This window comes from Xenopus laevis, chromosome 5S (assembly GCF_017654675.1).
Source record: "Xenopus laevis strain J_2021 chromosome 5S, Xenopus_laevis_v10.1, whole genome shotgun sequence".
Classification (NCBI taxonomy): domain Eukaryota; kingdom Metazoa; phylum Chordata; class Amphibia; order Anura; family Pipidae; genus Xenopus; species Xenopus laevis.
The window spans coordinates 140,559,405-140,631,493 of NC_054380.1; the positions used below are offsets into that span (position 1 = coordinate 140,559,405).

The 72,089-nt window shown below is 41.2% G+C and overlaps 2 protein-coding genes across 3 annotated transcripts; one reads left to right on the plus strand and one right to left on the minus strand.

Annotated features, from left to right (window-relative positions):
- Positions 1 to 13,335: 13,335 nt before the first annotated feature.
- hadha.S (hydroxyacyl-CoA dehydrogenase trifunctional multienzyme complex subunit alpha S homeolog) lies at positions 13,336 to 36,644 on the minus strand. Its single transcript, NM_001092149.1, is given in 20 exon segments — positions 13,336 to 13,823; positions 15,299 to 15,444; positions 18,615 to 18,729; positions 20,599 to 20,794; positions 21,100 to 21,168; positions 21,321 to 21,461; positions 21,943 to 22,029; positions 22,639 to 22,810; positions 23,129 to 23,263; positions 23,459 to 23,568; positions 23,718 to 23,774; positions 24,455 to 24,573; positions 25,964 to 26,086; positions 26,514 to 26,616; positions 26,887 to 27,006; positions 27,397 to 27,535; positions 27,854 to 27,987; positions 29,848 to 29,918; positions 31,726 to 31,767; positions 36,539 to 36,644. Coding segments are annotated over 20 exon segments (2,283 nt in total). The 5' UTR covers positions 36,597 to 36,644; the 3' UTR covers positions 13,336 to 13,677.
- Positions 36,645 to 36,792: 148 nt separating this feature from the next.
- Positions 36,793 to 56,511, plus strand: hadhb.S (hydroxyacyl-CoA dehydrogenase trifunctional multienzyme complex subunit beta S homeolog). Of its 2 annotated transcripts, XM_018264238.2 has the most exons (16): positions 36,793 to 36,930; positions 44,210 to 44,272; positions 45,588 to 45,629; positions 46,020 to 46,119; positions 46,706 to 46,750; positions 47,650 to 47,749; positions 47,851 to 47,938; positions 48,125 to 48,312; positions 49,762 to 49,942; positions 50,157 to 50,278; positions 51,549 to 51,628; positions 51,723 to 51,770; positions 52,152 to 52,239; positions 54,471 to 54,545; positions 54,748 to 54,912; positions 56,073 to 56,511. In XM_018264238.2, the coding sequence occupies exons 2-16, from the start codon at positions 44,218 to 44,220 to the stop codon at positions 56,106 to 56,108; spliced, it is 1,413 nt and encodes a 470-aa protein (XP_018119727.1). In that variant the 5' UTR covers positions 36,793 to 36,930; positions 44,210 to 44,217; the 3' UTR covers positions 56,109 to 56,511.
- The last annotated feature ends 15,578 nt before the right edge of the window (positions 56,512 to 72,089 follow it).

Here is a 72,089-nt window from a genome sequence, read left to right on the forward strand (position 1 = left end):
CAGGTGCAAATAAGATACTTTGTAACAATTTTGAGACACAAAAACACAGTTTAGATAAGGAGAAATATTTTCAAACTTTCATAACCTGCCAAATTTTGTAAAACAAACATGGTAATTAGGGGGTGTGGCCACAGAAAGGGGTGTGGTCAAAAAAATTGCTGCGCTATGTGCTGGAAAAATTTTTTTGTTCCTCTTTTTACTTCCAAAATGTTGGGAGGTATGCTGCTGTGCCCTTTGCCACCTATCCAGTTATTCACAAAGGACCCCCCACCGGTATATACTACATCCAGCTGGTAATGGGGGACATACATGTGCACACCAGGGTTATGCTGGTGCCAAGGGTGGTCCTGGCCCCTTGCTGCTGCTGCCCCCCCCTCCCCCATGTACTCACCTTTATGTGCTGGAGGGGGTCCACAACATCAGCAGAGGGGTCCAGGAGGCTAGCACAGGGGCACAATTGTACTCTCTGCACTAGAAGAGCCGAAAATCTTGGTTTGAAAACCAGAAATTAAGCTCTTAAAGTTACAGAAGGGGCATTTTACCACCACTGGTAACCAATGGGGTGCTGCCGCCTGAGGCGAGTTTCTCAATATTAACCTATCAGTTAAAAATAGACCTGTTACTGTTATCAATATCTAACTATTTCTATCTTACATCTTCAGCTGTTTAATAAAGTAAGTCTGTGCCTGTTGCTCTTTTATTCCTGTTTGTCTGGTTACTGGATCTCTGAGGTGTCACCTGGCTGCTGCAGGAGTAAATCCATTAGTACAACTTCATACCATACTCACAGGTGTGTTACACATATGTCATCTCTAGAATTGGATACACAAATTTGGTGAGCTTGTTCGACACTATTTGGTAGTGTCTCATATTAAAACTATGATGTTATATCTGTACATGGCCACTAGCTGGAGCTGCAACTCTTTGATTCAGGAGTGAGTTGAGGACTTTTAAAAAAAGCTTTTCTACTCAGTGTTCTTTAAACGGCACCAGAGGAAAGACCTGTGTGGTCTAAAACGTATAGAGCTATTTATCTCTAAATAAATCAATGCAATAATTGATCTTACAGTGCTCTCCAAGTGGCTGGACAAACTGGGATTGGTTACACTGGAGAAGAGGCAGTTAAGGGGGATATGATCACTATATATAAATATATAACGGGATATGATCACTATATATAAATATATAAGGGGATATGATCACTATATATAAATATATAAGGGGGATATGATCACTATATATAAATATATAAGGGGGATATGATCACTATATATAAATATATAACGGGATATGATCACTATATATAAATATATAAGAGGGATATGATCACTATATATAAATATATAACGGGATATGATCACTATATATAAATATATAAGGGGATATGATCACTATATATAAATATATAAGGGGGATATGATCACTATATATAAATATATAAGGGGGATATGATCACTATATATAAATATATAACGGGATATGATCACTATATATAAATATATAAGAGGGATATGATCACTATATATAAATATATAACGGGATATGATCACTATATATAAATATATAAGGGGATATGATCACTATATATAAATATATAAGGGGGATATGATCACTATATATAAATATATAAGGGGGATATGATCACTATATATAAATATATAAGGGGGATATGATCACTATATATAAATATATAAGGGGGATATGATCACTATATATAAATATATAAGGGGATATGATCACTATATATAAATATATAAGGGGATATGATCACTATATATAAATATATAAGGGGGATATGATCACTATATATAAATATATAAGGGGGATATGATCACTATATATAAATATATAAGGGGATATGATCACTATATATAAATATATAAGGGGATATGATCACTATATATAAATATATAAGGGGGATATGATCACTATATATAAATATATAAGGGGATATGATCACTATATATAAATATATAAGGGGATATGATCACTATATATAAATATATAAGGGGATATGATCACTATATATAAATATATAAGGGACAGTAATGAAATAGAGAAAGTACAGAGAAGAGCGACTAAGCTGATAAAGGGAATGGAAGGGATCAGTTATGGGGAAAGACAAGTTTCGATTGGTTACACTGGACAAGAGACAGTTAAGGGGGATGTGACCTGACAGATAAATTCTTTCAACAGAGAAAAAATAAATTCTCTGTTTAACACTTTGGTAAAGCTTAAATCTCCTACAATAGAACAAAAGGGTAAATGAACATCTGTAACTCTGTGTAAATGTGTTTTTAAGTAGAGTACATGATTCCTTTTAAAAAGAATAAACTATGAAGCATATATATATATATAATATACAAGCTGATCCAGGGACTGGTCCATTTTGGAGTCAGGAAGGATTTTTTCCCCCTCTGAGACAAATTGGAGAGACTTCAAATGGGGTTTTCGCCTTCCTCTGGATCAACTGGCAGTTAGGCAGGTTAAAATAGAGTTAAAAGGTTGATTTTGATGGACATGTGTCTTTTTTCAACCAAACTTACTATGTTACTTACTATGTAATACTAATTTACTGTGTAATATATTTACCTTCTGTCGGTACCTCTGGGCTTCTCTTCTAGTCTCTGAAGCAGATCTGAGCTGTATGTATATATGTATATATGTATATAAAGGGCAAAGATTGCTTTCACATTCATAATGATTGGATTTTCCCGTAAACTGCACCCTTTCTCCCTTATCTATGTTGGAATATGGACCCAGTGGCGCGAGGCTTGGCTCAGTTAATTTATCTGATACTTGGGCACATAGGGGAGGAGGAAGGGTAAATGTGGCAGTTTATGAGGCATAATGCACAGATAATGCACAGATTGTGCCCTACAGTTTCATTCTATTATCTCTCTCCGCTGGGCCCCTGGAAGGTGATTGAGGAAGGGCTGAATTACAAGTCTATCAGGCATTACAAATTCACTAGCTGTGTACTTCCCAATAAATGTATAATTATTCTTTATTCCCTCCTCTCCTTTAATTGTTCAACAAGCCTCCATCTCCACCACCTACAGCTTCCAGACTCACCCCTTATCCACCTATCCACCCCTAATGTCCATATGCTCCAGCTCAGACAGCCCCCACAGATATAACTGAAATAAGAAAGGTCTTGGGGCTCAGTTCATTTATGGGTCTCATAAAAGCCAATTCCTTTGAGGCCACTAGAATACTGAAGACGTGCGTGATGTTAGAAGCAATGAGTTCCTGCTCATTAAATATTTTGATTTTTTAGAAAAATTGATTTTGTGTTGATGATAATTTAATGTTGGAGAAGTGCTGGTAGGCCCCTTAAAAATTCAGACTTCAGGTGGCCCTTCTTAATTTATATGTTGTAAACCAGACTGCAAATTGTCCTTTAATAAATAGCAGCTGTAAATAGTCCCTGCCTGAGATGCCCACACCCCTTCCCTATACTTCTATACATTCTTTGTGTGGAAGACATTCAAAGGAGGCCATATCACTAGCGTAAAGAGCACAATTGCTCTGCTCTCCAATAATATATTATAATGATAAACATAACAATATAATAATATAAAATATTTATTAATAATCTGTAGAACCTGCATTTACTGTACAGCATGTGTAGAGCCACTGCTCAGAAAAACTCCTGGAGGGATGACATTTCAAAAATACCTGATGTGGACAAGAAAAGCAGGTTACCTATACATATGTGGTGTCATTTATACAGGACAATTAGAGATTTTTGTTAATTTTTATTGAAAGCAAATTTAATTTTTTTTTTTATATATTTTACCCAATATTACTGGCACTTGACATGTCATTATGACATTTAAAATGGGTGTGCCACCATCGGCACCCAGAATCCAGAACCAATGCTAAGCTCCCTGGCCTTGGCTCTTGCTTCCGCCTTTAACAGCCACCTTTCACCTCGAGAGGAGCCCTCGGCTAATTCGATGCCGCCAGGTCTTATAAAGAGAGGAGCAAAGCTAAGGGTTCTGGACGAGCAGAGGGGCACGATCGTTAAACAAAAGTCTTTGGGCAGAAGGTCACAGTTCAAGGAATAGGCTTAGTCAAACAGGCCGGGTCGGTGCGGGCAGAATTCAAGCAAAGTCAGACAGGCAAGGGTCAAAGCCGGGAGTACAATCATAATGGTCAAGACAGGCACGGGTTGGAATACGGATAACAGAATAGTCGGTTTACCAGGCAGAGGTCGGGATCACAGAAATCAGGAAAGTCAGGCAGGCAGAGTCAAAACAGGAATCCGAATACAGGTTTACTCAGGATAGCACCCTGGAACTCTCACAAGATGAACCTAACAACGGGCAATGATCACAACGCCAAGATCCCTTTAAATCCCTTTGAAATTCGCTCCACTGCACGCTGACACAACAATGCCAGCGTCAATGCGCACATAAAACCCAGGAGTGCGCGCCGCGTGCATCCTAGGACCCAGCGGCAGAGGAGGAAGAACTACGCGGAGGGCATCACTGCCGGCCCACTGGACCACCAGGGTGAGTTTGTAGAGGGTTTTTTTAACAATTTTTTTTCAGACATGTACACTGCTCATCACTTGCCAACTCATTCTCTGAAATTATAGTAGAACCTCAACTTTACATCCCCTGATTTTAAGTTTTCCCTCATTTTACATTGTTGTCTGTGGTCCCACCTATATATTATACATAATACATTTCGCTGATTTTACACCATTTTTTCCTGGTCCCCTGAAAACGTAAAATGGGGGTTCTACTGTATCATCAAAAACAAACGGAAATAAATATTACAATAAATATTACAACTCATGGTCTGGTTATTATAGAACAAATGATTGCAGTCCTTACAATAAAAAGGGAGATATTCTATCAAGCCGAGAGCGTATATCCATAAATACAATTAAAACCCTATAAAAAGGCCATCAGATTAAAATCTATATTTAAACCATTTATTTCAATTTGCTGTACTTTTTCAAATGATCTCTTAACGCTTCATTGTATGCTGTTGTAGTTGTTTTTCCTCTGTGCAGTTCTTTCATATCCTACACATTTGTCCAAAAGGGATGTGCGTATCCATTGTGGGTAGTGGTTACTAGTAGGGACAACGTAGTTATTTGAATCTACTTTTTTTAAATATGTCTTAAATTTATTTTGGTCATTTTTTATATAAATCCCCAAATCTAGAAAGTTTGTCTCCATACTGTATGTAAGGTAAACTTCGAAGTTCAAATCATTTTTGTTCAGATGAGCCACAATTTTTTTTAAAAGTTTCCTCAGTGCCTCTCCATATAATTACTATATCATCTATGTAACGTCGCCATAAACACAGGGATATTCTTCCCAATATCCCATGTGTAGATTGGCAAAGCTGGGTGCAAACCTAGTGCCCATGGCGGTTCCACATGTCTGTACATAAAATGTGTCTTCATACCAGAAAAAATTACTGTGTGTTCCAAAATAAACTCAATACCCTTAATATAAATTCTTTTTGTTTGTTTTGGTATAGTTTCATCTTTTTCCAAAAAAAAATGTGCTGTTGCTTTCAGTCCCTGATTATGTCTAACTGAGGTATATAGTGATTTTACATCTAAAGTGGCCAATATTCCATTTTGTTCCCATTTATGATCTTGTAATAATTGCATCAATTGCGTCAAATCTCTTAGATTCACCCCAAACATCCTAATTTTTTATTAAATATATGGGGATTTTATTTAAGAATTGTGTTTTTCGAAAAAAAATTTTTTTTTAGGGTATTAGAAGTATTACTTGCTGACCTGCATAGAACACCCTGAGTGCCGGCATAACATTGAGCATATCTTGGAGTGTCTCAGAGAAGTGCTGAGTATGTTTGTCTCAGGTATGCAAAATCACCTTATCAATGTGCAATAATTGTTGTATGTTTCAAATTGATTTGAGCATCAAAGTATGAGGTTGTGCGATCACTAATGGACTTTTTGGAAAACCAACGGACTCAATCGATGAAACCTATTTTTTGGAATCCATGCTGGACATTTTATTCTATATTTGGAACATTCTTAACTTTTTATTAACACTTTTTTATTAACACTGTTTTATCACAATTGGATTTTAAATTATTGGGGTTGAAGGGTCATTACTCAATATGTAATCTATTTGATTGATTAATTGTGGGATCGGGGTGGAGCACATGTACACGCCCCAACCCCTCACTTTAAAAGGATTGATAAAGGGGCTTGATAAAGGGCCTGGTTGGCTCGAAACGTTGCCTTTGTATGCTATGGGCTAAATAAATGATGCATTTGAGCACTTTTGCAATTTAACAGTGTGCTGCTGATTTTGTCCATGTATTGATGCGATCCGAGGACAGGATTGGGTCTTCTAGTTCAGCACCTGGCACTTCAACAGTGTTTGTTTGGGAGGTGAGCGCTCCAATTTTTGTGACTGCGGGACTTAAACTCTGTGATCAATAAGGGAAAGTAATGGACAGAAGATACCTCCCCTTGTGCTCCCGCCCTGCCTTCCCGAAATCGGCAGCACTCAGAAAGCAGGGGGCCCGGTGAATCAAGTGTGTCATGGCTGGGCCCCCCTTACCCTTGGGGCCCCCTACAACTCTCCCCCCTGACGGCTGCCCTTACACTAGGTAATTACAATAGAGTGTTTCCAAATGGGGATGTGAAGAAAACAGACATATTTGGTATTAATGTACTTATTGGTGCAAGCACAGGGCTTTCCAGTGCTATGTCTAATAAAACATATTTCTGAATTCTATTCTCCTATGCAAAAGAAAACATTTATACTTCCCAAAATGTTATTTTTCTTTAGTCCGAAAAGCAGCACAGATACTGATGGAATCTAGTAAGATAGAATAAACAGGGTTGGATTAAGGATATTGAAGCACAGCCTACAGAATCCATCTGCCAAAGGCTGCATCATTAAAGGCTGCTAAGTGAAGGCTGTTGTAAAGAAAGTACCTGTGAGGCGGGGTCGTCTGCCGCATGGTCCTTATCGCCCTCGCCATGTTGTTTGTAGGGCACGCGCGGCGCACCTCTTACAGGCGCAGGCACGCTGGCGTGTTTGCGCCAGCACATTTTGGCGCGGAATTTTAATGCTATTTAAGGGCCATTCATTGTACAGCCCTTTGCCCGTGATAGAACTTAGTTCTTGTGGTTTCCTGAGCCTTGTGCGTCTGTCTTTGAATTTTGATCTGATTATCCGTGTTTGACCCAGCCTGCTTCCTGACTATCCGACAATTTGTATCCTGACCTTTGCCTGCCTACGACAACTCTTCTGCTTAACCCTTTGTTTGATCACCTGGTTTGACCCTTTGCCTCTTTAACGATTCTGATATCCGCCTGCCTTGACCCAGCCTGTCTGACCATCCTTCTGCCTAATCCTTTTGTACCATGACCTTTGGCCTAACTGACTCTAACAACAGTCGTGCCCCTTTGCCTGCCAGAACTCCTCGCCTTGCTCCTCTCAAAAAGTCCAGGTTGCATCTGAGTACGCTGAGGGCTCCTCCCAAAGGAAAAGGCGGTCACGCTACTGGTGAAGCCGAGCGGAGACCAGGGAGCTTGGCACTAGTTCTGGTTTAGGGTGCCGACCGTGACAGCTGTAGAACTTTGTAAAGGTAGAAATACTGCTCCATGTGGCTGCTTTAAAAAATTCTTCCAAGCTCAAGGCTGACTTTTCTAAGGTTGAAACTGCTCGAGTAGAATATGCAGAAAGTAGATCAAGAGGATCTTTCCCCAAAGAAGTATAGACCATTGAAATTGCATTCTTCATCCGGGATGAAATAGTAGATTTTGCAGCTTTGTTTACCTTGGAAACAAAGATGTTCTGAAACTCTGAAACCCTTTTTTCTTTCATTATAAGCCACGAGACATCTCCTCACATCTAACTTATTAAGTTCTTCACTGGAAGGCACAGGAAAAAAAATGGAACTATAATTTGAGAAAGAATTTTTTGAGTTGTAGGAACTTTTGTTTGGAAATATGGTAGCACTTTCTCTGGAAAAAACAAGGTATAAGGCTAATTTGCTGGCAATGCCTGCAATTCTCCTACCTGTCTAGCCAATGTATTTGCCACTAGAAACCCCATCTTCCATGCCAACACTGATACTTTCCAGGGGTTCAAAAGGACTCTTACATAAGGCTGTCAATACCAAATTGAGATCCCATGTCACAGCAGGAGTTTTAACTGAAGGTCTCAACCTCATCACCCTCTTAATAAAGCATTTAATCAAGTGTTCAGATGTTAGAAACTTTCGATGAAACCGCTGAAATAGCAGCTAAATAGAGTAGCTGGCTTCAGACCTTTATCAAATCCATCCTGTAGAAACTGCAGAATTCCTGCCACATAACATTTCTTAGACTTAATGTTTTTCGTGGAAAACCATGAATGAAAGATTTTCCAGATCTTGTGAACTTTAGAGGTGTATTGCTTTGCGTAAATGTAAGAGAGTGTGAACTACTTCATGAGAGAGACCTTGATTAGTTAGGAGGTCCTTATCAAATTCCTTGCCGCCAGTTTCCACCTGGATGGATTAGTATGACACACCTGGATTAGATCTTTCCTCTGTGGCAGTACCCAATACACCCCCATGAATAGTATTATCATGTCTGTGAACCAAACTCTCATTGGACAAAAAGGTGCTATAAGAATGACCAAGGCTTGTTCCTGTCGGATCTTCTTCACCACCCTCTGAATCATAGCAAGAGGGGGAAAGATGTATGCTATCCTGGAATTCCAAGGAATGGACATTGCATCCAGGAAGTCTGGGTTGTTCTTAATAGAGAACAAAATTGTAACAACTGTACCTGGTGGTCTAGTGGGAGAGGGTCTGCAGGGACGCCTGCCGCCCCGTCAGCGGGGACGCCTGTCACGCTGCTACTCTGGGCTGCAAAAGGGGAACAGTTAAGGCGCGCCACTTCCTGATTTGCGCATGCGCGCTGGCGTGTAACGTCAGCGCGCAGTGGCGCAAAATTTTAAAGTATTTAAAGCCACAAAGCACTTATTCACATTGCCTGTTATAGGAGTTTGTTCCTGGTGCTTCTGAGCATTTAGCTACTTTGTATTTTGATTCTTGATTCCTGTCGTGACCCCTGCCTGGCTTTTTGACTATTCTGACTTCTGGATCTTGACCCCTGCCTGAAATCCGACTACCTCTTCTGCTAAATCCCTCTGATTAAATTAATGGTTTGCTCTTTTGCCTGCCTGACTACGTTTGTACTCCGCCTGCCCCGACCCAGCCTGTTCTGACTATGATTCTGTTTCACGCCTTGTACGGCGACCTTCTGCCCAGAGACTTTTGCTTACAGTTGTGCCCCTTTGTCTATCCAGAACCCCTCGCCTTGCACCTCTCGTTATTAAGACCTGGTGGCATCTGAGTAGCTGAGGGCTCCTCCCGAAGCCAAAGGCAGCTGCTACAGGCAGAAGCACGAGCTGAGACCAGGGTGCTTGGCACTGGTTCTGGTTTTAGGGTGCCAACCGTTACAAAAATTTGCCCACTTTCCTGTTGCCAACTAAAATGAAATGACATTCCTATTTTCAAGTTAAAGGATTGATCCACCACTCTCTTTTGGGGTACTGAGAGACGCATGAAGTCGTCCAGAGACTGCAGTGACCGGTCTCAACTTTCTGCAAGATGCACATATGGGCTTTCACCAAAGTCACCAGACCCAACACTCTCATGGCCTGACAAACTGGTATTTTTTGATACTTCAGAAACTCCTTTACTGCCGTTATCAGTGTTGTTATCGTCTCTGGTTGAAGAAACACTCTCATATGCAAAGTATCTTAACTATAGACCCAAGAATTTTGCAGACATGGACTGGTGTAGCATCGATTTTTAAGTTGATTGTCCAGCCATGAGATTCTAGAAGACTCAATGCTTTCTTCAAGTGACGATTCACCTGTTCCAAACTCTTGGCCTTCAGCAACCAATTGTCTAAGTAAGGCACTATATAGACACTTTGTTCCCTCAGAGCTGCTGTCAGGTGAGGGTGAATGGTTCCAGCACTTTCATAATAAGGAATTGCCTTACTGCCATAACTATTGCCTCTTGTTTTATAGTGTCTTGCCTTGTCTTTGTTACGCAACATCTGTGAATCAGCTCTTTCTGAACGGTTATGAAATAGCCTTCTTTTATCATGATTAACACCAATGAATCAAAGGTTGCTCGCTGCTAAATTGGAAAGAAAAAAAGTCAGTCCTTCCCCCTATCTCCCTTAAGACTTCTTTCATCAGAAATCAGGTGACTTTTTCTCACAGGAGTCCTTCTTTTGATTAGAGTCCTTTGATGAGAATCTGGACTTGATCTGTTATGAAACTTGTCTGTACCCTCTCAGTCTCTGAAAGATCTTCTAGACCTAGAAGACTGTGGGAAAAACCTTCTGGAAGATAGACGTAAAAACGATTTACTCTGAACCTTAGGCTTGTCTTGTGGAAGAGTCTTCTCTTTTCCTGTTACTAAACTCTCAAGTAGTTTATCTATGACAGAAACAAACAGATGAGCTTGTTTTTTGATGCCAAGTCAGCCGCCCAAGCCTTAAGCCATAGGGATTTTCTACCTGAATTAAACAAAGACATAGTTCTGGCACCCAACTTAGAGGACTCCACTGCCACATCACACAAAAATCCGTGGCCAGCCTGAGAGGATATAGTATATCTAAAAGACTAACTCTAGAAGTTCCTGCATCAATGCCCTCTTCTAATGCATTCAACCGGAGCTTAACTAACGATTTGAAAACTGAAATTGTCGCTAAGGATGGTTTAAAAACATTGACCCATGCCATATAAGACCTACGAAGGGCACAGTCCACTCTTTTATCCATAGGATCATATAAAGCACTTTCTTCTACAGGACTCGTTGTTAGTTGGGAGTTTCCTTAAATGAGAAGGATCTTGGGGTCTTTGTAGATAACACGTTGTCTAATTCTGGGCAGTGTCATTCTGTGGCTACTAAAGCAAATAAAAGTTCTTGTATAAAAAAGGGCATTAACTCAAGGGATGAAACCTAATTGTGTCTCTTTATAGGTCCCTGGTGAGGCCTCATAATAGGGGGCTTTTTTACCCATAAAGAGATGTTGTGATGCTGATTCTGTTAAAGGGAAACTCCGGCTTCCAAACCAAAATTTGATAAAGAAGCCCAAATAACACAGAAACCCCCAAATATACCCATCACAGTTCCCGGTTTCTTTAAAAAGTATGAATAAATTGAATACATATTCCCTGTATCATTCCACCTTACTACGTATAACTTAATGTTTGGACTAATTTGTGTTGACTTCTTTGTACGTGGGGATTACTTGGGTTGTTACTGACACCTGGTGTCAATCTCATGCCATTAGAAATATATTTACTGAGAAAAACACAACTTATTTTGCCGTGTGTGTGTATGTATATATACAGTCGTGAAAAATTAAGAGATTAAATATTCCGTTCTTTGTTAAGAAATGTTCACCTATCGATGTCAAATCTTGTTTTTATTTATCTCTGGAAAAGAAAGGGATTTAATTGCAGGTAAACAACACCAATTAACCTTGATTTACTCATCAAAAAAAAAAACAAGATACCAAGAAAAATGTGTTTCTGAGTAAAAAGTTAGGACACCCTACCCCCTAACAGCTAATATTAGCCCCTTTGGCTGAAATAACTGCAGTGAGTCCCTACTTGTAGCCATTTACCAGTCTCCAAGGAACGTTTTCCCCAGTCCTTAATGCAGAATTCTCAGCTTTCAGATGTTTGAGGGATTTTCTTGTGTACAGCTTGTTTCAAGTCACCCTACAGCATCTCAATGGGATTAAGATCTGGGCTTTGACTCGGCCACTGCTGGACTCTCCGTTGTGTTGCAGGGTCCAGTTCTGCTTCAGCTTTAATTTTCTAACAGATGGTAGAACATATTCCTCTGATACAAGTAGAATTCATGGTGGATTCTATGATGCTTCTCAGTTGGTATGAGGTTCTTTTACCGGAATTCTGCATTTGGTTTATGCCAAACATGTCCTCTGTTCTGGTCTCCAAATAATTCGATTTTAGACTCATCCGTCCAAAGAACATTATTCCAAAAGCCCTGGTCTTTGTCTATGTTCTCTCTGGCAAACTTCAGTCTGACCTTGATGTTTCTCTTGGAGAGCAAAGGTTTCCACCCCCCATGCAAGTTATATCTGTGCAGTCTCTTTCACATCAACAGTATCAAGAGCTTGTTGTAGGTTCCGTGAGGTCATTTTAGGTTTTTTGGAGACTTCTTTTAGCATCTTGTAGTCTACTCGTGGGGTCAACTTGCTTGGACGGCCAGACCTGGGCATGTTGGCAGTTGTTTTGAAAGTCCTCCACTTGTAGACTATTTTCTTTTTTGAGATCTTTTTAAAATCCCTTACCAGACGGATAAGCTGCTACAATCTTCTTTCTGAAGGCCTCAGACAGCTCTTTTGATCTCACCATGATGTTCAATCTCCCGTCAGAAGCATCCCAAACTAAATGTCTGAGGTTTAAATAAGACAAACCTCCTTCAAACTGCTGAGTAACGATGTTCTAATCATGTGCACTTGTTGTGATACACCTGTGTGTGATTTGAGCCATTTTAAGTGGGAATAAATGTGGGGGTGTCCTGAATTATTCCTCACCAGAAATTGGATTTTTTTTGTCGAATTACATTTTACAGAAGATTTTGGAAAGTCTTTCAGTTTTAATTGTTTAGTTATATTTCTTGAATCTCCCAGTATTGTTAAAATTGAAATTAAATATCTGTATGTCCAGGAATGTTACAAAAATACATAGGCTTTCATAGGATGTCCTATTCACATGACTGTCTATATATTTATATATACAGGTATAGGATTCCCTTATCCGGAAACCCGATATCCAGAAGCTCCGAATTACGGAATGTCTCCCATTTTATCCAAATAATACAAATTTTTAAAAAATGATTTCCTTTTTCTGTGTAATAATAAAACAGTCGCTTGTACTTGATCCCAACTAAGATATAATTAATCCTTATTGGAGGCAAAACCAGCCTATTGGGTTTATTTAATGTTTAAATTAATTTCTAGTAGACTTAAGGCATGAAAATCCAAATTACGGAAAGATCCGTTATCTGGAAAACCCCAGGTCCCAAGCATTCTGGATAACAGGTCCCATACCTGTACAATGTGCACTGGGGTTCAATTGGAGGGGTTGAACTTTGGTCTTTTTTTAATCCAAATTAACTATATAATGATCTCGAATACATTTTAAATGTTGATCGTTTGCACAAATGTATATTGTGATTGTATTTAGTGTGTGTACAGAAGGGGAGGAGCTATTTAAACTATAAATCCAATGATACCAAACTCAGTGTCTAACAAGAAACAGAGGAAAGTTCTTGAAAACGACATTTTATTGATCAAGTCCACATTGCAATGGAATGGCTTCACTGCCAGTAACTTGGGACATTCCGGACCTCCCCCATTGACAAGGACCTCCCCCCGGTACTGGCGCATAGGATAAAATGTCTCTCAGTCAGATGTAAGTGCAAGTATCAGCCATACAGAAAAGCTTATATGGGTGAAGCGCAAGTGCCTGAGTGGAATGAAATGTAAGGCACGTATGGCTACAATCAGGATTCTCTGGTTACTGAACCACAACTTAAACACTTCATTCCTCTCCAGGGACATTGCACTCACTTGCTCACTTGTTTCCTTAGGAGCAGCCGCTCAGTGGTTCAGTGGTGGAACTTCTTGCTGGAGTCGTTGGCATGATCAATCAGCAACTGGCATGGAGTAAACTGACTGCCATATACACTCTCATACTTCCTCATCTTCTCTACTATGTGCTTCGCTCCAAACGCATCAGCGTATCTGAATGGGCCTGTGTGAGATAATACAGAGAGCATCGGCTGGTCACTATTGATACCGTCTCTACATGTGGAGGTAGAGGGGCCCGCAAGCATTACACTAATCAGTTATTTTTATTACTAAATTCCCTGTGTTTGTCATATTTCCTAATAGTATCATAAAAGTATCAGAATAGTATAAAATTAGCAGAATAGTAGCATAAAAGTATCGTAATTATCAGAATAGTATCAGAAAAGTATAAAAGTATCAGAATTATCAGAATAGTATAAAATTATCAGAATAGTATAAAAGTATCAGAATAGTATAAAAGTATCAGAATAGTATCAGAAACGTATCAAGAAAGTATCAGAAAAGTATAAAAGTATCAATAGTATAAAAGTATCAGAATTATCAGAATAGTATCAGAAAAGTATTATAATAGTATTAGAATGGTATAAAAGTATCAGAATTATCAGAATAGTATCAGAAAAGTATAAAAGTATCATAATAGTATCAGAAAAGTATCAGGATAGTATCAGAATAGTATAAAAGTATCCGAATAGTATCATAATAGTAGTAGTATCAGGATAGTATCAGAATAGTATAAAAGTATCAGAATAGTATCATAATAGTAGTAGTATCAGGATAGTATCAGAATAGTATAAAAGTATCAGAATAGTATCAGGATAGTATCAAAGTATCATAATAGTATCATAATAGTAGTAGTATCAGAATAGTATAAAAGTATCATAGTATCAAAACAGTATCAGGATAGTATCAGAATAGTATCAGAATAGTATAAAAGCATCAGAATAGTATCAGGATAGTATCAGAATATTATCAGGATAGTATCAGAATAGTATCAGGATAGTATCAGAATAGTATAAAAGCATCAGAATAGTATCAGGATAGTATCAGAATAGTATAAAAGCATCAGAATAGTATCAGACTAGTATAAAAGCATCAGAATAGTATCAGGATAGTATCAGACTAGTATAAAAGCATCAGAATAGTTTGAGAAGGGCACCACAGATTCACTCAAGTCTGGTTTGGCAGCACTAATCAGTAACAGTATGGCAGCTCTCACTGATCTCAATAAACCCAACTGTACAGATAAATAATCACTATATTTTATTGTGGTTTTCCTATCTCTGTACATATGAGTTGCCATATTGTTTGCCTTGTTCTAATGTTTGCTTCATTATGAAGAATTTGTAACTACTAAAATGCTGTGTATGTGAATGATACAAGGTGACTATTCAAGGCTATTGTGATACTAAACTCTATAGTTAGTATAGATATGGGTATATAGAATTTTAATTAAAAGTAGGGAGGGGTGTGTGTATGGATGATGGGTTTTCATTTGGAGGGGTTGAACTTGATGGACTTTGTCTTTTTTCAACCCAATTTAACTATGTAACCTGTGTTTAAAGGAGCAGAGACACTTTGTTGCTAACGTCAGTTGTGTGAATACTTATTTGGGCTCTAGAATGAAAGATGAAAACTTACCTCCCAGACAAGGGGGGAAACCAAGGCCAAACACAGCCCCAATATCTCCTTCTACTGGGTTAGCGAGGATTCCCTCCTGCAGACACATCACTGCCTCATTCACAAAGCGACTGACCAGGCGCATCTGGATGTCTTCATCTGAGGAACTACACAATGACATCACACATCAACTGAATCACATGATTCCTTCCTAACTCCTCACATAGCTTTACTTTGTTACACTTTCATCTCAGAAGCAGCAGTTATATCCTAGTAGCCAACGTGATGTGATCTGACATCAGTGGGACATGGCCAGGCAAAAATGTCTCTTAATAAATTAACTACACGTATATAGGACTAGCAGGAACAGCCCCTAAATTTGCTCATAGTCTGTACAGAGAGATCCCATAAAACTATGGCAGCATAGGTATTCCCTGTACTAAGCACAATTCAGCAGGAACAGCCCCTAAGTTTGCTCATAGTCTGTACAGAGAGATCCCATAAAACTATGGCAGCATAGGTATTCCCCTGTACTAAGCACAATTCAGCAGGAACAGTCCCTAAGTTTGTTCATAGTCTGTACAGAGAGATCCCATAAAACTATGGCAGCATAGGTATTCCCTGTACTAAGCACAATTCAGCAGGAACAGTCCCTAAGTTTGTTCATAGTCTGTACAGAGAGATCCCATAAAACTATGGCAGCATAGGTATTCCCTGTACTAAGCACAATTCAGCAGGAACAGCCCCTAAGTTTGCTCATAGTCTGTACAGAGAGATCCCATAAAACTATGGCAGCATAGGTATTCCCTGTACTAAACACAATTCAGCAGGAACAGTCCCTAAGTTTGTTCATAGTCTGTACAGAGAGATCCCATAAAACTATGGCAGCATAGGTATTCCCTGTACTAAGCACAATTCAGCAGGAACAGTCCCTAAGTTTGCTCATAGTCTGTACAGAGAGATCCCATAAAACTATGGCACATAGGTATTCCCTGTACTAAGCACAATTCAGCAGGAACAGTCCCTAAGTTTGTTCATAGTCTGTACAGAGAGATCCCATAAAACTATGGCAGCATAGGTATTCCCTGTACTAAACACAATTCAGCAGGAACAGTCCCTAAGTTTGTTCATAGTCTGTACAGAGAGATCCCATAAAACTATGGCAGCATAGGTATTAGCTGTACTAAGCACAATTCAGCAGAACAGTCCCTAAGTTTGCTCATAGTCTGTACAGAGAGATCCCATAAAACTATGGCAGCATAGGTATTCCTCTGTACTAAGCACAATTCAGCAGGAACAGCCCCTAAGTTTGCTCATAGTCTGTACAGAGAGATCCCATAAAACTATGGCAGCATAGGTATTCCTCTGTACTAAGCACAATTCAGCAGGAACAGTCCCTAAGTTTGCTCATAGTCTGTACAGAGAGATCCCATAAAACTATGGCAGCATAGGTATTCCCTGTACTAAGCACAATTCAGCAGGAACAGTCCCTAAGTTTGCTCATAGTCTGTACAGAGAGATCCCATAAAACTATGGCAGCATAGGTATTCCTCTGTACTAAGCACAATTCAGCAGGAACAGTCCCTAAGTTTGCTCATAGTCTGTACAGAGAGATCCCATAAAACTATGGCAGCATAGGTATTCCCTGTACTAAGCACAATTCAGCAGGAACAGTCCCTAAGTTTGCTCATAGTCTGTACAGAGAGATCCCATAAAACTATGGCAGCATAGGTATTCCCTGTACTAAGCACAATTCAGCAGGAACAGCCCCTAAGTTTGCTCATAGTCTGTACAGAGAGATCCCATAAAACTATGGCAGCATAGGTATTCCCTGTACTAAGCACAATTCAGCAGGAACAGCCCCCTAAGTTTGCTCATAGTCTGTACAGAGAGATCCCATAAAACTATGGCAGCATAGGTATTCCTCTGTACTAAGCACAATTCAGCAGGAACAGTCCCTAAGTTTGCTCATAGTCTGTACAGAGAGATCCCATAAAACTATGGCAGCATAGGTATTCCTCTGTACTAAGCACAATTCAGCAGGAACAGTCCCCTAAGTTTGCTCATAGTCTGTACAGAGAGATCCCATAAAACTATGGTACATAGGTATTCCTCTGTACTAAGCACAATTCAGCAGGAACAGTCCCTAAGTTTGCTCATAGTCTGTACAGAGAGATCCCATAAAACTATGGCAGCATAGGTATTCCCTGTACTAAGCACAATTCAGCAGGAACAGTCCCTAAGTTTGCTCATAGTCTGTACAGAGAGATCCCATAAAACTATGGCAGCATAGGTATTCCCTGTACTAAGCACAATTCAGCAGGAACAGTCCCTAAGTTTGCTCATAGTCTGTACAGAGAGATCCCATAAAACTATGGCAACATAGGTATTCCCTGTACTAAGCACAATTCAGCAGGAACAGTCCCTAAGTTTGCTCATAGTCTGTACAGAGAGATCCCATAAAACTATGGCAGCTATAGGTGTTCCCTGTACTAAGCACAATTCAGCAGGAACTGTCCCTAAGTTTGCTCATAGTCTGTACAGAGAGATCCCATAAAACTATGGCAGCTATAGGTGTTCCCTGTACTAAGCACAATTCAGCAGGAACTGTCCCTAAGTTTGTTCATAGTCTGTACAGAGAGATCCCATAAAACTATGGCAGCATAGGTATTCCTCTGTACTAAGCACAATTCAGCAGGAACAGTCCCCTAAGTTTGCTCATAGTCTGTACAGAGAGATCCCATAAAACTATGGTACATAGGTATTCCTCTGTACTAAGCACAATTCAGCAGGAACAGTCCCTAAGTTTGCTCATAGTCTGTACAGAGAGATCCCATAAAACTATGGCAGCATAGGTATTCCCTGTACTAAGCACAATTCAGCAGGAACAGTCCCTAAGTTTGCTCATAGTCTGTACAGAGAGATCCCATAAAACTATGGCAGCATAGGTATTCCCTGTACTAAGCACAATTCAGCAGGAACAGTCCCTAAGTTTGCTCATAGTCTGTACAGAGAGATCCCATAAAACTATGGCAACATAGGTATTCCCTGTACTAAGCACAATTCAGCAGGAACAGTCCCTAAGTTTGCTCATAGTCTGTACAGAGAGATCCCATAAAACTATGGCAGCTATAGGTGTTCCCTGTACTAAGCACAATTCAGCAGGAACTGTCCCTAAGTTTGCTCATAGTCTGTACAGAGAGATCCCATAAAATTTACAGGATTATTATTCCCTTGTACTATTTATAGGCTGAGTAGGTAGAACTGCTTCTGAGTTCTGAGATTATTGTCCCATTTATATAAATAAACAAGATGACATAAGTTTGATATAACATACACTTCAGGCTTGGCCTGTAGCTTAAACTTCTCCAGTATCTCCTCAGTGCCAGAGTTAATGGGTCGGCTCTTCACTCCCTGCTGATAGATATAAAAGCCTTTCCCAGATTTACGCCCTGTGGGACAGAGAGAGAGAACGGACTGTCAGGGAAAGGGTTAATCATACATGGTGACTCTGATGTAGAGTGAGAGTATTTGGTTGGTCCCAGTAATCATTGCTCTCCCTATGAGAGGAAACCTAAGATAAACAAACATTATCTTTAGTTAACATGATTAACACATTAAAAACCACAAATAAAACTTTCTGCCTAGAAATGTGATCACTAGTTATTGGGCGTGTGTAGAATGTGGCTTGTGAATGTGAAACACAGCCCCTGTCTGATAGGTTTGCCACTAGTTCTCATTACAGCAGTATTTACAGACATGTGTGGCCCCCAATAAGACCGGGAGAGTGTTGAAGTTCAACTCCAGCAAGAGCCGACAAGGGGTCTGCAACTATACCGCCACACACCAATAGGACTACAACTGAACATACAATCACAACATGGCTACATCCAATAACAACGCTTTTGACATAGGAATAAAAATGAGGGGCACATTTACTTAGCTCGAGTGAAGGATTAGAATAGAAAATACTTCGAATTTCAAAGTATTTTTTTGGCTACTTCGACCTTCAACTACGACTTCGAATCGAACTAAAAATTGTTCGACTATTCGACCATTCGATAGTCGAAGTACTGTCTCTTTCAAAAAAACTTCAACCACCTAAAACCTACCGAGGTACAATTTTAGTCTATGGGGAAGGCTTTCCTAGCAATTTGTGATCGAAGGAAAATCGTTTGATCGATGGATTAAAATCCTTCAAATTGTTCAATTTGAAGAATTTTCGTTCGAGTAAATCCTTCGACTTCGATATTCAAAGTCGAAGGATTTAACTTCGAGGGTCGAATATCGAGGGTTAATTAACCCTCGATATTCGACCAATAGTAAATGGGCCCCTTAAATATTAAACACATACCTTCCCCTAAACCCGGCCTGTAGACTTGCCCTTATAATGCTTTAACCCTTTAGGGCCAACACTTAGGGGTAGATTTATCAAGGGTTGAATTAAATTCAAAATTATAATTTTTTTTTTATGGTCAAAACTGTCATTTGATTAGGGAGTTATACAAATTAGGTTTTTTTAAAAAATTTGAATTCAAATATTCAAGATTTATCATACTATGGACCTTAAAAGGAGAAGTAAACCCTTTATTTAAAAAAACCCTACCCCCTACCCTACATAGACCCCCCCTCCAGGCTAGCTGCTACCCCAGGCAAATGCCCCTAACTTTTTAGTTACCCCTTGGTGCAGATTTATGGCATCGGAGTTCACGGCAGCCATCTTCTTCGGTCTTCATCGGAAAGCAAGTTCCATATCGGCGCATGCGCAGTTGGAGCAGTCTCCGGGTTTTTGTCAACTACGCATGCGCCGAAAGTCACAAAAATTGCCGAAGCGTCAGAAGAAGACCCAAAAAAGACAGAAGAAGATGGCGCCTGTGAACTCTGATGCCGTGACTCTGCACTGAGGGGTAAGTAAAAAGTTAGGGGCATTTGCCCGGGGTAGCTGTTTTTTAAATAAAGAACTTACTTCTCCTTTAAGAATTTGAATTCTACTATTCACCACCTAAACCTCCCGAATTGCCGTTTAAGTCAATGGGAGACGTCCAGGGATCAATTTGGAGCTGTCTGCAGCCTTCCAGAGATTCGAGTTTCAGACAAAAAACTTGAATTGAGTTCAATTCAATTGAAATTCGATTTGAGTTTTCGGTTTAATTATTCAGAGTTTTAAAAATTAGTTTTTTTTTTAATAAATTTCAATTGGTCGAATTTATGGGCGTTTTTAAAAGCTCACATGAATTGGAAATAATAATAAAAGCCACCAGGATTAGTGCTAGGAATGACACATTTGTAAGCTCGCCATTTCAACACTCTTTAGTACATACCCAAGAATCCTTTGGCCACCATGGCTTTCAATAGCTCAATGTTTCCGCCCCCAAACCGCTCTCCAAAAGCTTTGCCCAGATCCTCAGCCACGTGAGCCGCCACATCAATGCCCACCTCATCAGCTAGAGTAGAAGCCCCTACTGGGAAACCAAAGCCGGTAGAGAGGGCGTCCAGTTTCTTGGGATCTACCCCTTCCTATGAATTTCCACAAAGACAAAATAAATGCAAAGCAGGGGGTTCTGGGAAAGCTCAATGGTCACAAAAGCTGAAAGGCATCTGACTATACCGTGAACTGTGGCTTCACTAAATAAAGGATAAATACAGATTCACAGAATGGATAATACTCATTACCCACAAAAAAACTTTAATGGGGACAAACAAACGGCATACATTTCATGCTCATGTTCATATAATATTGTGTTTTTAGCATTCCTTTAAAATATTTGATTGTATAATTTGCCTGTAATTAAAAGCAAAATGATGTTTTCCTATTCCATTACCTGCAGGACACGGACGACTTCAGCCATCATGGGGCCCAGGCAGCGGGTAGTGTAGAATCCTGGTCCATCCTATCAACCCCAAAACAGCAAGTTAATCATCACCATTATGTCTTGCTTTATGCAATAATAGCAAAACCCACTCATTGGGCCACTGTCATGGAGTATTTAGGACATTTTTATAAAAGTTGATCCAGGTTTCTGTTCCATCACTAGTAACTTACCTTCACCACAATGATGACCTTGCCCTGCTTGAGGCCGACGGCTACAGCAGAAGCAGTGGTGTCCTTAGACGTTTTGTCTGTAGTGATTATTTCCAACAGTTGCATCTTATCCACAGGGGAGAAATAGTGCATTCCTATCACCTACACACACACAGACAGAACACATAAGGGAAATTACAACCCAAATGCAGGTCCTGTACATACACAGCTCCTTGGTGCTCCGAGAGGATCGTTAAATCCATCATTTAAATCAGGATGTAATAGCTTTATGGCTTTGCTGCACAATGAGAAATTCCAGTAATGAATATAGTGAATAAAGTAGCCCCTCTTGTAAAATATAAGGATATTATAAGTTACCAAGGAGTTTCATGACCATATAAAAACACAAGGCCGAAGGCTGAGTGTTTTTATACAGGTCATGGAACTCCAAGGTAACTTCTAATATCCTCATATTTTACAACTGGGGGTACTTTATTTATTATAATACACAAGTTTCAGTGAGTCATGTGACAGAAATGACATCAGAAGTCACCGTTTATAAGGATATCATTTACAAGATATTCATGGCTTTTGTGTATTATAATTAGATACCCGGCTCCATGTAACAGGACTTTGTACTCACCTTCTCTGGCCTTTTGCTGGCCGCTGCTATCTGAGAGATGGGGAGGGCGGATGTGTTGCTGGCAAATATACAGTGTGGGGGGACGACCTGCAGAAAGCAGAGAGAGACCGTTTTACAGATCGGAGAGATAAAAAATAAAAATATTGCATAATCACAATGGCGTCTGTCACACAGTTTAGCCTACAAGACACACACAGTAAAAGATCTATCCAACCAATTCCCCTGTGCATGGGGCATCCAGCCAACCACTGGGCGTTTCCATTGTGCAATCCCACAGACATTGCCTGCACTTGAATCTAACACACCCAATAAATGCACCAGAGAGGCCAGTATCTAATGAGTTATGGCAAAGGCTGCACACATGATATGACTGCTAGGCCTGTACCTCCATTGTCTGCTGTGTAGATATTGTTAGAGGGATCTCACACTTGAGAAAGGGCTAAGCCCGAAACATGTCATGTAATTTGTAGTCAATAAAGTGCTGCACTTTAGACTGGGTCCCACTGCCTGATAACGTGCCTATGTTGCAATGAAAACATTTGCTCCTAAATCTGGATTGAGAGATCCTCTTCTTGCATTGCACCCATTGCTTGATGCAGCGTTTAGCAGTCACATCACAGCGCCTTTATTCATAGTGATTGAATAAGAATTCTGGGTGTGTGTGACTCTACCCACTAAGGAACTACTGATACTCACAGATTCCACCTCCTGCAATACTTTATGTTTAATGCTTATATCCTCAAACACGGCCTCGATCACCATATCGGCCGTCTCAAAACCCTTATAATCCAGTTGTCCCGTCAGATTGGTGACAATGCTGTCTCGCTCAAAGGAAGTCACACTCTTCTTCTTCACCTTGTCATTAAGTCTGCGGTAAACAATGGTACATTTGTATTTCCATTTAAAGAATAATGATCAAACAAATCAAGTTTATTATAATACTGGTTCTGCCTGGGAATTACCATGGGATGGCCTACATTTGTGATAATAGGCAGAATGTCTCTGATTCAGAGGTAAGAGTCAATACAGGGTCTACAGATGTGGAAACAAATTTGGCTGTGCTCTCTGTAGCTGCTTTAGTAGAATATAATAACGGAACTGTCCCAGTCTTACATTTAATTTTCTGCCAATATTCAGCTTTTCCGCCCAACAAGAAATTCTACATTTAATACTTTTTAAAACGTACCCTTTGTAGACTTGTTGCTGGCCTCTTCCTAAGCCTTCAATGGTTGTGTCCTTTAGAATGGTCTTTAAACCTTTATCCACGGACACCTGAGCAATGCCAGCTCCCATAAGTCCAGCCCCAAGTATAGCCAATTTCCTGAGAAGATTGGAAAACAGAAAATATAGAAAAATACAATATAGACAGATGTCTTAACTGCTTCTTATTCCAGCTAGTATGTCCCAGGGTCTGAAAACTCTTTTGAATGACCCAGGCCTAAATAATGGTCGCAAAGCCCGTTTTATACTAATTACACATCTCATGATGTAAAGGACCATTATCCTCAGCACTTACTGCACTGGTCTTTCCGGGGTGCCAAACTTATTCTTCTTACAAAGAACCTGTCCATGGTACAGCCCAATTAGTGCTTTGGACTCTGAGGTCATCCCAAGCTCACCAAATTTCTGCAGGATTCAGAAGAAAAGGTTTATGTGGAACAATCATGGTTCATAATCAAAATGCTCTCCAAAATGATGGAAATTAAATATATTAGCTGAAAGCATGTGAAATAGTGGCTGCTTAGAAAAAGTCTTCTCCCAAACACTAAACATACCTGTGCCTCAGCAAGATAGCCTGCCTCCTGCCCCTGATCCAGCCCAGTCTTTACCACCTGGGAGAAAAAGAAAAAAATATTGTATGGGAACAAGGTGGGCCTACAGACATTGCAAACAAAAAAAAAGTGGACTGACTGAAAGCAAATGCATTTAAAGGACAACTAAAACATGACTAGAAATGCAGTATTTTATATACCAAACCTACGGTATCACACATCCTAAGAGTAATGATCCATTCCAAATGAATCCTCAGCAACTCGTAGTTTGGATCTTGTTAGGGCATTTTTTGAGAGTCAGTAGCACTGCATATGCTCAGTTTGTTCTAGGCTACTGCTGAGAAACGGTAGTGGGAAATCTTCAAACATTAGTAAAAAGTGAGGTCATATCTTCCATAGAAAATTATGCTACCGGACTACTGATGCACTGGTGTCTGAGCTGCCATGCAACATGAATTAATTACTTACTAATAAACACACACACATATATATATATATATATATATATATATATATATATATATATATATATATATATATACACACACACACACACATATACTTTACATTCTGAGGTGGACAAAGCTCAAGTTACAGACATCAGCTCAGCTATAGTTCTCCTTTAATGCACCATATACTATATAGAATATATCAAGGTTTCCTTGAAAAAGGTTCCTGTGTGGGACCGAAACGTTGGACTAATAAACATTCAACTCGTGAACACTCAGTTTGCACAATACCTCAATAATCTTGAGGGGGGCAGGGTAAAGCCCCTTTGTCTGTTTTTTCACTTTTTTCTCCACGGTGTTGTAGATTTGTTGGCGGACAAATGGCACGGACATAACATAGTCTGTGACCTCTGGAACAAAAAGGAAAAATTATACTGCATCATCAGAGCTGTACTTAGCAAAATAAGCTTACTGAATGGATTCTGCCTGGATGACAAGAATTACTTCCCAATCTACTGCCATAAAGTGCAAGATAATGGCCTAAATAAGAAAGCGATTGGTTGAATAGCTGATGAATGGATACTTTTAAGAAGAGGAAAAAGTAAGGATTCCCTCATAATTCTTAAAATTACGGCTGTGTATACACAGGCGTATTCAGAAGTTCTACGTATAGAGTTACACATATTGATCATGAGAAATGGCAGGGCTACTGATTTGCTCCAGAGAGGCCCGTGCGTTCAATAAAGGATATAAAGCAGTAAGTAAATTACAAACGTCTCAACTCAACAGTAACTTTAATATTTGGGAGATAAGTGTTATAGTAACACAAGCACAAGCATTTTTATTCTTATTACTGTGCTACATCAGTCAAAGCTAACGGATATGCATTTGCTAAGAATTACTTGCCCAGCACAAAACTTGCCTCTAGATAGGGATACAAAGGATGAAATCCTGGTTACCCGAGTCGTTGCCCAACTAACCGAATATCTAACAATGTATAATTTGTAGGGAGGCACCAAATCCAGGATTCAGCCTTTTTCAGCAGGAAAATCCTTACGCCAGGCTGAACATAATCTGAATCCTAATTTGCATATGCAAATTAGGGGCGGAGAGGGAAATCGCATGACTTTTTGTCACTAAACACAATTTGCGCATGCAAATGAGATTTCGGATTGGTATTCGTCCGAAAACCAAAATAGTGGATTCGGTGCATCCCTAATAATTTGTAAGGCAATTGCATGGCAAAACAGCCGATTATAAGAAACAGAGTAAAATGTGGCCCTTGTAGTTACCTGTCCTGTACTTTTGCCAGAGACACATTAGCACACCAGATTTTCCTATCATGGGTAGACTAACTATTATCAGATAATGACAGTATGGTCTGAAATTGGCTTACAAGCTGCCCAAATTTGCATGGCTAAAACTAGTAATAAGCTGCTTGCATGGCTAGCTATAGTTACTCATGTGTATAGAAAACGGATCCGCACACACTGGTTAATGCAGTCGGGAGTATCCCCTTTTATTCAGCCACCAAACTGTCATGTTTGGTGGCTGAATAAAAGGGGATACTCCCCGACTGCATTAACCAGTGTGTGTGCGGATCTGTTTTCTATACACATGCGTTGCTAAGGGACCCGGCCAGGTCAATGGAAGAAACGCACCACCAGTTGCAGGATTGGTGAACTACAGGTGTGCGGTAGGAGAAATGACATTGTAATCGAGCTATAGTTACTACCTGAACTCATGAATACCGAATGCAAATGTGGGAGGCAGGACAGAAGTGGAAGTGCCCATACTTACTCTGTATCAGACCCTTCTCTTTCTTCAAGGAGATCTTCTTCCTGGCAATTCCTCTGGCATAGTCCATGGCTACTTCTTCCAGGTACTCGATAGTTCTCTCCTCTGGACTTTTCAGGCCTGGTCCTGTAAAGCATATTTATATAGAGTATTACGATATCATGGTCCATAACAAATAATCTTGCTGCTGCTGCAGATGTTAGTAAAACAAGAGAATAACAGACTGAATTGCTTAATTTACTTAATGTTGTCAGCCAAGACTGGGGAATTGGCTGCAAGTTTAAACCTAGCTGTATGCTCTAGATATGACTATAGAAGACTAAGCTCATCTACAATATTTTCACTTACAGTATGTGTGTTGGGTTTAAAAGAGAAAGTGTATATATCTATAGGTGTCGTCTGCCTTTGGTTATACCATGTAACACATACTGTATCCCAATGATTATGAAGTAAGGGGTGTTAGGTGCTTCTCATATGTGGGTGCATTTTGCATTCACTGTTTGAGTGACACCATGTGATAAAAATACAAAGAAAAAGTTATATTTGAACTCACCGAGCGGATCAACAAGCTGATCCACCAAGCCCATCCTCTTGGCTCTGTCAGCTCGGATGTTTCTTCCAGTCAGCATCATGTCAAAAGCAGTGGGAAGACCAACCTGAAGAAAGCGAGATCAGGACCCCAGAGTAATATTAAAGCCACAACACCGATTTGATAGTTGAGTATTCTCAATAATAGCCCAGATTCCAGTATTTGGCATTCACAAAAACTAACATATCATGGGGAAAGCTGTCTATCTAAATTGATAATTACTTGCACATGACTGGATGGATTAAACAGGAGCAGACATGTTAGAAAACTATCATACAGATTACTCTATAGTCAGCCTAGATGGGAGCTGCATTATAATTATCATAGTGTTACTCACCATCCTGGGCAGCCTCTGTGTTCCTCCTGCCCCCGGCAACAACCCAAGTAAAACCTCTGGGGTCCCCAGAACAGTCTTCTTGTCCTTTGTTGCCACTCTGTACTGGCAGGCAATGGCCACCTGTTGTAAATTCAATTAATATAGATCAGACATCATTATTCCTAAAGATTGTGCATAGATTTGTCACGAGTTGTAGCACTGGGCAGTGATTCAGTTACAAATAGGAAAGTGTAACTGGTAGTCCGATAATTAAACATTTAATACCTATATGAGAGAAAAGAAAGAATGCAGGCAACCATATCTAATGGTATTTGGATTGCTTATCACTAGGGAGGCACAGAATCCACTATTTGGGATTCGGCCGAAGCCCTGTTTCCTCTACGAAAGATTCGGCGGAATACCGAACCATATGCAAATTAAGATTTGGTTCGGCCAGGCATAAGGATTCAGCCGAATCCTGCTAAAACGGCCAAATCCCAAAGCAAAAAGAAAACAAGATAGAATACTGACCTCTAGTCCACCTCCCAGGCAGGAACCATTGATGGCAGCAACTATGGGTTTGGGGGACTTCTCCAGCTTTGCAAACATCTTCTGCCCTTCCTGGGACAATTGTGTGACTTCCTGATTGGACTTACAGGACTCAATCATGCTGTTTAAAGTAGAAAAGATAAATCAATTTGACTTAAAGGCCATACATTAGTCAACTGTGAAACGGCTCAGGGGTCATCTTTCAATATTATAAATCCAATGCTAGTTATAACTGGTAGGGTGCATAAATCTGAGGACAGACATGAGTTATTGTGAATGCTTTAAAAGCATCCACAAATCGAATTTGTTCTGGGACTGAAGCCATACAAGAGCATGTTAGTAAGTATAGTATAGTAACCTGAACCCTGTAAGATAAACTCAAGCTATTACTGCAGAAGTGTTAGTATAATCAGACAAAGCCTGTGATCATCAGACTTACTTGATATCAGCCCCAGCGATGAAGCAGCCTGGTTTGGAAGAGATCAGGACGGCACTTTGGACGGCATCGTTGGCCCAGATTTCATTCATAACATCGCTGAATTCTGTCTGCAGCTGCTTGGACAGTGTGTTCACCTACACAAACCAGGCAAGAATTAATCTACAGAACAAGTCTACAGCCCAAATTATGTAAACTTACTAGGAACGCACATAAAATGCACCAAATCCAGGATTTGTTTCTTGATTCTGCATTTTTAGCAGGATTCGGATTTGGCCCAATCCTTGTTCCTGGCTCAACCGAATCCTAATTTGCATATGCAAATTTGGGTGGGAAGGGAAAATACGTAACTTTCTTTAATCACAAAACAAGGAAGTAAAAGACTTTTTTTTGTTGTTTTTCCATCCAGCCCCTAATACCATTGGATATGTAGGATGGTTGCCTGCATTCTACGGTTGCCTGCAGTCTACGGTTGCCTGCATTCTACGGTTGCCTGCATTCTACGGTTGCCTGCATTCTCTCTTTTCTCTCATATAAGTATTAAATGGTTAATTGTGATTATCTGAATACCAGTCCTAATTTGCATATGCAGATTAGGATTCAGTTCAGTATTTGGCCGAATCTTTCATGGAGGATTCCGGTGTTCCGCCTGAATCCCAAATAGTGGATTCAGTGAATCCCTACTAAATACCAATGTTCTTTCTTAGCTGAGATTACCAAAGATTTGTTTCAAATGGGAAGCAAGGCAAGGTCCTCTGCTCTCTCTTGCTGGGAATATGCCATGTTTTTTTTTAGTGAATAATCTCAGGTCTGGAGTTACTCGCATTATTATTACTGCTCATTATTAGAGGAATGTGATCAGTAGTGTTTTGTTTGCCATCTAATAGTGATAGAAATCAAATACATGTATATTGGTTAAGCCATTGGATTCTTACTGGCTTCAAGTCCAGGCAAACCTCTATGTGGCCTTGAGAATGTAAAGAAAAAGTGAATGTTTAATGTGTCGTTGTCAGGTGTAAATAACAACCAAAGAGAGTCTGAAGATATAATTAAACTGCAACTACCATTATTGCTCTAGCATGAAAAGGTTCTCCAGCAACTGCATACACCGAGGAATGGTTAAAGTATTAAGCTGGCCATCGACGCACAGATCCTATCGTATGAATCGAGGATTCGTACGATTTTCGGATCGTTTGTGGAGAGTGCCGTCATCTTTCGTCCTGCCGGAGCCCATTGCGCATCGTAATCGGATCGGGCCGAACGTTCAGATTCACTACCGATATAGCCATGCTCGTTAATGGCATATCTGGGAAAGATGCGGCTCTTTGCGTCTATGGCCACCATTAGAGACGGAGTCTTCCAAAGAGAGATATTTTAGGGTAAATTTTCATATTTGAGAGCAACTGATAAAATGGGGTACTGATCATAATAAACTTTAAAAAGGTAAGAATGCCCCCCACTAAGTAATATTGGGAATCTCAGTAGTGGAAGAGACAAGGGCATTGCAGTAGCACGGTTGGTCACACTAGAATAATGCTAGCCTAAAGATTAGGGATGCATCAAATCCACTATTTTGGATTCGGCCGAACCCCCGATTCGGCCGAATACCGAACCAAATCCGAATTTGCATATGCAAATTAGGAGTGGGAAGGGGAAAAATTTTCACTTCCTTGTTTTGTGACAAAAAGTCACGTGATTTGCCTCCCGTCCTAATTTGCATATGCAAATTAGGATTCGGTTCGGCCGGGCAGAAGGATTGGGCCGAATCCCGAACCAAATCCTGGATTTGGTGCATCCCTACTAAAGATGTACTACTATGTATAAGTCCACTAAGATTTACTACTAAAGTCACAGGCTGTAGTGTCTTTGTATATTTCATGGGTGCTGTTTCCATGAGACATTAATTTATTACATGTACAAACAATGGCTCAAAAGCCCATCAGGCATAACTTCTTAACTAAACTCACAGTTTAAAGGGTAAACTAAGCAGTTATTACCTTGGAATTGGGAGTGTTAAATCGAACAACAGCAACGTCATCTTTGATCTCATAGTTTACGTGGGTTCTTGCTGAAAAAAAAAAAGAAACAAGTGGGGTGTTAGCCTAGAATATACGATAAAAGAGGTAAGAAAATCTGCGTGTGTGCAGTATGAATGGAAGTATTGCTGCTCGTGCAAAAATCCAGCCCATGCCTGTAACAGTTTTACCCCAAATGTGGATTTATGAAGTTATGTAGATTAGTTACATAGCCGATATACCTTCAGAAAGATTGATTAAATACTATTATTATGCTTTAACAGAAAATTAGATAGCTGCCTTTGCCTCAGGGTTTGGTTGTCCTGCAAATCAGAACTCATAACACTTTATGCATCTATATCACACGGTGATTTGCAGGAGGCCTAAGCAAATGATGAGAAATGATGGGGAATAAAGCGGAGGTTCAAACAAAAAGCTTCTGATTTAAAGGGACATTATGCTGAGAAATTACAGATCTAGAACAAAAAATGTTTTAGGGTTTAAAGGGGACCCTTCACCCAAACAAAATATTCAAAATCCTATTTTATCACATTATTCAAGCAAAATTAACTTTAATTACACTATATAAATTATTTGAATCTTGTTTCCATCAGTCTGTGAATTCATAATTATAGCAAGCAGGCAGGAGCCATTTTGTGGAAACAAGTCTTGTATCATCTCAGAATCTTGTTTGTGCACCAGATTGGGGGAGCTGATGTCCATCCCCATGTCCTGGTTACACAATTAAACAGTGATGAGAACGGGGGAATGTGGGGAGAGCAGTGACATCTAAGAAGTGCTGAATGGAAAGTGAAAGTCATTGTCTGCCCCGCCCAGGGCATAGAGCATACCTCCCAACATTTTGGAAGTAAAAAGAGTGAGAAAAAATTTTTCCGCACGTAGCGCAGCAATTTTTTGACCACACCCCTTTCTGTGGCCACACCCCCTAATTACCATGTTTGTTTTACAAAATTCGGCAGGTTATGAAAGTTTGAAAATATTTCTCCTTATCTAAACTGTGTTTTTGTGTCTCAAAATTGTTACAAAGTGTCTTATTTGCACCTGTGGCTGTTCTGGGCTCTCTGCTAAAAGCCAATTAAGTGAGAAACTTTGTTTCTTTTTCTGGCTGTTCAGTGCAGAGAAAAGAGGGACTTTCCAGTACAAATGAGGGACTGCGGGTTGAGCTGTCAAAAGAGGGACTGTCCCTCCGAAAAAGGGACAGTTGGGAGGTAAGGCATAGAGGAGGGGCAAACAATGTTTGATTGACAGCTGAGATGTTTAAATGAGTTTACAACAGCTATGAATGCTTTAATAAAAAATAGAAATTGGATTTCATGTTTAATTTGAAAAGGACTTTTATTATACAAATTTTTGTGTCTGGGTGACAGGTACACTTTAAGCACACGGGCAGATTCGGGGAGATTTAGACGCCTGGCGGGGCGACAATCTCGCCAAAACACCAGCGCCAATGCACTCGCAGCACTTCTATTTCCGAAGTTGCCTCACGAGGCGGCTTCGGAAATCGAAGTGCCACGAGTGCATTGGCGGTGGCCCTGCAGAAGAGCCGATTAGTCGTCACGTGACTAAATCTCCCTATGTGCTTGAACCCTTAAAGGCTTTCCTTGAAGGTGAAAAGAAGGGGATTTTATTATTTAAGGATCATTTTGCCACTAGAGGGCACTAATCATCAGCGATTATCACATCAGGAAATAAACGGGGTTTATAATTAGACTAAACGGATTAGAAAGAGCTTGTGACATAACACAAAGCAGATCTCTGGAGGCAGGCCTACTGATTTCCCATGCACTGAGACGGGAACAACAATACCCATTGCAAACAGAAGAGACACGGGCCACTTACTCAGTAGTGCTGATGCCATGGAGAGATGTCTGCAAGAATAACCTAGAGAAGAAGCACAAGAGGAGCAGTTAGTTATAGGGATCATTAGCAGACTAAACTCTTAATACAGCGTGTGTTGGGGGGGTTAGGACATTGTAAGACCAATAAGTAAAACATTTAACTAAACACAGTGAAAGAGAGAAAGAAAAGCCACAAATGGACGGTTGTTCAGTAGAAACAGGTTGTGTGTTTGTCGTGTGCAATCTATGGACTTTGCAGCCTGTTCCCATTTCATAAGGATCCACCCGGGGCTGAGAACTCTGTACTGTACATAAAGTGCAATGGAGAATCACATCACATCTGCTACAGCTGGAGGATATGTATCCACACGCTCTATATACACTGCACTCTCCTATATCCATACTTACAGTGCATTCATGAGGTTTCTATGATGATTGAGGGGGGACATAGGCCTGGGGAGTTCCCCTGTATTTACCAGAGGAAAGCAGAGACTTAAGGTGGCCATACATGGATAGATCCGCTCGTTTGGCGATGTCTTGGCGATTGTTTTGGCGATTGAGGTGGGCAATATCGAGCTGATCCGATCTTGGGCCCTAGGGCCCAACGATCGGATCCTAGCGTTCGCAAACGGGTGGTCGGATCGCGGGACTGCATCAACGAACAGATGCGGCCGCGATCCGACTGGATTTTTAATCCCATCCAATCGAGATCTGGCCGACTTTCGGCCAGATCTCGATCGGGGAAGCCCGTCGGGGGGCCCCATACACGGGCCAATAAGCTGCCGACTCGGTCTGTCTCCAGCTTTTATCGGCCCGTGTATGGCCACCTTAATACAAGGACAATAGTTTGGTCATCTCTCATTATACAAAACATTTTTTAATCCAACGGCAGCTTTCCTGGTTTCATAGTAATAACTTTTTTATTTTAATACACGTTTTTATTTAATTTTCATAACAATATAAAATAAACAAACATAACGGATTTTGGAGGTACAGAAATTGCTTCCGTTGTCCATACAGTCTTGGCAAATTACACTTGGCCGTCGCTAGCAGAATAATAATAATCAGCACAACAGTATTTTCCCATAAAGTTTGAGAATATTTAACAATCTGTACATAACTTTCGGTTTATTTGGTGACTGCTGGGGGGGGGGGGAATCCGTGGACTCCGCTCCTGTGGTTGGCGTAGGTTTTGGATATATTGATCTGTTTCTTGTACTATAGGATATTGGATAATATTTCGGTGGTGTGTCTGAATGCGTATATTGTGAGATATCTAGTATGTGTAGCGAGTGAAGATATAACTCATCCAAGCAGAAAAAAAAAACCCTTTTCTTTGTGTTATTCTTTATTTGTCATAGTTTCCAACCAGTCCATATGAAAAATATGATGGAGTGTTTGTGTAACTAATGATAGTGGGGGTGGAGATGAGGAGAGCCGGTGATGAAAGATGGTCACAATAATAACTTGACAATTAACTTTGAGTGTTTGTACTAAAGGCTGCTATATACACACTATGCCTTGTGTTCTCTGTAGCTGCTATCAGTAGTACTGAGTCACACAGGAGACTACTCCTCTGTATGTGCCATAATGACAGTTGGGATGGAATTCTTGGCTCCCCCTGTTGGGTCACCTTCCCATGTATGTGGGACAAAGGGCACAATAGTCAATGGAAATGACTGCACTCACTTTGCCGTCAGTTGTTTCTCTAGAGAAATTTGGGGCTGGGTAAACTGTAGAGGCAGGTGTAGGGGAGATCTCTCAACCACATTCAATAACAGTAGGACCATTAGACAGTGAACCTTGGCTGGGAAGCCCATTGAGTCCAATGCATGAGAAACATGGTATCTATACTTAAAGGGATCCTGTCATCGGAAAACATGTTTTTTTCCCAAAACACATCAGTTAATAGTGCTACTCCAGCAGAATTCTGCACTGAAATCCATTTCTCAAAAGAGCAAACTGATTTTTTTTTATATTCAATTTTGAAATCTGACATGGGTCTAGACATATTGTCAATTTCCCAGCTGTCCATGGTCATGTGACTTGTGCCTGCACTTTAGGAGAGAACTGCTTTCTGGCAGGCTGCTGTTTTTCCTTCTCAATGTAACTGAATGTGTCTCAGTGGGACATGGGTTTTTACTATTGAGTGTTGTTCTTAGATCTACCAGGCAGCTGTTATCTTGTGTTAGGGAGCTGTTATCTGGTTACCTTCCCATTGTTCTTTTGTTTGGCTGCTGGGGGGGAAGGGGGGGTGATATCACTCCAACTTGCAGTAAAGCAGTAAAGAGTGATTGAAGTTGATCAGAGCACAAGTCACATGACTTGGGGCAGCTGGGGAATTGACAATATGTCTAGCCCCATGTCAGATTTCAAAATTGAATATAAAAAATCTGTTTGCTCTTTTGAGAAATGGATTTCAGTGCAGAATTCTGCTGGAGCAGCACTATTAACTGATTCATTTTGAAAAACATTTTTTTTCCCATGACAGTATCCCTTTAAATAAAGCCTTTCCATGCTAACTGTATGGCTGCATTACTCCAAGTCATTAACACTGATTACCTAAATGAGCAGTGACAGGCAGCAGTGAGTAGTAACAATCAGTGCCAAACATTTCCATTACAAAATATAGAATATATCCATGGCTGTGTGGGACCAGGGATAAACGCAATGTAGCTACAGTAATTGTGTGTATTATGAGTAAATACTGATACAGCCTATTTCATAAGATCGAAATAAAAACGAGAAACAGAAGTTCATACCAAAATCAATCATTTACAGTGGAACCCCCATTTTCCATTCCATTCCATTCAGGGGACCAGAAACAAATGGTGTAAAATCCAGGAAAATGTTTTGTGCATAATATTATAGGTGGAGCCACAAAAGAACAATGAGGGAAAACTTAAAATCAGGGGATGTAAAATTGAGATTGCACCGTCTGTGTATTTCAGTTTGAGGCAAGTGTCACTCCTCAAGGTCACGCTTGTGAAACTTAATGTGATAAAGTAAAAGGAGTCCCTATCATTTCCATAGAAATACTCACACTGTTCTGCACTTTATTCATTTCCCTTTTGTACACAGACAAACAGCAGCTGTAGGAATTCCCATGTCTCATGCAGGAACAGTCTGAGCAGGATTATTCTATAGCTGGAGGCCTCACTGGGGGAAGTTTACAAAGGTTTTCTAAGGACACGGCGGCTTCTCTCTGAGCCCAGAGGTCCCACTGTGAGAGCCGATCCCTTTAGTTTTGCACCACAATCCAGCCGGCTACTCAATCACTAGATCATCACTGGGGTCCCCTCAAGTAGGACAAGTAAGCGCTTCTCAGTACACTTTAGATTTAAGGGCTTCTGAAATGTTTCCATCTCTAAGGGCTAAATGGGGATCAGTCCCCAGTGTATGTGCAGAAGGACCAACTGCAAGTTAATCTGGGGAGTGTCATTAAACACTAATTAGGCCGAGTGGTTGTGCCGTGGTCATTAGGGCCACACAGATGAATCAGCAGAGATTAGGAGCCCACCCTGCTAATAAATTCACACTAATTGATTCATTAGGAACAATTAAGGTCGTATCATGTCGGCCGCTCAGAGTCGCCCAGTTTGGTTCAAGCGCACAATTCAGCTTTGAACTTATAGGGCTCTTACTGACGAGCGGTTGAAGCTGCGTTCCGTTTTTCTGCGTTCAGCCGCAGGGGAGCTCAGGAATAGACGCATTAAGTTCTTTTCAATGGGGCTGTACTCACACAGGTGCGTGTAGGCGCCAAACGCAGGTTGAGACGCAACATGCTGCATTTTTCCTGCGTTCGGCACCTACACACGCCTTTGTGAGTACAGCCCCATTGAAAAAAAGTAATGCGTCTATTCCTGCGCTCCCCTGCAGCTGAACGCAGAAAAACGGAACGCAGCTTCAACTGCACGTCAGTAACAGCCCTAACTGTCTGGTTGCTCTGGCTGCACCTGAAAATGTCTCGTTGCTATGGCAACAGCACATTTGCACCTGTGTTTGTCATTGTGCCACTGTTGGTGTTTACACACAAGTCTTAAAGGGATTTTTCGCCTTTAAATTAACCGTTGAGGTGGCCATACACGATGTCGCCAAAAGAGAGGAGCTCTCCCTGATAAGCCCGTCGGGGGGGGCCCCATACACGGGCCAATAAGCTGCCAACTCGGTCTGTCGTCAGCTTTTATCGGCCCGTGTATGGCCACCTTTAGTATGATGTAGAGAGGGATATTCTGAGACAATTTGCAATTGGTTTTCATCTTTTATTATTTGTGGTTTTTGACTTATTTAACTTTTTATTCAGCAGCTCTCCAGTTTGTCATTTCAGCCATCTGGTTGCTAGGGTCCCCATCCCCCTAGCAACCATACATTGATTTGAATAAGAGACTGGAATATGAATAGGAGAGGCCTGAATAGAAAGAGGAGGAATAAAAAGGAACAATAACAATACATTTGTAGCCTTGCAGAGTGTTTGTTTTTAGATGGGGTCAGTGACCCCCATTTGAAAGCTGGAAAGGGTCAGAAGAAGAAATAATTAAAAAACTATATAAAAAAAGATGAAGAGCAAATGAACAGTTGCTGAGAATGAATAATTCTATGACATATTAAGAGAAAGGTGAAGTTGCCCTTTAAGCCTGAGGTTGAACACATTACCCAGAATCCCCTGATACTGTAAAGTAAAGTAGTCGGACAGAAGCTGCAGAGGATCTTGGCGTTTTCTCAAGTACCAACCAACCGGGTCCCACAGGTGAAGCCCACCCTATAGGTGCCCCAGCAGAGCCCCAATCCCTCATACACGAGACTGTCCCGAGTACCTGTCCTGTTAGCGCCTCCGAGCCTGGCCAGAACCCCAACGAGTCGCGCAGCCGCCATCTTGTCCGGTGTGACACTGACAGGACTCAACCTCAAGAGGCAACTTTTCCCTTAGTGACTTTTAGCTGTCCGCGGCACTGCCTGTCTGTCCGGGTACAAATACCTAACAACTGGGAGCAAATGCAACAAGTCTGACCTCGGGAATCAGCAGCTCATAAACTTATCCCGTACGCTCGGTCGGAATATGTAGTGCGCGCGCTGGGAGAGCAGATTGTGAGCGCGCAGGCGTGTGGCGGGCAGCCCGAGAGGGCGGGGATTACAGGGTCCTACCTGAGAGGGTGCGAAGTTGTGCCGGAGACTCCCGAGAGTAACTGCAACACCGAGGCAAAGTGAGGTGAGTGGGGAGCGGGAACACGGCGGACACTGCAAGGTCACGGGGTATAATTGGGCATAATTCACATAATGACACACACTCACTTCTACACACTCACACACTGCCACCAATAAACACAACTATTACACTCATTTCTACACAGCCCTGAGGCTCCTCTACAAACACTGGGCAAATCTGCACCTGGGCAGTAACCCATAGCAACCAATCAGACGATTGCATTCACTGTTCAACCTGCCTGAGTAAAAACTGATCACTGATTGGTTGCTATGGGTTACTGCCCAGGTGCAGATTTGCCCTGTGTTTATAAATGACTTCCAATGACCGTGACAGTCAGTGAGGCTTATTTATAACCACTGGACAAATTTGCTCCTGGGCAGTAACCCATAGCAACCAATCAGTGATCCCTTTTTATTCAGGGAGGTTGAACAGTGAAAGCAATCATCTGATTGGTTGCTATGGGTTACTGCCCAGGAGTAAATTTGCCCAGTGGTTATAAATAAGCCTCACTGACTGTCACGGTCATTGGAAGTCATTTATAAACACAGGGCAAATTTGCTCCTGGGCAGTAACCCATAGCAACCAATCGGTGATCAGTTTTTAGTCAGGCAGGTTGAACAGTGAATGCAATTGTCTGGTTGCTATGGGTTACTGCCCAGGTGCAGATTTGCCCTGTGTTTATAACTGACTTCCAATGACTGTGACAGTCAGTGAGGCTTATTTTTAAACACTGGGCAAATTTGCTCCTGGGCAGTAACTCATGGCAACAATCAGACGACTGCTTTCAATGTTCACTCTGCAGCTGACTGGTTTGGTTGCTATGGGTAACTGCCCAGGTGCAAATTTGCCCAGAGTTTATAAATGAGCCCCCCATTGACACAATATAGAGCAGGGATCTCCAACCTTTAGAACCCGTGAGCAACATTCAAAAGTAAAAAGAGTTGGGGAGCAACACTAGCATGAAAAATGTTCTTGGGGTGCCAAATAAGTACTGTGATTGGCCATTTAGTAGCCCCTGTGTGGATTGTCAACCTACATTAAGGCTCTGTTTGGCAGTGCACCTGGTTTTTATACAACTAAAACTTGCCTCCAACACAGAAATTCAAAAATAATCACCTGCTTTGAGGCCACTGGGAGCAACATCCAAGGGGTTGGAGAGCAACATGTTACTCACGAGCTACTGGTTGGGGATCACTGATATAGAGGAACATATAGCACAGATTAAACACTAGTCCATCAGGGACACTGATATTGTATAGTGAGTGGCGCTTCTTATTGGGGCATCTCTGAGATATAGTTGTCTGTCTCTTCAGGAACCAGCCCAAGGCATGCTGGGAGTTGTAGTTCAGAATTAGATGCTGTCACATCCCACTATATGAATATGTAACCATTCCAGCATCAATGCCCACAGACATTTGTATTATTAGGCAGGACTGGACCAAGGCCCTGGCATTTCACATACACAGAGCCCACTATATAGTGTCTGTCTATGACTTCTTACAGCAGATTCTCATTTATAGGCACAAGCCACAGATTGCCCGTCTAGGCCTGTTAATAGCTGTGTGTGTTGTAGTTGGTGCTGCTGAGCAACATGTACTGAGGGGCAGAGCTAAAAGTCTACATTTAGAACAACACTAAAGCTTTACTGGGCCTGGGAGAATTAAATATATTTCATTAGCAGTGTCAGTCTCATGCCTTGTGACGTTACAAAGCAAAACACAACACAAATCTGCTTGTCATCTCAGCCTCAGGGTTTCCCTTGACTTGACCCTCAGTCTGTGTGTCGGCTGCAGTGTCTGTTACAAATGCTGACAAATGGGTTCTAGTGGATTTTGGTTTTATAATAAACATCAGCAATGAAATCCTGCAGTGAACCGGTCATACATGGACGTTTTAGGGATGCAAAGAAGTATTTATATAGTGAATAAAGTGCCCCCTCTTGTAAAATATAAGGATATTATAAGTTACCGAGGAGTTTCATGACCATATAAAAGTACGAGGCCGAAGGCCGAGTTATACAGGTCATGGAACTCCGAGGTAACTTCTAGTATCCTCATATTTTGCAACTGGGGGTACTTTATTTATTTTAATACACAAGTTTTAGTGAGTCATGTGACAGAAATGACATCAGATGATTTATAATAATATTTATTCCAAACGTGTATTGGTCTGTTTAAAGGAGAACAAAACCCTAAAAATGAATAGACCAAAAAATGTCCTATTTTCTATAGTGAACTTATTGCACGAGGCTAAAGTTTGAGCTTGTCAATAGCAGCAATGATCCAGGACTTCAAACTTGTCACAGGGGGTCACCATCTTGGAAAGTGTCTGTGACACTCACATGCTCAGTGGGCTCTGATTGGCTGTTGAGAAGCTAAGCTTAGGGCTCGTCACTAATTATCCAGCAGAAAATGAGCTTCCCTGGCTGTAATATAAGCTGATGCTACAGGTTTGCTGATTATTTAATTCTGATGCTAATTACACTGGTTTCTGTGCTTCCATGTAGTAATTATGTGTATTAATTACTAATCAGCCTTATATTGTGACATTTCTATTCTATGTGTACTGTATATTGTGAGTGGCTCCCTAAGCTCAGTAAGTGACAGCAGCACAGAGCATGTGAATCAGTGAATCAGCAGAAAAGAAGATGGGGAGCTACTGGGGCATCTTTGGAGACGCAGATCTTTACTGCTAAAGGGCTGTGGTTGCCTTGGCTGGAATGTCAACCCAAAAATGAATTTTTTGCCTAATAAAAGAAAAACGAATTCTAAGCACTGTACATTCATTACAAACAGTGTTTCATTATAAAAAGTGTTTGTCCCTTTTATATTCCTTGTACTCAGGTTGTTGATACAATATAAGGCAAGGGAACTGATTAACAGACCTGTCTTTGCTGCTGGGGAACTAAGACTTTTGCAACATTGTTTAAACGTAACAAGCAGGTGTTAAGCAGATGCTGCTTTCAATGGCAATCGTTTTTACAAAAATCTTTGTATACATGTATATTGGAAATTGTATATTGGATTTTTTTAGTTACATTTTTGTTTTGGGGTCTATGCGCCCTTTAATGATTCTGTCCTCGGGAGTTCACGGCCGCCATCTTCTTTTCTTCGCTAAATTTCTGAAGCGGACCGTTGTTTTTGGCACATGCACAGTTGGAGTAAATTTCCAGTCCCCAACAACTGCGCATACCCTGAAAGTCATGAAAATTTCCGAAAGTCACGAAAAATGTCTGAAAATTTTTCGGAATTTTTCGTGACTTTTGGTGCATGCACGGTTGTTTGGGACCGGAATATTACTCCAACTGCGCATGCACCGAAAACGACGGTCTGCTCCCGAAATTTAACGAAGAAAAGAAGATGGCAGCCGTGAACTCCCGAGGACAGAATCTGCACCAGGGTGTAAGTAAAAAGTTAGGGGCATTTGCCCCAGGTACCAGCTAGGCTGGGGTGGGGGGTCTACGTAGGGTAGAGTCCTGCAGCGGGTCGGGTACCCGCGGGTTACACGCAAAAACCTGCGGGTTGCGTTTTGAAGTTCCAGGTGTGGGTATACCCGCGGTTCTGCGGGTTGCGGGCCGGGCCGCGGGTCTTCTCAATATCAATATTCACTCCTTTCTTCTGGTCACGCCTACTTCCGATGATGTCACTTCCGGTTAACAATGACAGCCCTTCCTGTTTTACTCCTTTTTTTCCTGATCACGTCTACTTCTGATGACGTCACTTCCGGTTTACAATGACAGCATTTCCTGATTCTTGATGGTCAGTGGGTTGCGGATAAGGTACTTGTGGTAAGGGTCGGGAAGCGGGTCCAAGCGGGTAAGAATGCGGGTCTGGATTGTGGGTACGGGTCGGGTTCGGGTCCCAAAAAATGGACTCTAACGTAGGGTAGGGTTTTTTTATGTGTAGGGTTGAATTCTCCTTTAATTTCATGAATGATTTATTATTTCCAGCGTATCGACTGTTATTTTAAAAGATTAACTTTGGGAATCAACATCGGTGTCTGTGTGATGGGGGAATAAATGGAATGGGGAAGAGAGTGTAAATGTGAAGCCCCATAGAGCACCCACTAAAGTTGGCCATACATGGGACCTTTAGACTGATTCAGCATCTTATCTGCCCGTCTATTGGGCTTCTGACGGGTCCCCTGGATCGATCACTGGCCAAAAGTCATCCAGATATTGATTGGGGAGGTTTGATTTTTCTATGTGATTGAGGAGTGCATTGGCCGCTAGTTGGTGCAGTCCCCTTCCCATCAGCGCTCATTTCCTTCGTTATAATCCAGTCGTTTGGCCCTAGGGCTAACAATCACATTAACCCTTCATCGCTCTGCTGTTGGTGAGCATATCGGGGAAATATCTGCTCATTTGGTGACCTCGCCAAACGGGTGGATCTTATCATATATGGCCACCTTTCCTGTAATAGGCCAGGGGAATAATAGGGTTACATCTCAGTCCCACTAGTGTTTGTCGTTAGTCTGTAGGGCTCAAACACTTTGTAGGACAGAGCATTATGGGATGTATAGGGGAATGTATAGGGGAAGCACGTGCACTAGTAAGTGTTTATGTACATAAGTAGTGTGATACAGTGGAATTAGGCTGGCGAGAGAAAAGCAAGGTGCTTTGGAGAAGGGAGGAGGGGGTTGATTTATGCAGCTCAGTAACAAGGAGATTTGGGCAGTGGAGTTGATGAGAGTTAAATTGTACAGGAACACGTGGTGTTTGTGCAGAGGACTGTTCCACAGGACAGAATGGAGAGGGGGGAGCATTGTGCCCTTGTAGTTGCCCTATGACATTGCCATTTATTGGCTGCATTAATAGGCTCAGTGATTAATCTCCATGTGTAAGTGAGTGAGAGGTCACAGAGCTACAGGGAAGGAAGTGGAGGAAAGGTTAATGCTGGGGGAGGGAGCACAAAGCATGAGTATTTATATACACCCCATTCATATACACGGCATACACATACATACATACATTCCATTCTATCAGCCAGCACATGATCCCATTTGTTACATGTCTAATATGGATTGCTTCCAATTTAGCTATCCAGCTTTTACTATATTTCAACTATTTCATTAAAGAGGTAGTTCACTTTCAAACAATGAGTTGTTTTCAGATAATCACCAGAAATAACAATTGCTTTCTATTTGTCACCATTTTTCTAATATTGAAGTGTAACGTGTCATTTTTCACCATCTAAAGCAGCTCTGGGGGGGTCGCCGACCCTGTAAGCTGTTCTAAATTGATACATTTAGTTGATCCATTTCTTATGTTTGTCCCTGCTGAGCAGAATCTCTGGGTTTCATTACAGGCAGCTGTTAGACTTGATACAATAGTTACTGATACTCCAGAGATGAGAAATGTAACAACTAAATGTAGTAAAATTGTGACAGTTCAGAATCTGAATTACTGAGCTCTCAGACTCAAACACCAACGTTAACCTTTACACTTATATTTTGGAAAAACAGTAACAAAATAAATAATGGAAAGTAATTGAAAAAAGTTTTTATTTCTGGGGAACAATCTGAAAACAACTGAACTGAAAAAAGTATTTGGAAGGTGAACAACTCCTTTAAGGGTAAGGGCACACCTGGAGATTCGGAGATTTAGTCGCCGGGCGACTAATCACCTCTTCTTTGGGGCGACTAATCTCCCAAATCTGCTTCCACCGTGTATTCCGTCTGCTTCAATGAAAAAACGACTGCGCCAATGTACTCACGGCGCTTTGATTTCTGAAGTTGCACGTAGTTTCCTCACGCGTAAACTTCGGGCGACTTCACAAATCAAGGCGGCGCGATTGCATTGGCACAATCGTTTTTTCATTGAAGCAGTTCAGGGAGATTAGTCGCCCCAATTAAGAGGTGATTAGTTGCTGGGCGACTACATCTCCCCGAATCTCCAGGTGTGCCCTAAAACTAATGTTTTTATGTTGTTAGGAGAAGTCTAAATAGTTACAAATAAGTCTATGCTGGGATACATTATTTCTTCTTAGATATTTGGTTTCTGTGCAGTTGTAACTGTCGGCAGCTCTCATTCAGTTCAGTTATCAGTTACTGTCGTTACTATTAACCAACGCTCAGTACAAAGAGCACGTTACTAAGATTACAGGAATACTCCGGTCTGAATATATGAAATAAATATAGTTGTATCCCCTGCTAGGGCAGTGACGACCAGCAGAAATAGTAAAAGGTTACTTCCATCAATATCAGGGAATAAACAGTATTTTTTGAGTGACAGTTTTAATGGAGTGGGTGGGTAAGGTCCCCGTGCTGCACAGACTTTATTTATAGTTGGATCTCTCACTATTTAGCCTGACTGGGATTAATCCTGGGCTCATTTACCATTATCCAACTGACGACTTTCACTTGCACTTACTGTATCTCTTGGCTGCCCTGTTACCATTAAAACTAAAACTCTTTTTTCAGTAGCAGAAAATGAAATAAAATCCTTTTATTCCCCTTGATAAAGGCTTTTATGCCGAAACGTCAGGGTAATTCTCATTCTCTGGAAAGGGTGTCTGCTTGGCATTCTAATTACAATTTGGTGGTATGTAAATGCAAAATGTTAAAGGAGAAGGAAACCCCCTGGGCGCAAAAAATCCCTCCCCCCTGGCCTACCTGTCCCCCCGGGCAAATGCACCTAACTTGTTACTCACCCCTCTGCGCAGGTCCTGTCCATGGAGTTTACAGGCGCCGTCTTCTCCCGAGCGGTCTTCTTCCTGCTGACTGGCGTTTTTGGGCGCATTTAGGAACATTTACCAGTACGGATCTACTGAGCATGCGCCGAAAGTCATAAAGTGAAATTGGAAAACTTTGTGACTTTAGGCGCATGCTCAGTAGATCCGTACCGGTAAATGTTCCTAAATGCTCCAAAAAACGCCAGTCAAAGCCGGAAGAAGACCGCTCGGGAGAAGATGGCGCCTGTAAATTCCGTGGACAGGACCTGCGCAAAGGGGTGAGTAACAAGTTAGGGGCATTTGCCCGGGAGGACAGGTAGGCCAGGGGGGAGGGATTTTTGCGCCCAGGGGGTTTCCTTCTCCTTTAAATGCTTGATTTACACTGATTGTGCAGAGTACTGTTTGTGTGCATTGTTAATATATTCCATCTAAAGAATGTTTTTACTAATATCACTGTGTGAATATTTAAATGATTTCTGAGTGTGCAAGCCCAGAATATTTATAATATAGAGTTTTTGATTTGCAGGCAGTTCTTGTATTCTCCTCCTTTATACATACTACATGTTCTACACAGAATACGATATGACTCAGGGATGTTTCTTTCCTTGTAGATTCCACAATGGCGTGCATGTTGAGACAGACCATCAGAAGCCTTCCCACGGCATGTAAAATCTGTAAGTCTCAAAACACAGGGCAGGGCAACACTATAGTAGTACTTATCTGTTATCTACTGTGTATCCTGTGCTTGAATGGCTGCCCCCATGGCTACACATCAGCTTGTTTATATAAACTATAGTAGTACTTATCTGTTATCTACTGTGTATCCTGTGCTTGAATGGCTGCCCCCATGGCTACACAGCAGCTTGTTTATATAAACTATAGTAGTACTTATCTGTTATCTACTGTGTATCCTGTGCTTGAATGGCTGCCCCCATGGCTACACAGCAGCTTGTTTATATAAACTATAGTAGTACTTATCTGTTATCTACTGTGTATCCTGTGCTTGAATGGCTGCCCCCATGGCTACACAGCAGCTTGTTTATATAAACTATAGTAGTACTTATCTGTTATCTACTGTGTATCCTGTGCTTGAATGGCTGCTCCCATGGCTACACAGCAGCTTGTTTATATAAACTATAGTAGTACTTATCTGTTATCTACTGTGTATCCTGTGCTTGAATGGCTGCCCCCATGGCTACACAGCAGCTTGTTTATATAAACTATAGTAGTACTTATCTGTTATCTACTGTGTATCGTGTGCTTGAATGGCTGCCCCCATGGCTACACAGCAGCTTGTTTATATAAACTATAGTAGTACTTATCTGTTATCTACTGTGTATCCTGTGCTTGAATGGCTGCCCCCATGGCTACACAGCAGCTTGTTTATATAAACTATAGTAGTACTTATCTGTTATCTACTGTGTATCCTGTGCTTGAATGGCTGCCCCCATGGCTACACAGCAGCTTGTTTATATAAACTATAGTAGTACTTATCTGTTATCTACTGTGTATCCTGTGCTTGAATGGCTGCCCCCATGGCTACACCTGAGCTTGTTTATATAAACTATAGTAGTACTTATCTGTTATCTACTGTGTATCGTGTGCTTGAATGGCTGCCCCCATGGCTACACAGCAGCTTGTTTATATAAACTATAGTAGTACTTATCTGTTATCTACTGTGTATCCTGTGCTTGAATGGCTGCCCCCATGGCTACACAGCAGCTTGTTTATATAAACTATAGTAGTACTTATCTGTTATCTACTGTGTATCCTGTGCTTGAATGGCTGCCCCCATGGCTACACAGCAGCTTGTTTATATAAACTATAGTAGTACTTATCTGTTATCTACTGTGTATCCTGTGCTTGAATGGCTGCCCCCATGGCTACACCTGAGCTTGTTTTTATAAAATATAGTAGTACTTATCTGTTAAAATCTGTAACTGAGTGCACTATGCAATTATATTATATTATTTTTTACTTCCTCTCCAGCTTCCAGATCCATCAGCTGCTCTTCCCATCTTCAGTCACCAGGTAATATAGACAGAAGCCACACGTGAGCGTTGCTGGTCGGATAATCTGGTTTCTTGGATATGAATTCTCTATCTGTTTGGAAGTATTATTCCACAGGACTTAAAGAGTCTGTGCTCTGAGTTCCTATTCATCTGACGGTGCTGTGTTCCAGCAGGATTGTCATTATAAGTACAGCCATGGTGATGTCTATGAATTTATGCAGGAAAAATAGGACAGCCACCATTTATTTGCATAAGCAACACTCAATACAATTTGTTCTTGGTGCAGCTCATATAGAGGCACTTATTTGTTCACAATTTTGCAACTCCCTTTGCTACGTATCACCATTAAATTTAAAAAGAAATATACAATTCATTTTTCATTCCAGTGTAACCCCTTTCTTTCTTTTAGCTGTGCAGGCCAAAACGAAGAAGACCTTGGCAAAGCCAGGAGTTAAAAATGTGGTGATTGTGGATGGTGTGCGGACTCCATTTTTGCTCTCAGGGACCACGTAAGTGTTTGTTATTTTGAAGTTTGTATTTAAATCTTTCAAGCATCAAAGAGTGACTTTTCTTCTGCTTAGGAAAGATGTGAGAAAAGTTATCTGAGGTTTCTCATTTTATTTCTAAGCAGAAGAACATCAGTCTCTTTCTTTCTCCTGACAACTTCCTTGACTCCTTGGTGGTCAGACTGGTGGGAAAATGACCAGCAGGTGGCGCTGTTGTAACAAAATTCATTCATATTAACAGTACATGTATCCCTTAATATCTTGCAATTAAAAGAAAATAAATAATGAATGTACATTGCAGAAGTTCTTAGAATAGTCCTCTTCTCAATTTTACAGTCACTTATTTTAAAGGTTTACTTATCCTTTAAAATGATCAGCGCTTGGGTTGATAAAAATGAAATATGGGGCTTTGTAGAGCTGATACAAACCAAATCCACAGACCAAACCCTCCCCTGTCTGACATATGTCTGATTTAACCTTTACTAGGCAGGTGGTGGCACAAAGCCTACTTATACATATCTGATAGCATTTTATTCATGTGAATCAGTCGCTAGAGTTGGCTAATTATAGATATATTTTCCCTTTGCAGATATGCAGATCTGATGCCTCATGATTTGGCCAGGACAGCACTGCAGTAAGTATTTTACTTAACTACTGATAAATACTTTTGGTGTAAATTTTTTCAAGTGATAATGCACACTGCAAACTGTGTTTTTATTTTGTTTTATTTAGGAAAAATACTCCAAACAGGACAATGAACCTTTTGAGTTTTTAATGCATATTATGCTGTGGTCTGTTATTAGTAAAGGCCAAAGTTCAGTGGGATGTTTTATTTTGTAATGGAAACTTTTCCAACTGGTGGAAGGATATTAGATTGGATTTTCTGTCTAGTTGGGGGAGTTGCTGCCCTCCAGTGGTAAATGCGAGTAATTTAAGGGGCAGATTTATCAAAATGTAAGTTCAGATTTTAATAAATTAAAACTCACCCACGTTCTTTTAATTTTTAAGGGATTTCTGGAAGCATATTTATCACATGGTGCGTTCCAATTCTCACCCATTCATAGATATCCTTCTGAAAACCCCAGAGGAATGAACAGAACGTGGCTGAGTTTCTATCTATTAAATTCTGAACTCACGTTTTGATAAATCTGCCCCTACGTGTCCGTTGTTAGCTTCTGCCATAAGCTAAGAAAATGCAAGAGGACTATAGTGGGGTTTAAAATAAATCATCACAAATTTGTTTTATCTCTAGTTATGGTGTCTAAATTTTATTGTAGAAGTATACATTCCTAAATTTTATTGTAGAAGTATACATTCCTAGCTTATCATTTATGCTGCAGTTTTGCTAGTTGGGCATATAATCAGTTGAAACATAGGGGAACTATAATCAGTTGAAACCTGAGAAGACTCAAGAGTTCTGTCAAGGAGTGGAACTAGTTGTTATTCACATTAAACATTTATGTTTCACTTTCACAAGGGCTATGAGTAGGGTGCAGGGAGTACTTACTGTCCTTATTTCTTTTTGCTGATTAGGGGTTTGCTGCAAAGAACCAACGTCCCCCGAGAGGTGGTTGATTACATAGTGTATGGAACTGTAATCCAGGAAGTTAAAACCAGTAATGTTGCACGAGAGGTAGGAATTGCTCTGTCCTTCGATCAATGAGATCTCCTGCTCTACTTTGTGTCTTATTTACATTCATTTGAAAAGCAATAAATATGCATTTTTTTTCCTAGGCTGCTCTGGGAGCTGGTTTTTCAGATAAAACTCCAGCACACACAGTCACCATGGCCTGCATCTCTTCAAATCAGGCAATGACTACAGGTATAACTTAAACTCTGCATTGTAAAGCATTTTACACATTTATAAAACGCCAATACTCCACGTAAAAGTAGGGTGTTTGTATTCTGACTGATACATGAGTTAAAGGAGACCCTGCTCATTGGAGCTATTTTATGCCTTTTCTGTAGAGGATCTCACATTCACTTATTTATAATTCTTTTTTCACAGGTGTTGGTCTGATTGCATCAGGTCAGTGCGATGTGATCGTTGCTGGTGGGGTGGAGTTCATGTCAGATGTCCCTATTCGTCACAGCAGGAAGATGAGGAAGACCATGCTGAGCCTTAATAAGGCCAAAACATTGGGCCAGAGGCTGTCTGTGATATCTAGAATCCGGCCTAACTATTTAGCACCAGAGGTAACGATATACAGGGCAGGAGGGGGTCGATTGCGAAGGGTAACTTGATTAACTGCCATCTCCTCCTCTCACAATTGCTCTGAAGAACCAAAAAGATGTGATCAAATGTACAGAGAAAGTCTCAATGTCACTGTTTGATCTTGTTTAGCTCCATAACTAGACCTTTTATTATTTTATTTTTTTTAAAGGTAAAATTTTTATTGCTTTATAACACATCAAACATAAAACAATACACATGCCATAAAGGTAGTTGAGTTTCTATTCCAAGACATTTAAGCAAGATACACTGGGAAGCCACTGGGAGCAACATCAAGGGGGTTGGAGATCAACATGTTACTCATGAGCTACTGGTTGGGGGATCACTGCTCTAGATGATGGGTATAGCAGCTTGATCAAAGTGATTAAGCTGCTATACCCATCATCTAGAGCAGTGATCCCCAACCAGTAGCTCGTGAGCAACATGTTGCTCTCCAACCCCTTGGATGCTGCTCTCAGTGGCCTCAAGCAGGAGCAGGAGCTTATTTTTGAATTTCAGACTTTGAAGTGAGTTTTAATTGCATAAAAACAAGATGTACTGCCAGGTAAAGCCTCTTGTAGGCTGCCAGTCCACATAGGGGCTACCAATAGCCAATCACAGCCCTTATTTGGCACCCCAAGCGACTTTTTCATGCTTGCGTTGCTCGCCAACTCTTTTTACATTTGAATGTAGCTCACGGGTAAAAAAGGTTGGGGACCCCTGATCTAGAGCAGTGATCCCCCAACCAGTAGCTCATGAGTAACATGTTGATCTCCGACCCCCTTGATGTTGCTCCCAGTGGCCTCAAAGCAGGAGCTTATTTTTGAATTCCTGGCTTGGAGGCAAGTTTTGGTTGTATAAAAACCAGATGTACTGCCAAACAGAACCTGAATGTAGGTTGACAATCGACATAGGGGCTACCCTATGGCCAATCACAGCCCTTATTTGGTACCCCAAGAACATTTTTTATGCTTGTGTTGCTCCCCAACTCCTTTTAGTTCTGAATGTTGCTCACGGGTTCAAAAGGTTGGGGAGTATAGTTCAAGCATCCATTCATCTAGGAGTGAATTTAACTTCCCAAACTCCCACCAACAGCCAAGATCAATTACACCATAATCTACATGAGGTTAATAATTTCTTAATTTTTGTGTTGTAAATGTTTCATTTCATTTTAGGGAGCCCTGACCCCCCAACCCCGCCTCCCACCATGGGTTCCATATTTTTTCAAATCTTTTTAGTGAGCCTATAACTAGACCTTTTTAATGAAAATATTAAGCGCAATGAATTTTCATTACATGCCCTGTTTATATTGAATGGGGTGTGTTACCTGTTTTTAATACACAGATATAAAACATACATTTTAATGTTAAGTGAAAAAGATGCACACAAAACATTCTAGGTAGAATAATGTTTTGTTTTTTATTGTCTCAAAGCTCCCAGCAGTGGCTGAGTTCTCTACTAGTGAGAGCATGGGACATTCGGCAGACAGACTGGCAGCTGCATTTTCTGTATCTCGGGTGGAGCAGGATGAATACGCTCTGCGCTCTCACACACTGGCCAAGAAAGCACAAGACGCAGGCCTGTTATCTGACATCATCCCTTATAAAGTACCAGGTAGCACCTCATTCTCTCACCTCCTCTGGCTCCTAGGAAGGGCAATTAAAGTGCCTCTGAAAATTATTTTGTAAATTAAAGTCATCAAAGTAAAGTTTCAGTGTTTGTCATAATTTATTATTTCTATTTGTCATTTTTAATGCTTTTGCTTCAGTCCGTTCTAAACTTTCCCAGCACAGGTTACAGTTTTTGGTTTGTTTGTTTTTTTTAACAGGTAGAGAAACCGTTGAGAAGGATAATGGAATCCGTCCATCTTCTATGGAACAGATGACGAAGCTGAAACCTGCTTTTATCAAGCCCCATGGGACTGTTACTGCTGCCAACTCTTCATTCCTGGTAAGATTTCTCCCTCGGAAATACAGTATGTTTCTCATTATAGATAATGATCTATACAATCCATAATATATAGGATTGAACTAAAAATAGACTAGCAAAATGCTTCAATTGATGGGTATTATTTTATTTATACCAGTACGTTAGTATTTTCCACTCCAACATCCATCCATACATACATACATACATGTGTGAACTGATTCAGGTTTTACATAATCCCCAAACTGTGCATCACACGTGCATTGTTGATTATTAAAACTCTAGCATAACTTCATTGCATTTTATAAATAAACTAGGAAAATCGTTTCAATACAGTTTTTGCAGTGGTTTACCTTTAAGTTAACGTTTAGTATGTTGCAGAATGGCTAATTCTAAACAACTTTTATAGTTTTTTTTAATCATTTGCCATTTTCTAACTCTTTCCACTTTTCAAATGGGAGTCACTGACCCCATCTAAAAAATAAATATTCTGTAAGGCTACTAGGGATGCACCGAATCCACTATTTTGTATTCGGCAGAACCCCCGAATCCTTCTCGAAAGATTCGGCCGAATACCGAACGGAATCCTAATTTGCATATGCAAATTAGGGGTGGGAAGGGGAAAATATTTTTTACTTCCTTGTTTTGTGACAAAAAAAGTCACGCGGTTTCGCATATGCAAATTAGGATTCGGTTCGGCCTGGCAGAAGGATTTGGCCGAATTCGAATCCTGCTGAAAAAGGCCGAATCCTGGCCGATTCCCGAACTGAATCCTGGATTCGGTGCATCCCTAAAGGCTACACACGTATTGTTATCGCTACTTTTTATTGCTCCTATTTATATTCAGTTCCTCTCCTATTCATATCAGTGTTATATTCAAACAAGTGCATGGTTTCTAGGGTAATATGGACCCTAGCAACCAGATGGCTGAAACTGCAAACTGGAGAGCTGCTTGATAAAAAGCTAAATAAGTCAAAAACCACAAATAACAAATAATAAAAACCAATTGTAATTTGTCTCAGAATATCCCTTTCTACATTATGTTCAAAGTTACTTTTTAAAGGGAATCTGTACAGAAAACATTACGTGTGCGTAAATAATCAGACTCTTTATCTCACCAATTAAGCAGCAGGTACTGAGAAATACAAGGCAAGAGGTTTCTGGATCGGATACACTCCATTCTGTTAATAATTGCAATTATTGGGGCCTGGTATCAGTGTATTTTCTAGCCTCCGCATAGAGCACTGATATGCTATTTGGAGTTCAGTCAATAAATGTCTTTCTTGTGTGTTAGACTGATGGTGCCTCTGCGGTGCTGATTATGTCTGAGGAGAAAGCCCTAGCGATGGGCTACAAGCCCAAGGCCTACCTTCGGTAAGAGCATTTTGGGATTATAACTTACTTCTCTTGTTTGTTACATTATGCTAGAGTCGGAATTTAACGCATTTTGTTTTTTTTACTTTTAAAGGGACTTCGTTTATGTATCTCAAGATCCCAAGGATCAGCTTCTGCTCGGGTATGTACTACTGATTTCCAAAGACCTGCATTCTGTATTTTTGTACAATTCGATTAAAGGAAATAGAACTTCTCGCATGCTCGATGTGTGTAAAGAAAAAGGAACAACCTGGGATTTCAATCAGAAGTTTATTGGTTTATATCACCAAAGCAATTCTAAGCCTTGGCTAGGCTCCAGCTCCTCTTACTGGTACAGCAAGTGTTAATATCTGCATCATCTTGGGGTTGAAATGATCTTCTAAGCACATTCTACAATAAAGAAGAAAAAAGAGTTTAGCATTAAAAATATCTGAAGTAAATAATCCTGTGCTTTATAGTTGGCAAAATTAGGCACGTTTTATTGTCTGGAAACCTGTCGCACTCACTACCTTTCCTGTTCCAGCCCTGCATACGCTACCCCAAAAGTACTGGAAAGGGCAGGACTCACTCTTGCTGACATTGACGTCTTTGAGTTCCATGAAGCATTTTCGGTAAGTTAAGTCTGCTCTTCTTCTCATTTTCTCTGATTTAACTTGTTATATTGGTCCTTGTCAGACTCAGGGCCTCCGTTAGAAACCACAGGGCCCCGTACAACAAAATTTCCGGGGGCCCCCAGATCCCACCCACCCCACACCACAGTTAAAGGAGAACTAGAGCTTAACTAAAGAAGTAGGTAGAAATGTTGTACATTATATTTTGTGCTTCTGTACCAGACCAAGGCAACCACAGCCCTTTAGCAGTAAAGATCTGTGTCTCCAAAGATGCCCCAGTAGCTCCCCATCTTCTTTTCTGCTGATTCACTGCACATGCTCTGTGCTGCTGTCACTTACTGAGCTTAGGGACCCACTCACAATATACAGTACACATAGAATAGAAATGTCACAATATAAGGCTGATTAGTAATTAATACACATAATTACTACATGGCAGCACAGAAACCAGTGCAATTAGCATCAGAATTGAATAATCAGCAAACCTGTAGCATCATCTTATATTACAGCCAGGGAAGCTCATTTTCTGCTGGATAATTAGTGATGAGCCCTAAGCTTAGCTTCTCAACAGCCAATCAGAGCCCACTGAGCATGTGAGTGTCACAGACACTTTCCAAGATGGTGACCCCCTGTGACAAGTTTGAAGTCCTGGATCATTGCTGCTATTGACAAGCTCAAACTTTAGCCCCGTGCAATAAGTTCACTATATAAAACAGGACATTTTTACCCAAATTAATTTTTAGGGTTTAGTTCTCGTTTAAAAGACCACACAGACATCAGCACTAAAAAAAAAACAGTAACCCCCCCCCCACACACACACTCAAGTTCTAAAAAGCCATTGATGGTGAGGGCCCCCTTATAAGTTTTTTAAAAACATTGGTGGCGTGCCCTTTAGATTATTAAAATAATACATTGGTGGCCAGGGGTTTAATAAAATAAAAAAAACACACAGTGGTGTTCAGTAGAATTGAAGTCGAGGCTTCAGGACTTTAACTTCGGGTCTTTTTGCGGCTTTGGAACAACTGCTGTTCGGGACTTCGGCAGATGCAGGCAAATTCAAGGGAGGCCCCGCTATTTTGAAAAGTGCAGCACAGCCGGGTACCTCTTTAGGCCCGAGCCCAGAACAACAGTACCCCTGTGACCCCCTGATAGCAGCCCTGATCAGACTTATAATACAACAAGCACAAATCATTTTTTTTTTTTTTTAAATATATATAATTCATGACCTAACAGCTGCATGGGTAAAACAGTAGTGACCAACTTGTCGGCCCTCAGGCTGGTGATACACAGTAGGGTCCACTTAGCAGATCTTTAATTTAACAGCATATTGTGATTTCAGCACTTCCAAGCGATAATATTAAAACCGCCTTTATTTCATATCTGGCTCAGCAACGTTTTAGATCTCTCTGCTCCTTTATCAGACTGACAAAGTATACATCAACTATACATCAACTGATTGGCAGCTTCCTGATATCTCCAATTCACAGCGCCCTCTAGTGCTTATAATGCAATTGAACACGTTATAATAAAAACGCATACAGCAGGGCTCCACCATAGTTCTTAATACCATAGAACCCCCATTTGATGTTTTTCAGTGGACCAGAAAAAAAATGGTGTAAAATCCAGGAAAATGTAAAATCAGGGAAAATGAGTGTGCAGAATATATAGGTGAGACCACAAAAATCTAAAATGAGGAAAAACTTAAAATCAGGGGATGTAAAATGGGGGTTCTACTGTATCTCGTATAGCGTACCGTAGTTAATATTTTATTTATAATAGAGTTGACCTCCGCTTGTAGATTCTTTGGTGGCCACTAGAAAATAAAACAGAGCAAAAACCCAATTCTTAAAACCCAATTAAAATGCCATATTTCTATTAGTGGATTTCCTTAATATTCTTTATAAAGAATATGAATTCAATCCTCTAATATTGATATGGCGTTTTCATTGGGTTTTAACAGCTATTTTGCTCTGTTTTATTTTCTAGTGGCCACCAAAGAATCTACAAGTGGAGCGGTACAGTTAAGTCGGATCAATAGTGCAGTAGGTTCCTCCGGCGCAGAACATTGATTTAAAAAGAAAACGACTGACTGTACAGCCTGTTTAGTTTGTACTGTATCCTTTGCATCTGCTTGAGGTTTGGGGGAAATCCTTGAATGTTTTCCTATGATTTAATTACTTATTTAGTTAGATATTATGATGCTATTTGTAACCCGTCCTTCTGTTCCTCAGGGCCAGATCCTGTCCAATCTAAAGGCCATGGATTCTGACTGGTTTGCCCAGAATTACATGGGTCGGAAGGCAAAGGTAAGTAGCTCTGTATTTCTTGGGTCTCTGAATATTATCTGAGATTTCCTAATGTGAAATTGACACGGACAGCCCAGGATAATATTACGGTCAGATGAGTCTGAACAAAGTAAGCTGAGGTTCAAAATGCAGGTAGATCATTTGAGCAGAAATGTTTTTATAATTTCTTTTTACCGATAATCTCTTGGGACATTTCTTACAGGTTGGAGCCCCTGCTTTGGACAAGTTTAATATGTGGGGAGGTTCACTGTCTCTTGGACACCCATTTGGAGCCACAGGTTGCCGGCTGGTCATGGCTGCTGCCCACAGGCTAAAGAAGGAGGGAGGACAATACGGACTTGTAGCAGCATGTGCAGCAGGGGGACAGGTAGAACTGAATTTACCCTTTAATGTGCCAGTGGGCTGGGTCTCAAACACAACAAATCATGTGCTTAGATACCAGTAACAGTAAATTGCACAACAGTTTAATGATTGGTTGCAGCCCAAAGTAAATGTATAAGTGCACAGATTCATATAGGAAGTGCCTTTAGATTTTATATACAGGTATGGGACCTCTTATCCAGAATGCTCGGGACCTGGGGCTTTCGGGATAATGGATCTTTCCATAATATGGATCGTCATACCTTGGGTCTAATAGCAATTCATGTAAACATGAAATAAACTCAATACGGGTATAGGATCACTTATCCGGAAACCCGATATCCAGAAAGCTCCGAATTACGGAATGGTTGTCTCCAATAGACTCCGTTTTATCCAAATTTTTAAAAATGATTTCCTTTTTCTCTGTAATAATAAAACAGTCGCTTGTACTTGATACCAACTAAGATATAATTAATCCTTATTGGAACCAAAACCTGGTCAGTCTGGTTTTGCTTCCAATAAGGATTAATTATATCTTAGTTGGGATCAAGTACAAGCTACTGTTTTATTATTACACAGAAAATGGAAATCATTTTTAAAAACTTGGAAAAAAAGCAGTCTATGAGAGACAGCCTTTCCGTAATTCAGAGCTTTCTGGATAATGGGTTTCCAGATAACCGGATCCCATACCTATACCAGTAAATACAGCCATGCCAAAAGGATTTCCACAAAATGGCATTACCGTATATACTCTAGTATAAGCCGAGGTACCTAATTTTACCTCCAAAAACTGGGAAAGCTTATTGACTCAAGTATAAGCCTAGGGTGAGAAATGCAGCAGCTGCTGGTAAGTTTCAATCAAAAAACTGAGGGTTTCTGCACCCATTGGAGGTGCCAGCGTCTCGTTTTTGGATGCCGGCGACCATTCTTGGATGCCGGCGAATATTCTTGGAGACTATTCTTGGACGCTGGCGACCGTTTTTGCGCTTGACCCAAGTATAAGCCGAGGTAGAGTTTTTCAGCATATTTTGGGGGCTGAAAAACTCGACTTATACTCGAGTATATACGGTATGCAGCAAAGAAACTGAGTCATTTTATAATTCATCTTCATATTCTTGTAATAAATGTGTAACTGAAATCAAATTAAATGTTTTTTCTGTCTTACAGGGACATGGGATGATTGTTGAACTGTACCCCCAGTAATGTGAAAGAACCCCATTGGACTAGTTATGGCTGAGGCTATGCCAATACCCTGCACTAATAAACTCAGAAGGTTTCCTCCTCATCGCTGAGAATGCTGCAGCACTGTAAATATTTCCTAGTTGCCATGTCTGTGATTGGAATGAGTAATTGGCTTTTCAGTGCATTTGGCACGTTCCAGATTGGAATGAGTTGTGTGTAGTGCTGGATTCTCCAGCCTCTTCCTGGGCTTGTGTTCTGTTTGGGCAGCAAACTGATGTGGATGAAACTATTGAAAGCTTATTATTGTTTAATAAACAGTAAAGCACTTGTGCAGCCATATTAATGGTAGAATCAGTTGCCAGCCACTTTACCAACGAGCTTTTGCTACCAGACCCATCTGCCTTAATAAATAAGATCTTCAGTACTTGCCACTGTCTCATTCGTCAAATTGGTTCATGGTAATTAAGGGCAAAATGTTTTCTCCCTATTTGCTGCTACGCAGAGGGTTGCCGACCGCTTGTGCATGTTCAGCAGGAAAAGTTCTGCCACCCACAGAAGGATTTTCAAGCCAGAATACTTGAAGGTAGAATAGGATCATACGTGTCCACCATCACTAATCACAGCCCTTCATACTGCTCAGTACAACCCAAACTATTAACCTGCTGGTCACCTGCATCCTCTACTTCTTGCCAAAAAGTAAAATGGGGTTCTAAACAATAATGCCCTTTGGAGACGTGATTACACCTCGATCCACTTTTACTCCCCAATTCTATAAAAAAAACTCCACAATCCCCCAAGCCCTGCCCCGACATGCTCCATCCCTTTCCTGCAAATTAAAGGGGAACTATTGCGAAAATGAAAATGTAATATAAGCTTCATCACACTGAAATAAGAAACTTTCTAAATACAATCAATTAAATATTCTGCATTGCTTCTGAAATAATCAAGTTTATCTTCACTATTCCTCTCTCAGCATCTGTTTCTCTTCATTCTGTCTTCATGCAGCAGTTGGGTGTCAGATATTCACTGACAGTTAGATCCAATATATCTTATAGGGGGGCTCCTTCCTAGCAGATGTATGTACTTAAATAACTGATTCCGGTACAAACAAAATAACTGCCTTTTGCACAAATCCTGCATGTAGAGAGACATGATGTCTGGTGAGTTTAATAGAGTGAGCTCTAATACATCTTCTAGGCAAAAGGAGCCCCCCTATAAGATATATTGGATCTAACTGTCAGTGAATATCTGACACCCAACTGCTGCATGGATAGCATATTCATGAATAGCGATAGTTCCCCTTTAATTTGCAGGAAAGGGATGGAGCATGTGAGGAGTGGCAGGGCTTGGGGGATCGTGGAGTTTTTTTATTGAATTGGGGAGTAGTCAAAGTGGATTGGGGTGTAATCATGTCTCCATTGGGCATTCTTGTTTAGAGACCCATTTTACTTTTTGATTGTATTTAGAAAGTTTCTTATTTCAGTATGCTGAAGCTTATATTTTTCATTTTTGCGATCGCTCCCCTTTAAGCTTCTCTATCAGCAGGTCCCTGACCACCTATTCCCCCCCCCCCCCGATGGTGGTTTTTGGATCATCTAGTGGAACCTTGTCAACGACGGAGTATATTCCTTGTTATGTGTCACTCACTAGTAGTTAGGGCTAAGCCTTCTGTACTACTACAATATAAACCCGTAGACAGTGGTTACTGTTGTATCCTGATGACAATACACTATACAGCATTTTTAGCTTTTTCACTTTCTCTTCTAAAACAAATATTTCTATATTGAATAGACCTTTACCATTTTCCCAATTGACGTAAATATGTGTAAATAACTTTTTTGATCAGGCGTGAATTCCTTATTGTGATTTTTATTCCTGCTTTAAAACAGTTGTGAGTCCATGAGCCCTTCAGTGCTTTTTATTTTGAACATTTTAAATTCCACAATATAGGAATGTAATAGTCTGTATGTTGTGGTCTTTCTGATGTGTCTTAGGAATCCTATATACTAACCGAAGGCCTATCTATGTCCCGAGTGGAGGGGAGGCAGATGCGCACGCAACTTCGGTTAGGATCTATGAGATGCGCGCGCAACTTCAGCCGAAAGACATAGATGCGGCCTTCGATTAGCAGATGTGCTGGAAGGTTAGGATCAGAACAGGTTAGGATCGGGGAGGCAGATGCGCTGGAAGGTTAGGATCTAGGGAGGCAGATGCGCTCACCGTCTCCTTCTGCCTCCCGCCGCCTCTTCTTTCCTGCTCACTCAGGCGGCGACCGCTGGAAGGTTAGGATCTAGGGAGGCAGATGCGCTCACCGTCACACTAGGGGAACCGGTTGCGTACCTGCACGAAAGTCTGTATAAGCGTCGGCCATCTTGCTACTCCTCTGCGACTTTGTCATCCGCCCACTGCCAAATCCGCCCACTAAAGTCTGTATAAGCGTCGGCCATCTTGCTACTCCTCTGCGAGTTTGTCATCCGCCCACTAAAGTCTGTATAAGCATCGGCCATCTTGCTACTCCTTTGCAAGTTTGTCTAATGGCGGCGCTAGCGTCACTCTAGGAGGGGAACCGGTTGCGTACCTGCACGAAAGTCTGTATAAGCGTCGGCCATCTTGCTACTCCTCTGCGACTTTGTCATCCGCCCACTGCCAAATCCGCCCACTAAAGTCTGTATAAGCGTCGGCTATCTTGCTACTCCTCTGCGAGTTTGTCATCCGCCCACTAAAGTCTGTATAAGCGTCGGCCATCTTGCTACTCCTTTGCAAGTTTGTCTAATGGCGGCGCTAGCGTCACTCTAGGAGGGGAACCGGTTGCGTACCTGCGTGGGTGGCCATTTTTAGCAAAACGGGCTATATTATCTCCAAAAAATATTGATGTTGACATGATAAACAACCAAGTGATTGCATTACTTCCTGGACAAAGCTGTGTCTTTCTGAGTACTGACTGTATTGATTCTGAAGACGAAAGTGAGAAACTTAACTTCCCATTAGAATATTTAAACACTATCAACAATGCTGGATTACCACAACACAATCTTATACTCAAAGTAGGAACAATAGTCATGCTGTTAAGAAACCTTAAGGGTAGGGGCACACGGCGCGATTTCGCCGCGATTCTGCGCTAAGCGAGTTGTCGCTGCGTTTTTTAAGCCGAAATAGCTTTGCTAACTTTGGCGCTGGCGTCAATGCAAATCGCGGCGAAATCGCTGCGCTAATTCACACGCGGCGATTCGTTTTCTATTGTCGTCCGAAGTTGCCTCGCTGAGCGTTTCCGGGCGACAGTAGAAAAAGAATCGCCGCGTGTGAATTAGCGCAGCGATTTCGCCGCGATTTGCATTGACGCCAGCGCCAAAGTTAGCAAAGCTATTTCGGCTTAAAAAACGCAGCGACAACTCGCCCAGCGCAGAATCGCGGCGAAATCGCGCCGTGTGCCCCTACCCTAACACTAAGCAAGGTTTATGTAACGGTACACGGTTGGTTGTGAAGAGCATGAGACAAAATGTTATCAAGGCAGAAGTGCTTACAGGATCCCATAGCGGTGATACTGTTTTGATTCCCAGAATTGACCTTACCAGTTCTGACCAGGAATTACCTTTTAAACTTAAACGACGACAATTCCCCATTAAGGCTGCATTTGCCATGACAATCAACAAATCACAAGGACAAACATTGGATAAAGTCGGCATTTACCTATCTGAGCCTGTGTTTGGTCATGGTCAACTTTATGTTGCATTTTCAAGAGTGCAGCGTTCATCTGATGTTAAAGTCAAGATTTTAAGTACAGCTCACCAGGGAGAACTCATTCAAGGACAGGAGAACATTTTCACAAAAAATGTTGTTTATAAAGAAATTTTTCAGTAACACTTTACTACCAATAAACTCAAAATTTAAGAATTCTAATAGCAGATAGGTAATAACAAGCAATAGGCACAGATTCACTCTACATCCCCACAAATTAGCGTCGCCAGTTGCTGCCTGGGGATGCCGAGTGAATCAGCACCCATCGCATTTTGCTGCCTCACTGTTGTTACCATTCTTTCATTAACGATTCTTTAGAGAATCGGGGGTTTACTGGTACTAAATAAAGTAAAAGCCTCCTCCCAGACCTTTCTAGTGATTTCCCTTATAACTTCCCTGTGCTGTTTGGGAGAACTGCTTGTGCTCAGCCCTTTGCATTGTGGGATGACAACCAATAACCCTGCCCTTTAATAATGGAGCAGTATTAAAGGAGAGACAAACCCGTAATGTAAAAAACCCCTACCCCCCTACCCTTTGTAGACCCCGTGCCCTCCCAGCCTAGGTGGTACCCGGGGCAAATGACAGATTCTGTCTCCCCCCACAGTTCACGGCAGCCATCTTCTTTTCTTTGTTAAACTTCGAAAGCAGACCTTCATTTTCGGTGCATCCGCATGTTGGAGTTATTTTCTGCGCATGCGCCGAAAGTCACGAAAATTTCCGCTTCAATTTGCCCATGTACGACCACCTTTAGTTGTACTCGCAACTGTAGAGAGATGTGGAGCAGCTGGAACAACAATGCACTGATTGACCAGATTTGATGTGACTAAATGGGGGCATAGCAATTGTGGACCAGGGTGTGACTAAAGTTGTCCCAATGAGTGATGTGCGGGTCGACCAATTGTCGAATTTGACCCTAAGCTGCCGCTCTGCTTCCCTTTATATGTCCGAGTCGGACCTGCCCCTGTCTCTGACATCATGGAGGGGGTGGGCAGACACAGGACTATAAATAGACAAAGCCTGAATCGGCGCATACTTAGGTCGAGGGTGGGATGGGCGGCAGGAAGAGCTTGGCCCGAATTCCTTGTGCATGTGACCACCAGAACCAGACTGACCTGCAGGTATTGGACAGACCTGCACATCCGTGGTCTCAATATCCTAATTTAAAATACCGGTATATAGATTACCATTGTAATTGTATTGGTAAAAAATGCCAATACTTTCTGATTATTTTCCATACCCAAACAAATCTTTGCCTAAGTTTTTAACCCCACTTAAAGGAGCACTAAAATAGGGTAGAGAAATGTTGTACCTATCTGGAAATTCTCAGGTCCTGAGCATTCTGGATAACAGGTCCCATACCTGTATTATAATCCCATATTCAATGCCCTGCACAACAGGCTTGAATGGACATTTCTTGCCTCCAGTGGCTCTTGGACAATCACTTGTCAATAGATTGTCCCCTGGAAACAGGACGACGACTGTGAGCTGAAAGTGCATGAGACTAGTTGCAATTTCAGTGTAGTTTATATTTAAATGCATTATTGCACAATCAGATTAACTTGGTAAAATAAAGGTTAAGGTGGCCATACACTATAAAATCCGCTTGTTTAGCAAGGTCGCCAAACGAGCGGATCTTAACCCGACATGCCCACTAACGGCTGGGCGATATCGGGTGAGGCTGAACGATTGGATTACAGTGCTGCGAATGGCCGCCAACGCGTTGCAGGACCGCATCAACTAGCCGATGCGGTCCTGGATCACGGAAAAAAAAAATCAAACTTGACCAATCGATATCTGCCCGATTTTTGGCCTGATATCGTTAAGGAGGACCCATCGGGAGCTCCCACAAACGGGCAGATAAGCTGCCAAATCAGTCTAAAGGACCAATATCGGCAGCTTTAATCTGCCCCTATACGGGCACCTTAAAGCTGGCCACAGACGCAAAGATCCGATCGTACGAATCAATGTACGATTGGACTTTCCCATCTCCCGACCCGCCACTAACCATTCAGATCAAAGTCATCATTCTGACCAAATAAAGTAGAAAGAACAGATCAGCCGATGTTCTGCCCCTGACAGCAATCGTACGATAGACAAAGCTAGTGACAGTCTCCCACTGAAAATCGTATGATCGGCAATACGCGCAGAGATATTACCCGCAGCCGACAGAAATTTTCTAACCTGTCCGATCGACCAAACGACCGATCTCCAGCAGACAAAAAATGTCGGGACTCTCCACACACGGTCCGAAAATCTTACGAATCCTCAATTCGTACGATGAGATCTTTGCGTCTATGGCCAGCTTTAGTCATGGGCAACGAATGTGGAGGAAAGAGCGATAGTAAGTGATTCAAATACCAAACCCACCAACAAGAGTGGAGAAGCTTTGACCTCTTAAGAGCATCTCTATAACAGGGTCAATCAGTCAGAACAGTAGTAAACAATGACTTTAACAGGAGGTGAACAAAATATGAACATTTGCTGAATTGTAGGTAAGTGGTTATTAGGAAAATCCAGGAAAAGTAAGTTATAATGTGATGGCACAATCGGGTTTGATTTGTTGTGCTTTCAGAAGACAAAAATCTGGCAGGTGTTACCATTGTACAAGTATGTGATAGATCCATTTAAACCATCATCCCCAACCAGTGGCTCGAAAGCAACATGTTCATCACCAACCCCTTAGATGTTGCTCTCAGTGGCCTCAAAGCAGATGCTTATTATTTTTGAATTCCTGGCTTGGAGTCCAATGTAGTTGGATAAAAACCAGGTGTACTGCCAAACAGAACCTTTCAGCTGCCAGCCCACATAGGGGCTACAAAATGGCCAATCATAGAACTTATTTTGCACCACCCAGGAACATTCTTCATGCTTGCGTTGCTCTACATCTTTTTCCATCTGAATATGGCTCATGAATAAAAAAGGTTGGAGACCCCCCAAACTAGGAAGAATCCTCCTTGGTGAAGTCAATGCAAGGCTCCAGTTTCTGTATCCAAGAAGTAAAAATATCCATCTGCTGAGATCCTGTAGTTTGGCATTCAGGATACCTGTGTCTTGGCACAAAGGGTGGCAGTCGTTGCTCGTAGGCCTGATGGAGAAATCAGGTATAGTGATGCCAACATTATCTGTGTACAGTATCTGCTCTGAGAATGTCAGCTCTGTCATAGAGTTTGGGAGATTGGAGTTCACTGGGGGTCATTTATCAACACTGGGTAAATTTGCACCTGGGCAGTAACCCATAGCAACCAAGCAATGATATTAATTAAAGCCACGTGGCTGTGGAAAAGGGCAGCCACTCACATTGCCTGCTGGTTAGGTTAATTTTCTTATGCCAAAAATAGTCAGTTCATGAATCCCCTTGAGTTCTTTATTGCAACTAGTTGAATCTCATCCACAGAAACAAGGGAACGCTTATCATTATTATGTGATTATATCCGAAACAGCGCATCCCTCACTGCTGGGAGTCTTCTTCTTCTGTACAAAAATATAAATTTGTGTAGCTTCCAGCATTCATAGTTTATCTGCATGGTGACGCCTCACCAGAAGAAGAGTCGGTGTAGGATCATTTGCTGAATTGGCCACATTTTTAGTGCCTTCACTTGGCACTTGAGTTCTTTCCCAGATTTCTGGCAGTATAAAAGGACACCTTGCACTTTCTAGTGTCCAGCGTTCTTACAAGGGGCAGGAGAGCATTGTGGGATGGATCCCTAGATAAACCACAAGCAAATATTCCCTTATTACATGTCTGAAGCAGATAAGGGGCTATTACACGGTGCTCTCATTATCCACAAAGCTTGGGGGATGCAACACTTCAGAGAACCGGCCATAAGTTATCTCTCTGGAATCCTCGGCTCCTTACAACTTAAGTTTTTTCTAATGAGACACTGGAAATATCTATTTTTCCTAAAGTGCAGATTCACAACCATAGCTTATAATAGGGGGCACATTTACTTAGGGTCGCATATCGAGGGTTAATTAACCCTCGATATTCGACCGTCGAAGTAAAATCCTTCAAATATCGAAGGATTTACCGCATTTCCTACGATCTAAGGAAAAATCGAACGATTAAATCCTTCGAATCGAACGATTTTCCTTCAATCAGAAATTTGTTAGAAAGCCTATGGGGACCTTCCCCATAGGCTAACATTGATGTTCGGTAGGTTTTAGGTGGCGAAGTAGTTGGTCGAAGTTTTTTTTAACGAGACAGTACTTCGACTATCGAATGGTCGAATAGTCGAACGATTTTTAGTTCGATTCGAAGGTCGAAGTAGCCAATTCGATGGTCGAAGTAGCCAAAAAAAACACATTTGAAATTCGAAGTATTTTTTCTTCTATTCCTTCACTCGAGCTAAGTAAATGTGCCCCTAAGTGTCTGCATATTAAGGAGGTTTAATTTGTATGCTTCTGGTGAAGAAGGAACAGGGACAGGAGGAGGTGATGGCCTTCAGGGATGGTTCATGTGTAGCTGTCACCCAACCATTCCTACCGAGGACAGGACCGGAGAGTCAACCAGGGGAAAAAGCTTTCAAGCACCTGTAAGTCTGTAAGTAATGTAAAGAGGTATCCCTTCATCATTTTAACATGAAATAACGTAACAATGAAACCTCCATGTGTTTTAAATTGTAAGATTTTGTTCTACTAGCCAAAAACCCCTTGTGTTTGGTAACTGGTCTGTTGACCAACTGATCTTTAACTTCCTTGAAGATTTGCTATTGACTATTGTCCTGGGGTCTTCAGGAATGTCCAGAACGATGATAATGCTGAGCATTGATAATATTATAGAGTAATGTGACCATGAATATAGAGGCTACAAGAAGATATTAGAACTCGAAATAATTGCACAATATGCAAAATAAATCAGAAAGAACATACAGTCTTTTTTTTCCTTATGTCATGCAGCTCTTTCATAGGAGGGTTTCATTAAACATTTTGCTGAAGACCCAGGAGACCAGTCAGGGTGCTGCTCATATATCTTAACTATGTATTTAAGATGATCAAATCCAAAGGCCTTTGTTTTTTCCAAAATGCAGTTCCCAGTATCCAAAATCTGCTTGGGAAGCAATGTAAGAAGTTATAGGTTTTTTCATATATTATTTTGTGTCTGATTCTACCAGGTTTAAAAAATCCATTGTTTCTAGTTATTTGCAGACATAGATATCTCTAACTGCAAATAAATCAATGCATTCTTAATGTTAAGGCATCTTCTGATTGGTTGTTGTACTGAAAATATTCAATGCTATCCCCCAAATTAGGGTTAGACTAGGGTACAGCAACCCCAGGGCTGCCCGCCTGCTCACCAACCGCCAGATCCCCCACCCTGCACAAACCTTATTCTTACTTTCAGGGAAGGAAGGTCAACAGGGAGTGACGGCAGAGGGGATCGCATCCCACCAGCCCAATTTAACCCTGCCCCATAGTGACTGATTAAAGGAAAAACATCTCATACTCTGACTGAATTCCTGTTTTTTTTTTTCTATAATAATAAATCCATGTTGGTGTCAAAACTGTAATACAATTCTCAGGTCTCAAGCGTTAAACTCACAGGTTGGAGAAGAGGTCCAGGATCACCGCCCTGAACCTTCAGCTAATGGAGGAGATAACCCTGTATTGTAGTAGAGCAGGCACTCAAAGACCAATCTTCCAGACAGACTTTTAGAATGATTAGTAATGTATTAGGTACATCAGGATACAGCCTTACGCGTTTTGTATCTCACAGACACTTAAAGGAGAAATCAACCTGTTCTGAAAAAAAACCTGTACCCACCACCCCAGGTAGACCCCCCTCCTCCCAGGCTAAGTACTCCCCCCCTGGGGAGATGCCCCATACTCCATACTTACCCCTCACCGCAGATTCTTCTGGGGGGAGGGGGGTTTACCTGGGGTGGAGGGTACGGGTTTTTTTCAGAACAGGTTGAATTCTCCCTTAATCATAGGCTTGCAGGCCTCATGGAGAAAACCAGCCCTGTTGTGTTACAGCTATTATTAGCCTTTAGTCATGATGCTCCATGTTATCGTCAAAGCTACAGGCCCCAAACATTCCAGAGCAGTAACTCATTGTAGCACATTTAAAAGCATTTTTCTCAGTTGCTCCATCATCCTATAAAGTGTGTGTGTGTGTGTGGGGGGGGGGTTCTAAACAATTGTATCTAGTTCTGCTACTCCTGTTGGAAATGTAGCCCACCTACAGTTACACTGGCACTGGGGATACAGCAGAGGGTTGGGGGTATACACAAATTTGGGGACAGGGTGGAATGTTCCATACAGTTTTGCAGGTGAGTTGCCTGACACCCCAGAATGCATGATAGCAAAATAGAATAGACATTCAACCATTACCTGTATGGTCACACTTCTGCTATCCGTCTGGCCCATGGCCCAATCATTCAGATATTGAGTATTGTCAGCCAATATATGGATGGTCTTTAGGGGTCTTCCATGCTTTTAACATAAAGGGACACCATCGATTCATCAACTGTAGACCCAGAAATGGGTGTGGCTTACTGGAAAATGGGTGTGATTTCTGCCCGTTGAGGCGTGTGTCTGAGTAGAATGTAAGATGACCAGGGGAGTTTGCATTGGGTGCTATTTAATCATTACAAGATGGCGCTGTTCCGTGTGGTTACAATATTTAAAAAAAGATCCATGTAGAGTTTGACTATTCTTGTAGACAGACCATGATATTGCTGGTATCAATGTTACAGGTGGCTTCCAGCTCAGAAACGTATAAAGCACAGAAGCAGTGCCCAGAAAATGCTGCCCGTGAGAGGGGCAGGGTCCGTACCTTACGCCAGGCCTTCCTGTCCCTGCAGGCCGCACTTCCATCCGTCCCCCCCAACTCCAAACTCTCCAAGCTGGATGTGCTTGTCCTGGCGACAAGGGATTGGCGAATTGTTTCGCTGAAAAAATGACGCCTATAGACTTGTATGGCGGTGTGTGTCAATAACAAAAGACGCGCGTTAAAAAAAAAAAAAATTGCCGCGCAACAAAATGTTTTTGACGCCCCTAGACTTTAATGGGTGTCTGTGACATTTCACCAGCGGCGAATTTTTGGCGGAACAAAACGGGTCAAATTCGCCCATCCCTACTGGCGACCAGTTATATTGCCCACCTGACTCAGTCCTTGGACCAGGACGGACGTTGACCTGACAGCAGTCTGATCTGCAGGGGTCCTGGGTATCTACACCCCATGAAGGTAAGGCATGGCTGAGAGGATGGGCAAACATATGACTTGTAGAACTTATATTAAATATATGTAATAGCACTACTTACCTTTTTACTAAAACTCTCCTCTGCATATTCCAGTCTATGATTCATCTGTCTGAAACTGAGACTAACTACAACCTTCCTGTTAACCTGGTGGTACCTTTAAAGGGAAAGTATACTCCTCCTTTTTAATGAATTCAATGAATAGGACCTGTGATATACATACTTTTTTGCCTTTTGACTAAGAGTAGGTCTTCATGGTGCGCGAGGAGCCGACACGTCACAATGGGACTAAACGCATGCGACGTGTCGGATGTTCTAATGAAAACAGAAGTGAAGGAGAAATCGCAGGTAACAACTACATTGATCCGAATGTCGGATGAAAACTGACAGTTAGATCCAATATATCTTATAGGGGGGCTCCTTTTGCCTAGAAGATGTATCAGAGGTCACTCTATTAAACTCACCAGACATCATGTCTCTCTACATGCAGGATTTGTGCAAAAGGCAGTTATTTTGTTTGTACTGGAATCAGTTATTTGAGTGAGCTCTAATTCATCTGCAAGGAAAGGAGCCCCCCTATAAGATATATTGGATGTAACTGTCAGTGAATATCTGACACCCAACTGCTGCATGAAGACAGAATGAAGAGAAACAGATGCTGAGAGAGGAATAGTGAAGATAAACTTGATTATTTCAGAATCAATGCAGAATATTTAATTGATTTAGAAAGTTTCTTACTTTGGTATGGGGAAGCTTATATTACATTTTCCTTTTTGTTATAGTTCCCCTTTAAATATTCCTCTGTTATTCAATTTTACAAGCACCAGACATGTATAGGAGGTGCAGTTTATCACAAGTGGGGACACAGCAGGGAAACGACCCTAGGGCAAAACCCAGAGTTTTTAGGGTTGTGATGTCAGCACTAAAGTGGAGATCCACTAAGAGCAACACACAGGGGGTGAGTTTGGAGCGGCCTCATCTCTTTCTTCTTACTGTATAAATGTTGAAGACTGATTTAGATAAAGGGCGAATGGCCCAACCATGTGTCTTTTAATATTATTACTCTGAGCCTGAATGTAGATCTGAAACACCTGCCATAAAGCAAGACAGAGCTGCTGTCTCTTGCCAGGACAGTGGTGCAAATAAATATATATATATATGGTCGTCTAATCCTTACAATTTAAATCACTAATCAAATGAAAATTTGTTCGGACCAGATGTCTCTGAGCAATTAGCTGCAAAGTGAACTTGAACTGCAACTCACCCAATGAGAGGAGTGACCTAGTGTAAAACCCCAGGTCCGTCGCCTTTGGGAACAATTAATACAAATTCAGCTTGTAACTCACTCACCGATGTGTAAAGTCCGCCAGGACATGGGGTTGAGGATTCCACTAGTTGATTGTGTCTGGGCATTTTGAACTCATTTAAGTTGTAGTGCCTAGCAGTCAGCCGCTGTCTCATAATTTATCTCACTTTTAATCACTTCTTTTCTTCATCTACTTTTTAATTACTTCTTTTTGTCACGGTTGGCACTTTAAATTCAGAACCGATGCTAATCACCCTGATCTTGGCTCTGGCCTTTCACCTCGGGAGGAGCCTCGGCTCATCGGATGCCGCCAGGTCTTATTAAGAGAGGTGCCAAGCGAGGGGTTCTGAATGAGCTCAGGGGCACAACTGTAAAGCAGAGTCTTTTGGACAGAGGCCTAGACAGAATCGTAGTCAGATCAGGTCGGGTCAGGCAGAGTACAAAACGGAGTCAGGCAGGCAAGGGTCAAAGCAGGAGATCAATCAGCAGAGATATAGAATAAGCAAAGTCGGATATCAGGCAGGGGTCAGGATACAGGAGTCAGAATCGTCAAAAAGCCAGGCAAGGGTCACAACAGGAATCATTCATACAGGTAGCTAACAGCTCAGAAGCACCAGGAACACAATCCTATAATGGGCAGAGATCACAAGCCCAAATGCGCCTTATAAACCCTTTCATTTTCACGCCAATTACTCCAGCGTGACTGTACCTTTAAAACACAAAGAGGGGAAGCAAAGGAGCGGCGTGGCGGGCGTCCCCGTGTTACTGCTACGCCACCAGGGAGGTCAGTCGTTACACTTTTCTGCTGCTATTGCTTGAGCTGGAATTTGTACTGGGTCCCATTCTTACCTGCTCACACCCTGCTGTTTTACTTATTTCTAAATCTGGTCCGGCTAAAAACCTTATGGTGATTTTAGAAATGACCTTGCAGCTGTATTTATGCTAAAATGATGAAGACTGCGTAGTTTTCTAGAGGGCTGATTTTGTGTCCCTAAGATTCATTTTTTACTCGAAAAATCATAGAAAAAATAAATCAACAGGTTTTAGGTGGCTTAGCGTTGTATACGCGACTCTTTTTTTTTTAAAATTATTTTATGAATGTGTAAAAAGTGTTTATATATTTTGTCAAAAATCTTTTCTTCTGGTTTGTATCTTGGACACCTGCAGAGAATAATTAGACTAATTGTTGGTTTGCTTATTAACTAACTCAGCATATTACAACTCCCCGTTTCACCTTGTTTATCCCACTCATTGAAAGAGTGATGTTAAATATGATCAGAATTGCAGCAAATTAGAACTTACCTGTAGCTCAGCATCTCTTCTCCAATAATTCCTGAGTAACCTGCACAGAAAGGAGAACGGTCTGTTCACTTAACAGCATTTGCTCTGCTCCACTATTTCTGGGACTTTTAAATATTTAGACACTAAGGGGCAGATGTATCAAGGGTCGAATATCGAGGGTTAATTAATTTGACTGCCAAATTAAAATCCTTCAACTTTGATTATCGAAGTCGAAGGATTTTGCGCAATTCGTTCAATCGAATGAACGATTCAAAGGATTTTAATCCATCGATCGAAGGATTATCCTTCGATCAGAAAATTGTTAGGAAGCCTATGGGGACCTTCCCCATAGGCTAACATTGGCCTCGGTAGCTTTTAGGTGGTGAACTAGGGGGTCGAAGACATTTTTAAAGAGACAGTACTTCGACTATCGAATAGTCGAACGATTTTTAGTTCGAATCGTTCGATTCGAAGTCGAAGGTAGTAATCGAAGGTCGAAGTAGCCAAAAAAAAATTCGAAATCGAACTATTTTTCCTCTATTCCTTCACTCGAACATAGTGAATGGGCCCCTAATTATGAGACCTGTTCTATGTAGTGTTCTACTCCTACTCCTCTTGCTAAAAGGCTCAACTCTCAGTACTTCAGTTTTGCATCTGTGAGTAAAGGTCTTCCTTGTGCCTCATTTATGACACAAACTTGAACATTGTTCTATATATCTAATGCTTATGTTTTTTGGGTGGGCTTAACATGGTATATGAAGTTCTTGAACCCCAAATTCACCTGGCATTTAACGTTGCTGACTGTTTTGACTACCATCCAGGGGCGTAACTACAGAGGAAGCAGACCCTGCGGCTGCAGGGGGGCCCAGGAGGTACAGGGGGCCCCATGAGGTTCTCATTGATGAGCAATTTGAACATATATTGGTAAAACAGGACAAACACTGGATATGTTGGGGGCCCTAAAATTAATTTGCTGTGGGGCCCATTAACATCTAGTTACGCCACTGCTACCATCCTATCCATGGATCTGTTTGAAGACCACCTGATTGACCAATCCACCTCTGCTTCTATTCAACTGACAATACATATTGTTCTAAAACCATAGGTTGTATTTTAGTATGTGCCAAAAAAGACAGTACTCTGTTTTCTATGTCGGTGCTATTGCTTATTTGTTTTTATATAGTTGGAGCATTTGTTGATTCATTTGATACTTTGAGACCCTATTGCTTGAGGTACAAAACACAGGTGAATAAAAACAATACTTATTGATCATTATCCTAATACAATGGTCTATAATTTGGCGTTAAAACACTTTTGACAGTGCAGCATAAACTAGACACAATAGGGTAAAAATCAGATGTACAAGGAACACAGATATACACACCAGGTCCCTAGGTCAGTGGACGACATAGAGTTGGAGCTCCAAGATGTTGGTGACCAGGGCCACTACATTGACCATGTTGGCTGGGATTTTGGCACCAGTATAATGAAGCGCCACAGCTAGTCCTACATACTGGCGGAGCAAAGCATGGATGTCATATGTAACATATTTATAATGAGAAACATATTACAAATAACACGTAGTTTTATTAATTTAGCCTTTTATTGTGTTTGAAACTGACCACGTGTATTTTCTACTTTATAGTCATGTCTAATTGTCTCGTAAACAGAAGACAGGTCAGAAGGACAAATTTCCTGATATCATTTTACATGTATTCCCAAAAGGCCTAGATATCATGGCTCATTCAAACTGACCAGTTCACAGAAAGTTTAGGAGTTTGTAAAGAAAGTCTTTGAAGGAAAAAAACTGATAAGTATAGAATTTGTTACCAAAGATTTGATACAACCAGCTGTATAATACAAGGCAGCCTATGCAAGCTACAGAATGATGCAGTACCAACAATCTTTAAAAACACAGATCTTAATATACTGTAATAGTCAGACACATGAGGATGATGCAAATGTCACCTCCAGCCTGCAGATGGCAGTCAGTGTTAGCCAATCCGGAAACAGCAAGGCTGATGCCATGTGACTGTGTGAGGAATGCTGGGAAAGAGAAAGGCAAGACAGGAAGGCAAGGAGAGAGCAGACACAGATCTGGCAGCAGCAGGAGACAGAGATCCCCCCGGAGGTAAAGTTGGTAAAGTGCAGGGAAAGATGCTCCAACTGTCAGTTCCACTTAGTGTGTCAGTCAGGGAAGGACTTTACACATACCTCCCAACTGTCCTGTTTTTAGAGGGTCAGTCCCTCCTTTGACAGCTCAACCCGCAGTCCCTCGTTTGCACTGAAAAGCCAGAAAAAGAAACAATGGGGTATATTTATCAAAGAGTGAAGTTAATAGCGAAATGCCGCCACTCCCCATTCATTTCGATGGGATTTTTAAAGGCGTATTTATCAAAGGGTGAACTTTCACCAATTGATAAATACGCCTTTCAAAATCCCATAGAAATGAATTGAGAGCTGCGGAATTTCACTCTAGT

What these genes read in the sequence shown, in the direction of transcription:
- hadhb.S (XM_018264238.2), top strand. Translation starts at nt 44,218, where the DNA reads ATGGCGTGCATGTTGAGACAGACCATCAGAAGCCTTCCCACGGCATGT. An exon ending in CCAGTAATGTTGCACGAGAG is followed by an intron (nt 47,750 to 47,850) that starts GTAGGAATTGCT and finishes TTTTTTTCCTAG; the next exon opens with GCTGCTCTGGGAGCTGGTTT. An exon ending in CATCCCTTATAAAGTACCAG is followed by an intron (nt 49,943 to 50,156) that starts GTAGCACCTCAT and finishes TTTTTTTAACAG; the next exon opens with GTAGAGAAACCGTTGAGAAG.